At 42.3% G+C, this 72,089-nt stretch overlaps 1 protein-coding gene across 1 annotated transcript; it reads left to right on the forward strand.

Annotated features, from left to right (window-relative positions):
- Nucleotides 1-22,849: 22,849 nt before the first annotated feature.
- On the forward strand, nt 22,850-59,569 carry fam180a (family with sequence similarity 180 member A; the record flags this gene model as incomplete). The annotated part of the gene is made up of 3 exons (XM_079263497.1): nt 22,850-22,928; nt 58,819-58,916; nt 59,240-59,569. The coding sequence occupies exons 1-3, from the start codon at nt 22,853-22,855 to the stop codon at nt 59,567-59,569; spliced, it is 504 nt and encodes a 167-aa protein (XP_079119623.1). The 5' UTR covers nt 22,850-22,852.
- Between the last annotated feature and the right edge of the window lie 12,520 nt (nt 59,570-72,089).

The raw sequence follows: 72,089 nt of genomic DNA on the forward strand, positions 1-72,089 counted from the left end.
GTACGTTCTTTAATGCTGAACAACTTGTACCTTTAAAAAAAAACAAAAACAAAACACACACACACTTCACACTCTTGCGACTACACCAACGTGGTGACCACCAATAAAAGACTTTTTCAGGGTATACTCCAACGTGTTCTCTTACTTATATTAGACGCTGCTTTAAGTGACCAACAACTAAGCATTCACTTGGTCTCCAAACAACAATAAACACTTCAGAGTAAACAAACTGGATCTCTTCAGTGTAGCAAGTAATTTTAGTGCTTTTTCAGAGGATATTTCAAATTTAGGGAACATGACAACCACTTTAAGAACATTCTCAGGTCCCAAACAGATGGATGACCAACTTGTATAAACTAAAATCCCCTTTCGTCCATATTACCTCTTTTTTTTTTTTTTTTAGGTTGGAACAAAGTCTCTAAGGTACAGTGGCTGTTGGTATCTGGCAGGGTATCGCACTAACATCGGTACCACATCAGCGGCTATGTCTTCACCCTCATCTCCTGTTGTTGACACTAGAGGTGGCAATTCCTGGTCCAGAACGTAAAAGTCCAGTCCGGCAGCTGTTCCAACCACTCACCAAACCAGCTGAATTTAATGAGCAGAGTATGTTTGCCAGGTAAACGAGCCTGTTAGTGAAAACACCTGTTCTAAATGTACAGGTAGATCCAAAAACATGGCTGGACTTCTACTTTCTGGACCAGGAATTGCTACCTCTGCATGTCATGCAGGGCAGGGTTGAGCTTTTTAAAGGAGGACAAGTTTCTTGTTAAGGTTGTGTTTTTATGGTGTTTATCTGTTTGTGTTTAAGATAACTTTGAAAGTTACAGATGGATTTGAATTCAATTTTTGTGAATTGTTGGAAATTTAAAAAGGAAGAATAGATTTAATTTTGGTGGTGATCCAGATCACCGATTGGATCCAGGAGTTTTTTGAAGGCCATGGCGGAGGTTTGCGCTCTTTGAGTGCTTTTCTAGCTCGCAGCTTTTTCCACCAATGATTTTCTCTTTCTTGGCTGTTTAGTGGGAGGAGGCAAATAAACCGAGCTGGGTCGGGAAATCCTTCCTGCATTTTTTTCAACCGTGAAGAAGCTTTCGAAATATAAGAAATTAACAACTTCAGTTCAGCTCCAACATTTGGATTGGTCAGTTTTTACAGATTTACAATAAACTGAGGGGTTTAACTATATTTCTCATTGTTCATGATTTAAAAATGTATAGACTACTATCAGGACAAGGAACCACTTCACCTAGAGTAAAAAAATATGTCTCTGAACAAGATTACCTACCACAGCTTTAAGTGTTTGTTAGTGCCTCTGCCCTTTGATAGACTGGCAGCCAGTCCAGGGTCTACCTGCCAGTTGCTATAATAGGCTCCAACTTCCCCTGTGACCCTGAATTAGAATTGTTGTACATTAAAAGGAGTTTTGACTAAATTTGGACCTAAGATATGGATTAATTACACATTCTTGTTCACCAAACCTTTTCACAGCAATGCTTCAAAAGTAGATTAAGACATAGTTCTTTATGACAGATCTGTAGCTGAGCCATAACACAGATCTTGTCTCAAATCAACCACAGCAAGTCTGCTTCAGAGGGAAAGTCTTGATGAAAAGGCTTTGGGTGCTAATTTTACAGTAGTGTGGCTAATGACACAAATCATTGAGTAGGAAGAATCTCATTGACTAAATAACCTGAAAGAGAAAGCTGACAGTAAAGGAGCAGCTCACAAACACAAAACTCTGATCCAATAATAACCACCTTGCATTTCGGATTAAGACGCATGTTCCTCCACATGTGAATGTCATGTGTAGGAGTACTTTAAGCTTTTTAGCATCGTTGTTCATGTTCATGATTCTGTATGCTGCTTGTCCTTTTGTTGGAGGGCTTAAACTTTGAAATGTAAAGCTCTAGAGTTTAATTGCATAATCCATACTTTGTAAGCAGGGGATATTGCAGGATAACCAGCAACAGATCTGATCTAACAAGGCACTTTGCTCCGCGGTACAAAGCTCTGAGAGGATTGAGGAAAAAAAGAAGTGTGAGATTTTAACAAGGGAAAGATTTGGATTTGGTTGGCTTTGTGACTGCTCAGCAGTTACAAAGATGTGTGTACAAAGAGAAAAGGGCAGGTTCAGGCTGAGCTCCCTGCCTCCCCTCATTCCTCCCCATGCTGTTTTGAAATTAGATACAAAAAGTCAAAGCTTCAGTGTATTCTGCGGATGACAAGATGAACCCAGTCACCATCTGAGAGATGAAATGTAGTGGAAAGATTGTTTGGCTATTCAGGACATGTTTAATGTCTGACACTGTGTTTGATTCCCACATCGTCACATTAAACAATACAACTGCTTCAGCTTTTTTTGTTCTGACACTGTGAATGGCCCCTTCTTTTGGTTGTTTAAGGAAGAAACAAAAAAATATCTACCTGAAGCTTAACTTTAACCGTTAGCTTACTTTTACAGGTATGGAAGTAGCATAAACTGGGCTTGGACATCCTTGGACATGCTAGCAGCTAGTGGTTGCTCTGAGTATTTTTTTTATTTAACCTTTAAAGCTAATCAGGGAGACCTTACAGAAAACTTTCAGGAATAGGAAGTTTTCACATTGCCTTTAAGAGGGGTGGCTGGTAACAAATAGTTCAGGGTCCCACAGTAACAATAGCTTAGTGCTTAGCTAGCTTTCACTTAGCTAGCTGTTGATTCTAAAAACATTACAATGAGACAATGCAAAGATGAGTCTGACAGAAAGCAGGTTTTTGGAGTTTGTTTAGATGTAATATAAGTATTTTTTCTACTTTTTTTTATCTACTAGCAGTTAGCCAAATAGCTTTTAAGTTACAATTGGTGCTCAGACACAAATGCACACAATACTGATTGACAAAGAGAAAAATGTTTAACTAAGTGTTTGATATTTGATTAATAAATTGTGAAAGGAGGTGTGATAGGTAAGACAAAGCAGCATCTTTAAAAGGGTCAAAGCCCTTTTAACTTGATCTGACGCACTGTGAAATAAAGTTGACCTTATGTGTGATTGAACTACAAAGGAAATCAATTTCATAAACATATTTTTCTAATGCATTGGGTTTTGAAAGTGTTTGTACATTTTCATAATCAGATGAATATGTCAACAGATTTCATGTTCAAATTTGTATATGACCATTTTTTTTCACTAAATATAGATTATAAATCAATTTATGAGAATTTGTCTCTTTTAGTGTTGTATTTGTGTTGTGAGCATTTGTCTTCTGAGCTTTTGACATTAAATGATTACAAGGTTGCAGCCCTCCAAATCAGAACAACGCCGGTCCTCGAAAGCCACAGTCCTGCAAGTGTTAGGGGTGTCCCTGCCACAACACACTTGAAAAACATTAGACTTATCTAGCAGATGTGTGCAGAGGTTGGCATAAAACTATACAAGTCTGCTAATTACACATAGATGTAAGTCAGGTGTGTTCCAGCAGGGAAACTTCTACACTTGCGGAACTGCAGCCAACAACGGGAGATACCTCCCTCTTCTAAACTGTAGTAACTAAATGTGTTTAGTCAGGAAGAAAAGTAACCTAATTGTACTATTAGATGGTTTGCTGCTAGTTTACTTGCACTCATGTTTTCTCCTTGTTTAGTATAAATGTTTCAGATGTAAGTTAGCTTAGCATCGTAGCCATGTATGAGCCAGGGGTAATAAGTCACTGTTTGTATTGACATCTTTCAATACTATCAATACAAAATCCCTCCTTATAAAAGGAACAGGTTTGATTAAGAATGTAAAGTAATGCAACTTTTTCATTTCTTTGGTAAAAAAAGACATCAAAATCTAAAAGCAAACATTTAGAAGAACTTGGTGATAGAGATCCTTAACATAGAAATTGGGGATAATACAGGAAACTTTGACCTCTGGGATGACTTAGTGTAGCTCTCTTCTGCTAATTTATTATTTCTTGAAAACTAAAGAATGATTTGACGGAAGCTGAGTTTTGTAACTTCCAACCAGAGGTCAACGACCAATAGAAAGCCATTGTCTGATCCTGGTTCTGGCCATTTCTTTTTTCCAAATACTATATTTGTTCCATTTATTGGGGCCAAAAGAGAAGATCTCAACCCACATTCCTTAACTTGCCTCACCCTTACTTCTACCAACACACACAGACATGATGGTACATGCACACACAACCTCCCCCAGAATGGAAGCTGAGCTCATCTGCAGGGTTTAGCTTATGTCTTGTTCTCGCTCCATCTTTCATTCATCCTCACAGTGTCTCACAGAACGGCAGCTTTGTAATGTGCAGGTGCATGAGTGTTTTCATCCACTGAGGTAGAGGAAGCAGCCACAAGAGACACCGGTGTCTGACAGCGAATGATTGCAGAGCCTCCGGTGTTGGAATTTAAAAGTGACTGAGAAACCGTCAAGTTTTATTTAGTATGAAGTGCTATGAAGACCTGGAAAGGACATGGAGGAAAATATAACCCTCTTTTTTTCTGTCATAAACTAAAGAAAACTACTCCTTTATGTTGAATATTTTGCTCGTATATTGCCAGCAGGGGATGAGCGAGGCTTCTCGCCCAAGTCCCTGAGAATAATCAAGCATACAAAGCCAGAAACATGTCATGGTGTGCTCAGTTAGTTCAAACTGAATTTTCACCCTGTGTTGTTTACTTTAAAACAACCGCAGCCTTTGTTTGTCTGGAAACTCAGCAGCTCTGACTCCAGTTAATCTAAAAGCTCACCAGGAACCTCATTTCTTTCTCATCTTCCATCTCTACATACACAAAGCGGGGTTATAAAGTCCCCCTGTGTCATGATCTGAGTTTTTGGTCTAGTTTTTGTTGTTTTACTGTCCTCTTGGTTCTCATGGTGGCATTCCTGTCTGCTTTCCTCCTTTTATTTTGAAGCTTTCCATGTTCTGTTCACTTCCTGTTCATAATCACTGCTGTGCTCCTTTGTGAATCTGCTCCACCTGCTCCTTCTTACTTCACCTCAGTGAATTTAGACCCTTTGGTTTTTTTCTTCGCCAGATTTCTCCCTGATGCTGGGCAGACACTGTGCGATTTTGAGGCGATTTCACCACGATTTTGCTGTTGCAGACCACGCTGCGTCATCGTGGAAACATGGTAGCGTCGGGATGTCCGGTCGGGAGGTTGTACACCGTACAGTGTGAGAACACTCATGAGGAAGGATTAATTGCTGCTACGTTCTAACGATGATGCTGCGACCTCCCGATCAAACTTCTGGCATGTCAGAAATTTTCGCCGTCACTCGTACAGTGTGAGTGGTGTTACGTCACGATTCTACGTTCGCACCTCCGCAGAAGACACCGGTGGAGCTTTAAACAATGACGGGCAACCCCAACTTCAGACGTGTGCAGTGGACACAGCAGCTAGAGGAAAGATTAGTAGAGCCAAATCCTTTTTTTTTTTTTTTGTTTCAGCGCACAAGACAGTGCAGACAACTGCAACAACTTGCTGCCTGCTCGCCATCTTGGCACGCTGTGGTTGTCATAGGAACTAGGAACCTTTGTTTTTCGTTGTTCACACTCCAGCACTTTGTGCCGTCACACGCCGACTGACGCCGACAACTAGTCGTGGTTGTCAATAATCGTGGCTGACAGCAGTCGTACAGTATGAGTACACATGTCGTAGGAACAGATAGAGTACGAGGGACAAACCCGGTCGTGCAGTGGGAGCATTTCCCCGACAGTCAGATTTCTAAAATCGCACAGTGTCCGCCTGGCATAAGTGTTGTCTTTGTTATGCATCATGAGTGAGAACAGTTTAGTTTGATCTGTAAGCCCACCTACAACTGTCTTATAAACACTCCTACTCTCCCTCATGGTCTCCTCCTGCTCGACGTTCATGTGATAACACTCATCTCATACATGCACAATTCTCCAGAGGAAACTCACATCTTCATTTTAAATAAATGGCTGCATCTCAGGTATAGGACATCATTTTATCAGTTAAATCCCCAGATTTCCCCCCAGTAGCCATGCTTCTGTGTTCACAAGATCACAAGATCCGCACACACCAGGAGAGACGTCGTCGTTGCTATTGTGATGCTCCTCAATAAGCAGCTGGCAGAGAAAACCTGTAACAGAGAGTTTAGAGCAGGGCTCACCAACCTGGGTTCTCAAGAGCTATCATCCTGCAGGTTTTAGTGTTTCCCTGCTACAACACACTTGATTAAAATGAAAGCAACTTGTTGTCATGCATCTGCCTATTAATCAGCCATTTATTTGGGTCAGGTGTGTTGCAGCAGGGAAATGCTGGCAGCTCCTGGAATTGGTCAGCGAGGGACTGACCTGTAGCAAGGAAGCACTGCTACAGACCCCCCACCATGCCTAGCAGGTTCCCGCCTCAAGATGAAGACATACCTGCTAGCGCTAGGAGCAGCCCCAGTGCCCCCACAGGAACACTGGAGATCAGCATGCATAATGAAACAGTGAGGAAGAACAGAGAAATCCTCAAAAGTTTCATAGATGTTGTGTATTTCCTGGGAAAACAAGAGCTGGCTTTCCGTGGGAACGATGAAACGGAAAACTCCTCGAACCGGGGAAATTACATTGAGCTGCTGCACCTGCTAGCTAGCAAGGATGCTAGTCTCTCCGCCCACTTGGCTTCATCCAAGGTGTTTTCTGGAACTTGTAACAGGATTCAGAAGGACCTGATTGAGGCGATCGCAGATGTTCTGAGGGACAACATAAAAGAAGAAGTGGGTATGACACTGTTTGTTGATGTGGAGGTAGACGAAACCACAGACATCACAAATAAGGCACAACTCTCCATTATTTTAAGATACGTGTCTGGCAGTGAGGTGAAGTTGGCTTTTCTGGGCTTTGATGATGTCAGTGATGACAGGAGAGCGACAGCAATCGCCAACTATACCATGGGTGTCCTGGACAAGCTGGGCTGTGCACACAAGTTGGTCGCACAAACATATGATGGCGCATCAGTTCTGGCATCGCAGCTAAACGGAGTTCAGGCAAAGATCAGAGAAAAAGTACCCGAGGCATTGTTTACTCACTGTTACGGGCACAAACTGAACCTCGTCCTCTCGCAGTCTGCACAGGTGATCCCTGACTGTAAAGTCTTTTTCAAGACTCTGGAAGGCCTTGCTGCTTATTTCAGCAGTTATCTGCAGGATGAAGTGGTCAGAAGGCGCATTCCGCGTACAGCAGCGACCTGGTGGAACTCAAACTCCAGGCTTGTTCAGACCGTCTTGTTCCACTATGCAGAACTTCTTGAGGCGTTCAGGCTCATTCAGGAAAACCCTGATGACTGGGATGGACCAGCTCTGACTATGGCCTCTGGTTTCAGCATCTGGCTCTCCAAAGCGTGGACCTGCTTCCTCCTCATGGTGTACGGCGTGGTTTTCACAGAGACAGACACATTGTTCCGTGTTCTTCAGGCCAAGGTGATGGACATAGGGTTCTGCTCTCGACGGGTCAGAGACACGATGAAAGCCTTGATGAACCAGCGCGAGTCCTTTGACTCATTTTATGAACAGTTTCAGCAGCGGTGAAAAGTGCTGAACTTGGTGCACAGCGACACGTGCAGCCAGCGGGTGGATGGAGCCATGTCAGCTGTTTTACCGCATCCTGGATAACATCAACTTGCACATGGAGGCCAGATTCAAGAACTTGGGAGAGTTGGATTTTCTGACTTTAATCAATCATCGAAATTTTGATGAATTCTCAGCCAAATTTGATGATGCAAAACTGCACAGCCTTGCTAAATATGGGGAGCATTTTGATTTTGTGAGGCTAAAGGCCGACCTTATTGGGCTGTACAGCTCACAGATGACCAGAAACAAGTCACCTCATGAACACGACCTAGAACACACTGTTCCAGAGGCTGCAAAACTGTTGAAGTTGGCGTTGACCATTCCAGCCACCACAGCATCAGCGGAGAGGTCTTTTTCAACCTTAAAACGGATCAAAACCTACAGCCGCAACAGGACAGAGCAAGGAAGACTTTCATCTCTCGCTCTGATATCGATTGAAAGAGAGAGGCTCATCAAACTGAAGGCAAACACAGAAGAGTTTTACAACGCTGTGATCAGCAACTTTGTCCAGAAGGACAGGCGCATGGAGTTCGTCTTCAAATAAAGTAAGGTTAAACTCTTCCCTCCCTCTCTGTTGTTATGGCAGTGTTCATGTGTAGCCATGCGGTGATTATGGTCCAACATCACGTTGTTGTTTTATGGATCTAAAATGCTTAAGACTGACATGAATAATTTTTTTAATTTTTAAACCTTAATAACCGTGTAAATTGCATAACAAAGGTACGTGGAGCTGCACATGGGTGCAGTAGAGCATTCTTGTATTTGGAGTTGTGCTCAGGTATTTTTACATTAAATGTCTATCTGGGGTGTGGACCCTTGAGATACCGACGTTTCAGCACCGCAGACAGCTTCACGTCCGAGTTGTCAGTCTCTCTACTTATTGCATTTGGGAAACAATCAGGCTGAGCTGTCATCAGTTGCGTAAAAGTGGACGGTCCATACGGCTCAGTTGAATTTGCTGAGCATTAAGTTCGTAGGATTCTCCGTTATGACTGAGGGGAATTTGGGGGATGTGGCAACTTGTAACTTGTATGTCGGAAAATTGAGCACTTCTGCTCTGTATTCTGTGTCCAGGTTGATTAAATTAGATTTCCTTTAGATGGCTGTGTAGAAAAAATGTTTTAATAAATTGGGAATTTGCCAGGAATAATAGTTTTAAGTGCTGTTATAGTTCAAGCAATGATACAAAGCTTTGGCTGCTGCACTTTGTGCAGAGAGGCTGGTTTGCTGGATGGGTATATTGCCAGTCACAAATGGCTGTGCGTATGTATGTCCAAGCTTATGCATGCTCGCTGCTGTGCGAATGAGCATGTCCATCAGTTTAGAGCGGGGATGGTGCACACAAAAATATTTTCACAAAGGCATATAACCATAATGTTATTTATCCTACTCGTCGTGACGTAAAATTATTGTGAGAGTCTGATGTCTTGTTAGATTAAGTAGGGAACTTTTATAAATTATAAATTCATTTAAAAAAATGTTATTGTCCCTTGCAATTTGCCACTGCCTACCTAAGCCTAGAACTCACGGCACGTGCCTGGTGGATTATTCCATTTATTTGTTAGATAATATATATTTCACTTTCTTTTATAATTATTGTCTTTAATATGGACTTGGTAAATGGCGGGGCGGCTGTAGCTCATGGAGGAAGAGCAGTTGTCCTTCAACAGGTAAGTTGAGGGATCAATTCCAGGCTTCCCCTGAAATGCCGAAGTGTAAGGGCAAGGGCAAGACACTGAACCCCAAACTGCCCCCCGATGTGCCTATCAGGGTATGAGTGTGTTGAATGAGTGTGTGTGTGAATGGGTGAATGTGACAAGTAGTGTAAAGTGCTTTGAGTGGTCTGTATGACTAGAAAAGCGCTATAGAAGTACAAGTCCATTTACCATTTAATATAATCTTTCAGATAATTTCCTATAATTCCTGTAATAAAAATCGATCTGAAACTAATAGAATTTAGTTTCATTGTGCTATAAAAATGACTCAACAGCACCTCCTCCTGGCCAGACAAACAAGCTGCACAAGTAACTCGCTGTATTACGGTCAAAGCCACATCCTCTCCTGAAGGCTCGGCGCTGCTCTGCCTTTTCCTCTCATATAAAAGCAACAATATGTGTTTGCGTATGCGCAGTCTGTTCCTTCATATAAACACATTTATGCTACGCCGCCTTTACGTTGCTGCACTATACCAATACTCTACATACGATCACAGAGATTTAGTGAACTAATGCTTTGCTCTCACAGTTGGTCGACATTCTCACCAGAGGGATGACCCTGATAGAGAGGCTTAAACCATATTCATGTCTTTTGTTTGAGGAAAAATAGTCTGGGAACTGGTATTGAATGATTTAGCTTGTCTTTTCTCATTTTTCTAGTAGTTAGTCTTACGATCTTGGGACTGTTATATTAAGCAGGAACTCACCTGCCTACACATTTAAATAATCATTTGTGTGTCTGCCCAGTGGAAATGGGTTGTTGTGCGTCATCGCAACAGGACAAAGCTACAACCAGACAGATTATTTTTAAAGTGGAATTAACATGTACATGATAGAAAATGTTTCAATTCAGATAAAAATTCTGAATAAACTAGCCATTTAATTCGATTTAAGTTTAATTCAGAATGGGCATTTTCATTAGGAACTAAATGTTTACAGGGCTGATTTTTTTTTTTGTTTTATTCTGAATTAAAGGGCAATTAAACTCCCAAATTATCACGATCTTATTCTAATCATTATTTAATTTAATTTAATTTAATTTAATTTAATTTAATTTAATTTAATTTAATTTAATTTAATTTAATTTAATTTAATTAGTTATTTATTTTATTTATTTTATCATTCCTTTATTTTTTATTTTATGTTTTTAGCCAGTGTAAATTGTTAATTTTACACCCCCAGTGTTGCTCAGTGGGGTCCGCCTGTGCTCGGGGCTGCTACTGGCTCTGGCAGGACTGGGAGGTCTGTAGCAGTTCTTCGCTGCTCTGGGCCCCCGCTGACCTGTCACCAGCTGGCTGCATGAGGTGCTCTGGTCTGGGGGTGTTAGGGCGACCTTGTGCAGGAGACCCCTTGAGATGGTGCTAAGTGACTTCTGGGGGTTAGGGTTGGATGTCTAAAGTACTTTGTCTGATGTTTTTAATATATTAAAAGTGAGTTATATGACTTATTGATGATTACGTTTGTTCCTGCTTTTACACTTTCCTCATTTCCTCTGCAGTTTTGGCTCTTTGCTCCATCTCCCTTCGTATTTCTTTGTTTTTGTTTATTCTTTATCTTCCTTTTCCACAATGCCATTATGTCTGGCAGAAACACATAGTTTCAAAGTTCACCAGCTTCTCTAGGGTTTGTGAACTCCATAAAAGTTTGTGGATCCATTTTCCTGTACAAACACCAGCACACAACACCTTCCACGCAGTAAACTCCCAAAGCAGATAAAACAGAAACTCATTATAGGTTTTCTTCATTGGGCAGCTTATCAGAAGTTTCTGGCTCAAACTGACAGAAACGTATCCAGAAAAGAGAAAATAATAGTCTTCTCAAGTGCCAAGGCTTTTTATTACCTCGCGTACACAGCTGTTGACTCAGTGTATGGTGGCGCTGCTGGCTCGCATCGTGACGACTTCCCTCTCTGGAGTGTCTTCACTCTGAGGGCGGTGAAGATAACGACCAGAAAACACCAGATCATTACTCCTGACCGGCTCATGAGTGGAACTGGAAATCTAATTCATGCACAAGTGATGATTACAGTGACGGATGTTGCTCTGCTCATGTTTGTCTCTGTGTCATTTAATAAGCATCTTTCATTAAACAGTAACCCGCTGACATGATTACCCAGGAAAAGAATAATATATTAATTATTCTGCTTTTCTCATAACAGGCATTCTTTATTTTAATTTAAGGGCATAACTTAATTTTATTTGAGTTATTTTTAGTACTAACCTTAAATAAGTCTTGCAGAGTGCAAAGGGCTGAATACATGACAAACAGTGATCATAGGGACGGGCTGCTCGACTATTACAGGTTTTTTATTGTTATCTTGAGATAACGAGGACAGCATCCATGGCAACGGGATCATTTCTCCTGAGAGAAAATGAAATTTGTTTTCTTGAGGAGATGATTAAAGGGGAATCAAAAACGGTTAGTTTGTTACACCTGGGATGTGTCTGAATGTCCACCCTGTTCCCTGCATGGTGCCCTTTAGAGTGGTCTCGCCATTTTCTAGGAGTGTCCAAATGCCCACAGATGAAAAAGTAGTGCACTCAAAATGGCCCACAATCCATCTTGAAAAGTAGTGAGCATCGATGGTCACTAGGTGGGTCAATGTAGAGCACAACGCATTGCAGGCAGGAGGTCAACATGGTGCAGGTGACACGAACGTCAAAGCAGGTAAATAAAAAACTATAAATCCTTCAATTTGTATTTTTATTTATTTCATAAATATGCAACAAAGAAATAATAAAATACAATATAAGTCTGGATTGGATTTCGAACGATGCACGATGGTTGCCATGGTGACAAGTCATGTGATCAGCGACGATGAGAGAACAGCCAGCTTCATGTCCCAATTGCAAACAGGATGAGTTCACCGTGTAGTGTAGCGATGTGAAGTAAATGAGGGGTCGGGGAATAGTGTTTACATTCAGACACAGCCCTATTTTACTGGTGACAGCTGGGGGAGGGGCTATATCCTGGGGGAGGGGCTAGAGTATGGGGGAGGGACTATCTCATAGGGGAGGGGCTATAACATTGGGGGGGCGCTAGAGGCTGGGGAGGGGCTATCTGGTGGGGGAGGGGCTAAAGTCTGGAGGAGGGGCTATCTCCTGGGGGAGGGGCTACAGTCATGTGTAATTCTGTAAATGAGTGATTGGAAAAACTCGGTAGAGGCACGTCACAGTGTCAGGCTTTGTCAGGCTTGATGGATGTAAAATCAGATGTATTGATCAGCGATGGATGTCCCTCCATCTGACCTCAGCTTTGCTGGCTTGACTGCACTGACACATCCCAGTACAGAACAGCTCCGTACTGGGATGACCAGATGTATTCACAAGAAGAGCCACTGATTTTGCATATATTCCATAAAGCTAGACTGCACGATGCGTTCCAGATGTTGCTGCTTGTGGGATTGTAGGTAAAGAAACAGTTTTTCTGTCTTGTGTTTTTTCACTGATGTTGATCTCAGACAGGTTTGATCTTTAGTTTCCAGGTGAGCTTCATTAAAGTGAAACTACTGAAGAAGGTTGTTGCGCATTATGAAAACAGCCCCAGTTTCAACGCAGTCTGGGGGGAAAAAGGATCTACTGCAGATGAAAAGTGTAAAATGTCTTAAGAAAGGAATAAAATCATTTCAGAGAAACTTAAGTTAGATGGTTTTAATGTTTAAGGATAAATGTTGCGACTTAATGGGAAAAATTTAGCTGAAGGCAGCAGATATCTGAAGCTGCTGGTGAACATCTCCATGCAGGATCCTACAGAGGTTGCAGAGGTGTGTAAAACTGAGTTTTAGCCACACTGAAGCAGTGCTCAACAGGAAAGTCTGCAGTGGGCTCAGAAATACAAGATGACTTATTTTCTGACTGTTTTTATCACTGATAACTGCTGTGCTACACTGGATGGTCCAGATAGACAGAGATCTGGATGGGAACCAGCTGGGCAGCAACACCATGAAAAAGTGGTTTTTAACTGGATCCATGTGGAGTTTGGTGGTTTGGTCCTTTCATGGCAGGATTTTCCTCGAAATCTACCATCCTGCTACTCATTCATTCCTTTTCTAACACGCCTGATCACATAACTTATTCCCTTTTCTGCATGTCATCCAGCTCTGCACACACCTGGTAACCAGCCATACGTTTGATTTAAGTGTGTTGGACATGAGTTGCAGCTGAAAGTTGCAGGATGGGTAGATCTTGAGGACCGAACTTGGGCCCTCTGCTTTTAGGTGGCTTCTGCTAAATCAGTTCAGTTTCTAACTGTGGTGTAAAAGTAAGAAGTGTTCCTTCTGCAGGAAAGACAACGCTCCATCCCGCCATGCAGGAACACCTGTACAATCTGCCTGCTTTTACAGCCATCATCTCCTGACCTCAACCCTTCTGAGAACCTGTGGGGCAACCTTCAAAGGAAACAAACAACCCTTTGTGGGAGAGGAGGACACTAGACCTCAAATCAGCAACTCTACTTCTAGTCTCCTCAATGAGATCCAGTCAGAAACGTTCCACGTACTTCCAGGTTTACTGAATAAAAAGCCAGACATACCCTGTAGCAGGGTATGTCTGGCTTTTTGTCTGGCTACGGTGGTTTGAGCGAAATGAGCTGCTTGTGCCAGAAGTGCATTCATTTTCCTTTTGTGGAAAACACGTCCTTATTATGCTGTGAATCAGTTAGTCTGAAATAGTTTAATCAAAAACCTCAAATTAAAATTTAAATGTATTAAAGTAAAATAAAAAAGTCGAATTTCTCCCATATAGTGGATAAAAGTAATAATACATGTTTGCATTTTTGTATATTATCAAAACAGTAGAGAAATAATTTCAGGTGATGAAAGTTACAACAGATTGGATTAAGTTGCATCTGGTCTGTAACATGACTGGGGGGAAGAGCGTCTAAAGGGGCTGAATCCTCTCATGCTCCTCTGTGCACAGAATGCTCTAACAGTGGAGCTTACAATCAACTCGGCCTTACGTCCAACAAAGAAGGAGGAGGTGGCAGAGACGCAATCAGGAAAGGGTTGAGACTCTCCCATGTATGAAACGATGGAGCCAGCCCCTTTCACTGCAGGGGGGGGGGGGGGGGGGGGGGGGGGGGGTGAGGCTCAGAGGAGAGTATGATGCTGCAGACACATCGGTTCCCTCATCCTGACTGAGACTTTCTGTGGTTTTCTCTCCTGTCCTTCACTTATCTTGCTTCAAAGTCCTGGAAAAAGAGGGAATGATGTCATGAAGGACCCCCTTCATGCAACCACCAAAAAGCTGTTTCACATTTGTTTCAATTTATTTATTTGCATGTTTTACTTTTGCTGATGTCATATGTATCTTTATTGTTAAGAAATAAAATAAAACATTTTTATATGTTTGTGATGGACTGGTGAACTGTCCAGGTGGGCCTGCCTCTCTCCCACTGAGACCTCCTGGAATTCACAACCAACCATTCTCTGTTTATGAGAACCTTGGATATCATCAAACAAAATTCAGCATAGACTGTACAGTGTACAGTGTGTATTATACACTATACAGTATATAGTATGCAGTATACACTGTACAGTATACAGTAGTCAGTGTACAGTACATCATATACAGTAGTCAGTGTACAGTATATTATATACAGTAGTCAGTGTACAATATATCATATACAGTAGTCAGTGTACAGTATATTATATACAGTAGTCAGTGTACAATATATCATATACAGTAGTCAGTGTACAGTATATTATATACAGTAGTCAGTGTACAGTACATTATATACAGTAGTTAGTGTACAGTACATTATATACAGTAGTCAGTGTACAGTACATCATATACAGTAGTCAGTGTACAGTATACCATATACAGTAGTCAGTTTACAGTACATTATATACAGTAGTAAGTGTACAGTACATTATATACAGTAGTCAGTGTACAGTATATTATATACAGTAGTCAGTGTACAATATATCATATACAGTAGTCAGTGTACAGTATATTATATACAGTAGTCAGTGTACAGTATACTATATACAGTAGTCAGTGTACAATATATCATATACAGTAGTCAGTGTACAGTATATTATATACAGTAGTCAGTGTACAGTACATTATATACAGTAGTTAGTGTACAGTACATTATATACAGTAGTCAGTGTACAGTATACCATATACAGTAGTCAGTTTACAGTACATTATATACAGTAGTAAGTGTACAGTACATTATATACAGTAGTCAGTGTACAGTATATTATATACAGTAGTCAGTGTACAATATATCATATACAGTAGTCAGTGTACAGTATATTATATACAGTAGTCAGTGTACAGTACATTATATACAGTAGTTAGTGTACAGTACATTATATACAGTAGTCAGTGTACAGTATATTATATACAGTAGTCAGTGTACAGTACATTATATACAGTAGTCAGTGTACAGTATATCATATACAGTAGTCAGTGTACAGTATATTATATACAGTAGTCAGTGTACAGTATATCATATACAGTAGTCAGTGTACAGTATATTATATACAGTAGTCAGTGTACAGTATATTATATACAGTAGTCAGTGTACAGTACATCATATACAGTAGTCAGTGTACAGTATATTATATACAGTAGTCAGTGTACAGTACATTATATACAGTAGTCAGTGTACAGTATATCATATACAGTAGTCAGTGTACAGTATATCATATACAGTAGTCAGTGTACAGTAAGCAGAATGCAGCTCTGTATCAGTCAGGAAAGGCAACCTGGAAGGAAAGGTGAGGTTTGATGTGAAAATACTCATAAAGGTATGATGGATATGTCCTGCTGAAGATCACATGATGAGACTGAAGCTGTATTTTTAACATCATGCAGCAATCATACAAATTGCAGTGCAAATTAAGCCACTGTGTTTTTATCGGTCTTAAGGAGAAACTCATTAATGTAATGTGAAAATTAATTCTATGACATCACATTATGACAGTATTACTTAACTGGTTAATTTCAGTAAAAAAAGTGGAAACTGGGTGGCACAGTGATGGGATGTGTAGATGATGTAGCTGTCTCCTGTGCAGCATGTGGTGGGGTGTGTGGTGACACCTAACGCCCACAGGGACAACACACGCCAACTCCATTAATGACTCATTGTTGAGCTGAGACTGTTCTGTTCAGTGTGGTCCTGAGGAAACTGTTTGTAGGAGAGAGATGGACTCCTAAGCTTATTCTTCTACTTGACATATAATTATTAAGCAACATTTAGTTGAGCTGTTGTGACGGCTTCCCTCCCATACATGATATAGCCTGCCTCAGTGGCGTCTAGTCGAAATAGTTGCCACCAACTCTGGTTGATTAGTATATTTTAGTTTAAAACTTTCAAACATTTCATTTCAGGCTCTTCTTGGATGGTTTTCAAGCATTTGACTCGCAGCCTACATTACTCCTCTGCAATGGCTCTGCTTGTTCTCTACGGTAATGTTCCTTTCTTGTTCTTTTTCTGGGTCTTGATTAGATTTTTTTTACCTTCTGCAACCTTGTAAAAAAGTAACAACAAAATAATTTACATAGAAAATCTTGACAGTTGATGAAAGCTGTAAAATTCTGAGAAAAAAAAAATAATTAAAAATTTAAACTCATAAATGTCTTACAGAAGTGCAGCAGGGAGCAGTGTGGTGCTAGACTTTATACGATCTAATAGAAAAATCGAATCGAAAAATCAAAAATCAGAATTTTTTGTTTCACAATTTTAAAATAGATTTTTTTGTTAAAATTTTTTTTTTTTTTTTTCAATGAAATAAAATGAATCTACTATCGATTTTTGTCATTTTTGTTGGTTTTATTGATCTTTTTATTTGTCTTCTTGGGCATTATAGTAGCAGAATGATGGTCTGGCTACTGTGTTGTTTTGTCCTAACTGAAATCAAGAAAAATTACAAGCAAAAAAAGGTTTTATACATTTTCATGGGTTTTTAATCAGCAAAAATCAGCAATATCAAAGAATTTTGAGAATCGCAATTTAAATCGAATCGGCACCCAAAAAATCAGAATCGAATCGAATCGGGACAAAAGCATATCGTCACAGCCCTACAATCTAATGTATCAGGAAGGGGAGGCAAAGACTATTTTGGGGTGGGGTGGGGTGATCGTGTAAGAATGGAAAAGCTCGAGTTACATTAGAGAGAAATGAGAAATAAAACATCAAACAACAAATTTGAAGCAAATTCAAAACCGTTCGTATGAATAAGTTGGCTGTTTTGTGATCCAGTATGTTGAGCTGATGTGGTAGAACATCTGGTTTTCTGCCTGATGATGGTGGTGCTGGAACGGATCCTTTTGTCTGACCAAAATGCTAGCTTGGCTAACTCCATGCTAGCAGACGCTGCTTACTCTGGAACTGGGAGTTCCAGCCCAGTCTGATCAGTGTCCTTCTTCTTTAGTCTTTCCTTTCTCCTACCATTAAAAAGGACTGTCTGGGGCTGAAACTGTCCATAATTTCACATTATAGCTTATTTTAACCATCTAGCCTTAAAACGCTGTGATCTGGACTTGCTTGTTGGCACAGTGACTTCAGATATGTGCATTTCTGGAGCTGCCATTCAATGTTTTTCATTCGGGACACTGTGTGACGTTGAATTCTGCTATGCACACTGCATCACGCTTTAGCAAGTGAAAATAAACACACCAACTGTTCTGAAGTCGCACTGCGGCTGATTCCTCAAAGAAGTGCCAGAAGACGTTATCAGAGGAAGAAAGGAAAAGTTAGCATAGAAAGAGAAAGAGCAAGAAATAAGTAAAGATAAGCCTGTCTTTAACTGACCAGAGAGATCTCAGAGAACATGTGGGATGCAAGATGGATGCTGATAGATGTTGATGAGGGGTGTGTCACTAAAAAAAAACTGCAAAAGTTCAGTAAGGCAACTTTAAAATCCGCTAGCAGCCTTGCTAGCCTCCTATTTACATCAAACTGGCTAAGTCAGCTCTAAGCAACTTGGATACTTTGAGCATCTTTGTGGTTTATTTTTAGCTTAAATGTGAAAATCTTGATGCAGCTTCATGCTAACATCAGGTTATATCATGTTAGTAGCTTTGCAGGGACAAAAATCACTTCTAGAAATTCGCAGCCAAACCTCAACATTTTTCAATGAAGGCTAGTTTCAGATTTAGTTGGCAGGTCTGGAAGGATTTTCCTGTCCTCCAGGTGCCTCAGGTCACTCACCTAGAATGTCCAACATTATTTCAAAGATAGCTGGTGCCACCTTGACCCTCCTCTAGCTCCGCCCCTGGCGATGACCTGCACCACTGTATGTGTTCAGCTTGTTACAGTACGGCTTTCCTTCTCCAGGAAGTCAGTTTAACGGGATGCAGGCGTCAGCTGGAGTCTTCCATGTGCAATCTGTCAGAGGCAGCTTTCCATATTTCATCACAGGGCTTTGATGCAGAGCCCCATGACTCTCATTGCCTTGTCTGCAAAGAAACACTGGCGGAACAAATCTCCGTCAATGTTTAATCAGGTCAGGTGTTTGCTTATTACCTTGACCCTCTGTGTCGGAGAATAAAAACTGCAGCTGCAGACTTTTTGTGCAAGAGCAATTTGACTATTAAGCAAGCCTCACACAAGTTCAGATTTGTGGTGGCCTAATGAAAATTAGCATATTCGAGGCATTCCAGTGATTTACAGCACAGAAGCAATTAAACTAAAGGATGTCTCGAGGGTCCCCACCTGGTTTGAACCCAAACAACCCTTTGATCTGTGTTAAGTGGCTGCATTCATATTACCAGGCCTTATCTGAATAGAATTCAATTATTTCTGAATTCATGAGGCATCACTAAAAGAGTTGGGGAGCAGAAGCAATCACTGCAGGATCTTGGATAAGTTGGATAGTTGTGGATGACTTGGGATCTGTGTTTTAACGCTGCCCCCTTGTGGTCATCATGATAGAAGAAACGCAGATTGCACTGAGACGCACTTTGTGGTTGTGTGTTTACAACCTCCCATATTTATGGCTGAGAGTAAAGTCGTCTTAGAGCAGATGACTATGAGCACCTGGAGGCAAATGCAGAGGATATGAGCCAGCACAGAGGAATGTTGAATGCCATCTGCCTTCTGTGTTGCTCGTGTGAGTCAAAGGCAGGAGTTGCAGCTCCCTCACAGATCTGTTCCGTGAAAATTTAGTTTTTGTTTTTCTACAGGATACAGAATAGGAAAGGGCATCAGACCTCAGATGTCCAGCTGGTGCAGGCAAAGCTGCAAACATACGGTAGCAGGAAAGTATCACACGTTCCAATTAAAACTTTTCAGTTTAATCATGAGCCATTGATTTCAGCAGCAGGTGTCACCGCCTACCTTTCATGTGGTGCGGAGAAGTGTAGACCTATTGAAGCAGACAGACCTGTGCATGGTTGCTTTATGATTCGTATTTCATCTCTACTTGCCATCACCCTGTTCATGTTTTTAGAGGAGAATGTTGAAAGTGTTTTTAACCCTTTAAAATCAAAACGGCAACTCCAGTCCCTGAGAGGTTCGGTTTTGTGTGTTTCCCTGCTGCAACACACATAGTCCAAGCTTTTGTTGGTACTTCAGTGGTTTTCCAGGCGGTGTGAGCGGCAGTGGTTCCGATGGTAGAGCTGCTTGTCTTATGACCAAGCGGCAACCTCCAGCACTTAAAGTGAAGCCTATAGAAGTGTCAAAATTTGCAGTTCCCCCTTCATTCACTAGAGACTCCAAAACAGAGCCAATCCCCATAGACTCCCACGTTAAAAAAGACCAACGTCACAGCAGAAATAAACATGTTTACAGCAGAAATAAACATGTCTGGTACAAAAAAAACATTTTATGTTTATCATGTCAGGTTTACTTTCATGACAACTGTAGGGGGAGTGAATTTTTTCTAATTCCTCCATTTAGAAGTAATTTCATCTCGAAATTCAGCATAATTTGGGGTGTGTCCTTTTTGATTGACAGGTACCCGATCTCCCGCTTCAAGAAGGAGGAATGTAGAACAACCGCGGTTTTTAGCCGGTTAACAGTTTGACTTAGCTTTAGCCCGCTTAATCAGCACCACGCTCACAGCTTCCCTCTTAGCTCCGCCTCTTTGCCCATTTTAGTATTTTCCGGGAGAGATGATACACGTGATGCTGCCAAGATGGCGTTGGTAAGAATCGCCCACAGAGCTTCAGTTAAGCTTTTCAGAAACCTACGGGTGACGTTACGGAGACTCCGTCCATCTTTTTATATAAAGTCTGGTTGTAACTTGACGGTTGGCAGCTCGATTCCTGCCTCCATAAGCTGCTGCAGTCTCGATGGGGACATGATTGTTCTCTCAGGGCCGCTCCCAAGCTCAGAGAAATGAAAAGGGTTGCGTCAGAAAGGGCATCTGGTAAATAATATGTGCCAATTCCCCTGTGTGATGATTCATTGTGGCGCCCCCTTCAGTGCCACAAGCTGAAAGCGAAACAACAACCTGGCTTTCCGTTCAATAAGGGGACTTCTGTCAGATACTGATTTTCATCATGAATTCAAACAAAGTGATGATAAGAAGAGGTCGCCTCTTATCTGTGTTTTTATTGTTTGAACAAACATTTGGAGTTTGATATCTTCTCCCTCTGAATAATTAAATGGATCTCTCTGATGCGCTGCGGGGACTCAGGTGCTGCACTTTTCACGTGAGACCACCAGCAGAATATTTTCCTTGTTTTTATTTTCAGCGAGGCAGCCTTTGAGGATGAGGCAAGTGAGCTGACATGGAGAGCAGCTGCACCTGCTGTTGAACGCTTTGGCAGAAGAGGGAGGACTTTTTATTTACTGCACATATTCTGTGACAATAAAGAGAAGAAGCTGTGGAGGAGTGAGTATACATATATAAAGTGTTGACAGCCTAATCAGGAAGCTCTGAGTGGTCCTCACACTGATGTTGACTCGCTGTCTGTCTCCAACTGTCTGGCTTTTGTTTTCTTCATACTCGCTCCTTACAATCACAGACAGTTTGAAAGGAAGGATGTTGCTCTTTGAATGCAAGGTTAATGCAAATTAACCTTGAATGTGAACACAGCAGTTTGCGGTCCTTTAAAATGCACACAAACCGAGCTGATCTGTCTTCGCAAAACAATGTCTGAGTTTGTCTGAGTTAATCGTTGACATCAGGCGTTGCATTGAAAGGTAGTTTCAGATGTTAGATTTTCAAAAGCATAATGATTTTAAAGCAACGCTACTGAACTTCAGAATGGCAGTGGCTCAGGTAGTAGAGCTGCTTGGCCAGCTGGCCAAGTTGGTCGGTGATTCGAGTCCTGCGCCCCTACGTTGCTGCAGCCCAAGGAGGGCCGGTCCCAAACCCAGATAAATGCAGAGGGTTGTGTCAGGAAGGGCATCCAGCATAAAACATGTGCCAGTTTACCTGAGCGATGATTCCCTGTGGGGGACCCTTCCATGGGACAAGCCAAAAGGGAACCAACAACCAGAGGTGGCAATTCCTGGTCCAGAAAGTAAAAGTCCTGTCCGGCAGCTGTTCCAACCAGTCACCAAACGAGCTGAATTTAATGAGCAGAGTTTATTTCCCAGGTGAACGAGCCTGTTAGTGAAAACATCTGCTCTAAATGTGCAGGTAGATCCAAGAACGTGGCAGGACTGAACCAGGAGTTGCCATCTCTGCCAACAACTCCCAAATTTTGGAAGATTTTCTCAGCGAGACACTTCCATCCTGCATGCTGTCTCTTTTCTGAGCCCTCTCCTGCCAGTAAAAGTCAGCCTGACTTTTTTCTCTTGAAATGTCACTATCAGCTGGTGGGAACCATAAACAAAAGGTCACGGCCTCTGTTGGATGTCTTGCAGCATTCTCTGCTGTATTATTTCCATAAGCTTCAGAGATTTGTTTCCACCCAGAGTTACATTCATGTTTCTCCAAGAGCTTTTATTGCTGATGAAGACTTCAGCCGCTGTGGTGAAAAACCTTGTCCTGCACATCCCAAAGATTCTCAGCAGGGTTCAGGTCTGGACTCTAGTGGCCAATCAGTGTGTGACAATGACGTCTCCTGTTCCCTGAACAGCTCTTTCACCATCTGACTCCATGCATCCTGGTGATGCTATCTTGGAATATGGTCGCACCATCAGGGAAGATGGAATAACCTTTTCATTCAGTATATTCAGCAATCAGCTGACCTCGTTCAATGGACACATAATGTTGCTGAACCTGGACCTGACTAACAGTTGCAACCCCAGATCATAGACGCCTCCACAGGCTGGTACAGTAGACATGATGTTGCATCGCTTCACCTGCCTCTCTTCTCACCCTGATGCTCCATCTCCCTAAAACTGGGTCAATCTAGACTCATCAGACTAAATGACATTCCCCAGCAAACTGGAGTCTTTTTCTCCAGTTCTCCACATGGATCAGTGGTTTTCTTCTGGCTCCACTTCTGTTCAGTCTCTTGAGTTCCTTCACATTGTTCATGTGAAAATGTTCTTACTTCCACCATTAAACTCTGTCCTGACTTCTACTGCTGGTCTTCTTTGATTTGAGTCCGCCAAGCATTTCAATGATCACCCATCACCACCAGACAGAGAGAGACAGAGCTTTGACGAGGAGAGAGTGTGTGTTGCTTCGTGTGTGTGTGTGTGTACATCTGTGTGAGGATCAGCATGAAGCAGTGGTGGGCTTTACTTGCTGTTGTTTACCTGTCCAACCTCCAGGCAGCCACTCAGCTCCACAGGAAAGGTAGGAAGACACCTGCTGCTGGAATCAATAGCTTCTGATAAAAGTAAATAAATGTGGGTCTCATCTGTCGCCTGACGAGCAGTTTCATCATGAAGATGAAAAAAACATGTTTGCACTGAGGAACTTTTTCCTTCTGCTGGATTTGGGGGATTTTTCAGCAAACTGGCTGATGATGATGAGGCTTTGGTGTCTGTGCTGCTGTAAAAGAATGTATTTATTTATAGAGTAATCAAGAACATGTGACCTGCAGGACATCAGCAGATTCCTTCCAAGAAAAAGAGGCTGGCTGGTTGTTACTGGATCTGCTTACAGAGGAAATTCCTATCTTCAACACTCACATAGAAATATGTCAGCAAGAAATGGGATGCTTATTCCAACTATTTCTTCAGTGTTATGGTAGCCGTTTGCACTCGCATCCTTCTGAATTACAACAAAGCTGATTAAGTTAATAATCAATATTAATAGAATATCTTCCAGCCTTACTTTCTTTATTATTGTGATTTAACCCTTTGAATTCTATGCTTTTCTTTGTAATTATCTGATTGGAAATTGCATGAACACGATAAAATGAGTGTATGTGTGTCTCAGCAAATTAGAAAATCACTAAAAAAGTCTCTTGTTTAAATACAAGACTTTATATTTCTGCTCAACTTTCTGCATCGCGTCATCACACACAACCCACATATTCTATAAAATATCTATGTTGAAAAACTGTTATTACAAGATTTTAATATTACTATTTTTATTATTATTATTATTATTATTATTATTAGTAGTAGTAGTAGTAGTAGTAGGAGTAGTAGTAGTAGTAGTAGTAGTAGTAGTTGTTGTTGTACTAGTAGTAGTGGTGGTGGGATATGTCTTAACCACTTGATGCCTGGTGTCACAGGTTGGCATGGGAATCCTTCTGGCTGTTGTTTATTGTACATCTTTAGATCTAAATAACACAAAGGATAGAAAAGTACTATAAATAAAGAAGTGAAGAACAGCTCAACGTTGAGCGGAGCTGCTGTTACAGGCGGCCGCTCACCATTAAGGACTGTTTTCTTATCCTTCATCTACTTTTCATATTCTATATTTACTATTATCTCTATTTTATTCAATGCTGTTTTCCTGTGTTCTCTTTCATAAATTTCCCCATAAATTTCCGTGGGACAAATAAAGAAACTTAACTTTTTAATCTACATTTGTTTGATTTGTAACGGAAGACGGCCCATACACACAACCACCAGACTGTCAGTAGCATTTGAATGTGGTATCAATTAAGGTATCAATGCTTTTCTGATATAATAATAATTCATATTAACTGTATGTGTTAAGCCTGCGAGAGACCTCCCTTCTGGGACCTTAAAGTCTGACATCTTTGCACAAGACGGTGTCATCATCTCCACAACGCTCCGAGAGGCCCCCGCTGGTTAGGGGTTAGTTATAACCAACTGTGTCTGAGACGCGCTGTGACAAATGTTTTTATTAGTTTTACTCTGATGATTTTAAAAAATAGTTGGATTTTCTTTCAAGTTCAAAAAGCTCAGTTTTCTCTCTTTTGTCAGATTTTACAGGACTGAGATAGTTTGGAAAAAACATCCAATGAAACGCTGAAGCTAATTTATTGACGTATTTAGAGCAACATTTGCTGATGCCATGTCAAAGCAGAACATACATGATGGATAATGGGACAATGGGAAATATATATATAAATTATAATTTTATTTACTTTTATTGGTTCAACATGTAGAGCAAATATTTCTGCAGATGCAATGGTTCAGTTCCAGTGGAAAAAAAAAAAAATGGCCAAAATGAAGTTTTAACCGAAATGCCGAAATGAAGTTTATAGAAGAAATAACTTTTTTAAAAGTCTGACAGAGTGTTGGGCAACTGTTTGGTCATTTTTACCCCCCTCCCCCCAAAATTGGTCAATTTGGTGCGATGCCGTCTATGGAGAGAAATTTGTTTCGCAACCAAAACTTTAGCAAAGAGGACTGATTTCCAAACAAAACTTTGTAACTTATAACCAAATGTTTTTAACTGTAAAGAGAAGAGGACTTATTTTGATGCACTGATGCACAATGGTTGTAATTTTTGACTTACAAACATTAGTTTTGATTGAAGTTTTGCTTTCTCAAATATATATATATATATATATATATATATATATATATATATATATATATATATATATATATATATATATATATATATATATATATATATATGTATTGGAACCTAATTTGTTTCTATCTCTACAAAAAAAAAATTGCTCTCAAAAATGATTTTTGGTTTCAAATCTAACTTATTTGATTGAATAATAAAGAAACACAATTCTCCCCTATTTCTCTCCGTCTGGTTACTGCAGCTTAGAAAAAGACATGAATTTCTGCAAACGTACCAACAATGGCTCTATAGTGTCATTGCTACCAACATCTCCATTTACATGACTGATCATCATTCATCATTCATTACAAGGCTAAGCTCTTAGGTATGGGGGGGGGGGGGGGGGGGGGTTTGGGGTTGGTCAGATTTGCGTTCGCCAGGTTTCCCAGTCATCACATTGCAGTCCTGTAAGTTCTCGTTGTTACTCTATCCGACTGTGTTCCTGCTGTCTCTCACACTGGGAGGACTGCTGCTGAAGTCTGTTTGCATTGTGAAGCTGAATCTTGGATTTGACTCATGAGAAAAATTGTCGTTTGTCTGGATTTTAACACTCATTTGAAGGTGTAGAGGATAAGCCGTTTCCGTGGAGATGCTGTTCTTCTCCGTGTCCTTTTCACCTTTCTGTACTGTATGCCAGAAGGATCCTGCAATCCACTTTGTACATGTTTTTGTTTGTTTTTCTCTTTGTCTCATCAAAACATCCCTCCGGCACAGAGTGCCGTTTAGCCCGGTTAATTAATGAATCTTTGTTGTTCCCTCGTCTCCAAGCAAGCAGTTAGTTGGAGATTACAAGTTCCCTGCCTCTGCATAATGACACAAGGGGAAAACCTGCCCATCCAAACATTGATTGTTTGGAGCGCTGGAGGAAGGAGAGAAGCATGACGAATGGCTGGGCTCAGAACGAACAGCAGGGAGAGCAAGCTGCTATAAATATCTATAGTAGCCATTCAATCTGAAATGAGCGATGCAAATCATCTGGAAATTCCAACCTTCGTGTGTTTGACTCCATGCATGTTAATGAGAAGCTTTAAACTCAGTTAGCATGAGGCATGCTGAATGTTTTCAGCTAAATCAGCAGATCTGCAAAGCAGCGTCTACCTTCTCAGACAGGTGAGGTCATGTGACAGCGTGTTCCTCGTAGATGCTGTCAGGCTAACCGGGAGGAACAGATAAAATGAGAACCTAGCTGGATTTTTAATGTTCCAATTAAGGGTCCCAGCAGTCACTGGGCGAGAGGCAGGGTGCGATCTCATGTCCATCACAGGGTCACACAGAGTGACAACCTTTCACGCTCAAAACCACTGCTAGGGAGGATTAGGGGTGACCAATTAACCAAACATTTGAACATATGGAGGAGTAGCCGCGGAGAAGCCACGCATGCATGGGGAGAATATGCAAACACGCAACATGCAACAAAGCCGTGCGACTGGTTGAACCTCCTCCCACCGAGGCTTGAACCCACAACATTCTTGCATTACATTAAATTACACCCACCTGTAATGTTCTTCATTTTTCACATCAAGCTATAATCATTATTTATAGCTCTATTTGGACCTATGCTGCCCCTACAGATTCTTCAGTGCTACATTGTGATCCCTACGGCCTTAACGACATGCTTAAACGATGCTAAATATGAGAATTTTGCAGCCCTGACCTCAGTTAGGTGTCTCAGAGTTGTCTCTTCCCACATGTTAGTAAAGATGGACAAAACATTATTTCCAACAGAAGCTATGCTAAATGATCAGTCAGTGTCCTGAAGAGGCAATTGTTCTCCTCCAAGATCTGAATAAACTGAATATTTATATTCCAGGAAACTGTAGCATTACTATACTGTCATACATTACATGCATTTCATGCACATAGTTTTGCGGTTTTAGTGTGCTGATTCTGTGTTATGCATGCGCATTAAGGCGTGGATATGTCAGACTGATATAACTGTCTTCTTTGTTTGGGGGGGGGCGGGTACTCGCCCTCTCAGTGAAACAGTGAAAACAGTGAAAAAAGCACAGCGAAAGGTTGTGTGTAGTCTCTATTATCCACTCTGCATCACTGACTATGCTGCTCCATCATTGGCTCCATATGGTGTCTATCAAATAGGATTTTCTCGTGAACTTTGAATAGACCCTCTCCCTCTCACATGTCTGCCATCTTTTGATTTTAACTTTCCACTGCTAAAGGAATAAGATGCCAGACATTATCAGAGGGATGAAGGTTCTTTTTTTATTAAAAGTTCCTGACTAAATAGTCTCTCCATTAAAAATAGGCCTTTAAAAATTGTTCCACAAAGTTAAAAAGTAGGGCCAGCCATGGGTGCCCCATCTTCTCATGAGGGGGAATCTGCTGCAGACGAGGAAATGGGCGCGTCCCCCTTAAAGTGCCCTGATATGTCCACCACTGGATGCCGCCGGGAAACAGAAAAAAGGGCTAAGACACTGTTTCTGTAGGGGGATCAGCCCACCTACACAACAGCTAAGTTGTGCCTTTGGACTAAGCTGTTTTATAGCATTGCACTGTTCCCCTCAGCCAGGCTGGGAATCCCTGCAGCGCCGCTCGCTCTGATCTGCATCGCTGACTCTCTTTGTCTGGGTTTTCATCTGCTGGCACGGCCATGCTCCCAGTACTGAGTTGTTGTCATCATCTCTCTATCCCCTTTTACACAAGCTTGTGTCAGAGAGGGGGGGGTGCCAGCTGTGGCTAATCAAGCAATCAGCTACTTTGCCCCTCAAACTCCAATTCACATCAGTTATGTCATGCATAATGTAGAAATGAAGGAGCAAGGCTAGCTTTGGCTAGCTTTGGTGCAAAACGTTGGCGCTTAGAGGGTTAACTGCCTCTGTGTTGCCAGTTTTCCCATAGATGCAGCTCGAAATAGAAACATTTGTCAATTTGCAATGGATCAGTTGTGAAATCTCTATTTCAGTTTAACTTTCATGGGTGCCTTGACGTGGTGCGTTGTCACTGCAGCAGCAGCTTCTTTTTCCACACCATTAGCCGCTTGTAATTTGTCTGCCAGTCACTGTATCATAAAACAGCTTCTTGTTTACGGCGCGGCATAATGAACAACATTTTCCCTAAACGGTTTCATCTGACTGTCCAAATTCTAAATGGGAAATTTATGCTGCGCATGGTAGTGTGCAAAATATAATTATGACACTTCAACAATGTTTGCATTGGTGCAGAAATGACAGCTGTGCACTTCTACACTCGTCAGGGCTGATGCAGAATGACAGGAATGCATTAGTATGAGAAAATTCAATTTGCTGCTCCTTCTAGAGTTAAGTAATGAATTTCTGTTGGGGGGGAGACGACTGCATGAACAGCAGCACAACCACTCACCATCCTGTCATTCCAGGAACTTTTTGTTCCTCTCTGCCAAAACTCAGCCTTGGTCCTTCATTTTAATCAATTCAAAAGTGTCTCTGGTGAGTTCCTCTGAGGATGGACTGTTTCTGTCTGAACCTTGTTCCTACCATAGACTGTATATAAAAAGATGGGTGGAGCCTCTGTCACCAATAAGTTTCTGAAGAGCTGAATTGAAGCTCGGTGGGCGGTTCCTACCATCACCATCTTGGCAGGGGCATGTGTGTCGTCTCGCCCAGAAAATACAAATATGGGCAAAGAGGTGGAGCTGAGAGGGGGGCTGTGGGCGTTATGGTGGATGATTGACATCGAGCGAACTCCGAGTTGCCTGTAGCTAAGAGCTAACCGAGCTAACCCGGAGATAACAGGAGCTAACCAGCTAACGGAGGTAAGCGGGCTAAAGCTAAGTCACGTTGTTAACCGGCTAAAAACCGCAGTTGTTATACATTCTTCTTACTTGAAGTGGGAGGTCGGGTACCTGTCAATCAAAAGGACACGCCCCTAAATATGCTGAATTTCTAAATTAAATTACTTTTAAAATTCCCCTCCCCCCACAGTTGCCATGAAGGTAAACCTGACCTATTAAACCTAAAATGGATTTTTTTAACCAGGCTGCAAACATGTTTATTTCTACTGTGAAGCTGGTCTTTTTAACATGGAAGTCTATAGAGATTCGCTCTGTTTTGCAGCCCCTAGTGGATGAAGGGGGAACTGCAGTTTTATGCACTTCCACATAGACTTCACTTTTACCCGTCATCTTTCATATACAGTCTATGATTCCTACCTTTTCAGGCCCACTCCACGCTCCTCTCCCAGAAAGGAGGGAAGTATCTGGATTAAGGAGGGAAGGAAGGCAGGAGCCGTTCCAGTTATTGTTTTGTAAACCATCAGCTTAAATATCCCGGTCTCACAGGAGAGAGCATGCTGCCTCCACGCTCCCCGTGTCCACAGCCGAGTGGGAAACAGGTTTCAGTGTCATGAACAAGGTTCTTACCAGAGGCAGAAACAGAACAAATGTGTCCCCACTGAACAATCTGCTTTCCATCTCTATAAACAGACACACCCCCATCACCCTGCTTCTTATTCAGCTGCACTGACTCCGCATTACTCACAGAGTACCATGGAAAATCCTGGTTTTAACGTATAGAGCCCTACATAACCAATCGCCTGGCTATATCAGAGACCTTTTAACACCATACGTTCCCAGCAGGTCTCTGAGATTTACTGACCAGGGTCTGCTGGTGGTTTTACATACGCGGTTTAAAAAAAAAATGTGACAGAGCCTTTGCAGCAGTGGCCCCTGCTTTATGGCACGCCCTTCCTGAGTCGCTGATCTCTTTTAAAAAGCAGCTCAAAACATATCTTTTTAATCTTGCTTTTACTTAGTTTTATTTCTTTTTTTTTTGTTTGTTTTTTCGTGATGTTTTTATGTTGTTTTAATGTTTTGTGTTGTGTTGTGAAGTGCTTTGTGATTTTTATAACTAAACCTTTACTTACTTACTAACAACGTTGTCTCCTCCCCGGCCCGCAGGGAAGCAGGGACAACAGTGTCGGTATCCAGTCGCAGTCTTGGCTTTTTCTTTTTTCCCTTCATGAGGTCACAAAAAGAAAGAGTTCAGACACATTTGCATAAAAGAGGAGAAAACAAGTAACAGAGGTGGTAGATTTTCTAATTTTTGGGCCTTATGCATATGCTACGAGTGTGTTTTACATTAGACGTTTTACATAGATTTAATCACGCATTACGGAACTTTCTGACCTTACAACTCTGCGTCCTAAACTTGTTTGATGACACAGTGACATCTATCATGTCCATTTCTACAGCCGCTGCCGCCCAGCAGCATCCTGAGGCTAAAAAACAGACAGTATACAACTTTTACACCCGGGATGCGAGGTGACGTTTGGCTTCACGGTATAATAAGGAACTGGCTGTTTTGAACACACAACATCGCTGATTCAGTAAAGAAATGCAAGAAGATTAGAAAAGAGAAAGAGACTAAACAAGAGTCATGATAAGATTGTATTCTGCCGGCTGGAGAGGATGCAAGATGCAGGATGGATGCTGAATAAGCCGTCGAAAGGAGGCGCTTGATGGGAAAATGGTGAAAGCCTGGTGAAGTCTGGAAAAGCAGTGATGTCTTTGCACTGCAGCGGCGTGTCTCTGAACTTTCATCAACATTTAATTTACCTTCTCAAATAAAGTCTTATATTTTTTCATTTTTTCCCCAAAAATCCAGCCTGCAAAGCCAGGTTGTGACATGAATGGAGCTCTGAAAGCAGCATTTCTATAACCTGTAATGTCTTTCCATTTTTAGCACCTGGAGCCTGCAGTTTGAGTCACAACTGATGGCTCAGTGAAGGAACTTTAGGTTAGTTTTCAGTGATTAAAGTTCTTTCTGTTGCAGCGCAAGCTGGAAACCGATGCTGTGCTGGAGCGGTTAATGTTCAAGATAAGACCTGATAAAGCACTGCCTCCATGGTAATCACTTCTCTTGAGATTTCACTGAGATCTCAGCATTAGAGAGCTGGAATGAACCGTTCGTTCTCATTTTAAACGATTATTTTGCCATTTTCCTCCTAAAACTTTCTCTATAATCAACAAATGCCTTCAAAGACTTCTCCCAACATGGGTACACAAAGACAAGAAGCTCGTGTATTTTTATTTTTCTGGATTATTCCTCCTGGTTTGAGCATTTTCTGCTCACAGCTAATCATTTCACACCTCAACAAAACACCTGTACTACATTATTAAACAGAATACAGTCATAATTATACCCAGCGCTACTCGTGCCTTAATGGGATTCTGATAACCCCATTAATTCTCGCCGTCCGTGTAGCCTCTGAGTGTGTGTTTCAGTTTGCTTTGGGCCTTTATTAGGTAAATTATATGTTTCTGATATGATTTCAGCATCACAGTTTGTTGTCCTTTGAATGAGAATTTGCAGCTGCATGTGTGTGAGCGGTCCTCTGGTGTCAACACCATCTGTTTACACGGATGTCTGGAATCTGGGTTGGCTCACAGAGCCAACCACGGCTGTGTGAGCTGGACTTTTACAGAGGTCATTAGACTAACTTAAAGAAATCCTGAATTTCTAATCCTATCCACAGGAACACAAAACCCGGTTGATGGTTATGCAGAAGGCGCGTGGAGCTAGTTACTGACAGGAAATAACGTTGCAGCGGGAATCAGGGTCTGCACATTTATTCAGCTGATACGATGAAAGGCACAGTTTAGATGGTCTCCACTCGTCTCCTGTAGCAGGTCAGAGGGGAACGACGGAAAAATCCCAAACACAGTTACATTGATGGCCTTTTTTACCAACAGCAGAATGGATGTTCCAACAGAGTTTAAGCTATAACGAGATATTTTTCATACAGTTAAGCCTTGCATTGCAACACGTCTTACCCTTACAATGGTTTCCCAGCTTTTAGCTGCAAAAACGTCACACTACAACAGGTTCCAGGAACCTTGGTAGAATCCATCCATCCATTTTCTTAACCGCTTTTTCCAATTAAGGGTTGCAGGGAAGCTGGAGTCTATCCAAGCAATCATTGCACAAGAGGCGGGTACACTCACCAGTCCATCCCAGGGCCAAACGTTGGAAGTGGGATTAAGCAAATAAACACTTTGGCAGCACAATAACAGCAGAAAATATTGAAACAGGTTTTAAGAGACACTAGCATGAGGTGTTTTCGTGTCAGAGATAGACATGCTTCGTGCTTATGGACGATTGTTTGATACTAAACTGATCGTAAATATTGTGGTTGTTACTCACTGAATGGAGAAATGGGACATGTGTTGTGTTTTTTTTCCCATTTTATTTTGTTGAGTTGAGGTCACTTCCTTGTCCCTGAGTTTCATTCTTAATTGTCATATTTGCATATTCATTGAGGACGTGTCAGTGTAACGGGGGGCGGGTTTGGAGGACTGGTAAGTGGACAGAAGTCCGGGAGATAACGGGCTGAGGGGAGTGTGTTCAAAACGAGACTCACTGCAGATGCTTGTCCATCCAGACGTGATTCAGGTTTATCCAGAGATGGAGCACAGCTGGAGACAGAAGGCAGCAGTCAGAAGCGGGCGGGGTCGGTACTGGGAGTTCAGACATGGCTTCAGGGCTGAGCAGAATGGCGGCATTCAGGAGCAGGCAGAGTTGGCAACATGGGATCTGTCTGGAGATGAACACTGGAAAGTCAGGAAAGACAATCTGGCAACGATGGGATGAAACAGGAGAGGTCAAATAGGGACAAGGATTGTTAATTAGCAGGTTTGTTTGTCTGTTTGTTTGTCAGCTACTTTATGCAAAAACTTCCAGATGGATCTTCATGATGTTTTACTGAGAAAAAGTCTTGGTGTAATTTAAAGTCCAATAGGATTGATCCAGATCAATGTTATGGATTCGTCCTCATTGTGAGATATGACCATTTTCAGTATATCTGCATAACTCCACAAATAAAAGTGAGAAAATCCAGGATATCAGAGATAGATGTGGATCATTCTGGAACATTCTGGATACTACCATCCAGACCAGGAACAACATTCTGGATTCCACCATCCAGAACAGAAACAACATTCTGGATACTACCATCCAGACCAGGAACAACATTATGGATTCCACCATCCAGAACAGAAACAACATTCTGGATACTACCATCCAGAACAGGAACAACATTCTGGATCCCCACCATCCAGAACAGGAACAACATTCTGGATCCCACCCATCCAGAACAGGAACAACATTCTGGATACTACCATCCAGAACAGGAACAACATTCTGGATCCCCACTATCCAGAAGAGGAACAACATTCTGGATCCCACCCATCCAGAACAGGAACAACATTCTGGATACTACCATCCAGAACAGGAACAACATTCTGGATCCCCACCATCCAGAACAGGAACAACATTCTGGATCCCCACCATCCAGTACAGGAACAACATTCTGGATCCCGACCATCCAGAAGAAGAACAAAATTCTGGATACTACCATCCAGAACAGGAACAACATTCTGGATCCCCACCATCCAGAAGAAGAACAAAATTCTGGATACTACCATCCAGAACAGGAACAACATTCTGGATCCCCATCATCCAGAAGAAGAACAAAATTCTGGATACCATCATCCAGAACAGGAACAACATTCTGGATCCCCACCATCCAGAAGAAGAACAAAATTCTGGATACTACCATCCAGAACAGGAACAACATTCTGGTACTACCATCCAGAACAGGAACAACATTCTGGATTCCACCATCCAGAACAGGAACAACATTCTGGATACTACCATCCAGAAGAAGAACAACATTCTGGATACTACCATCCAGAACAGGAACAACATTATGGATCCCCACCATCCAGAACAGGAACAACATTCTGGATCCCCACCATCCAGAACAGGAACAACATTCTGGATACTAACATCCAGAACAGGAACAACATTCTGGATCCCAACCATCCAGAAGAAGAACATAATTCTGGATACTATCATCCAGAACAAGAACAACATTCTGGATCCCCACCATCCAGAACAGGAACAACATTCTGGATCCCCACCATCCAGAACAGGAACAACATTCTGGATACTACCATCCAGAACAGGACAACATTCTGAATTCCACCATCCAGAACAGGAACAACATTCTGGATACTACCATCCATAAGAAGAACAAAATTCTGGATACTACCATCCAGAACAGGAACAACATTCTGGATCCCTACCATCCAGAACAGGAACAACATTCTGGATCCCCACCATCCAGAAGAAGAACAACATTCTGGATACTACCATCCAGAACAGGAACAACATTCTGAATCACCATCATCCAGAAGAAGAACAAAATTCTGGATACGACCATCCAGAACTGGAACAACATTCTGGATTCAACCATCCAGAACAGGAACAACATTCTGGAACCCCACCATCCAGAGCAGGAACAACATTCTGGATTCAACCATCCAGAACAGGAACAACAATCTGGAACCCCACCATCCAGAACAGGAACAACATTCTGAATTCCACCATCCAGAACAGGAACACCATTCTGGATTCAACCATCCAGAACAGGAACAACATTCTGGATACTACCATCCAGAACAGGACAACATTCTGGATTCAACCATCCAGAACAGGAACAACATTCTGGATACTACCATCCAGAACAGGAACAACATTCTGGATCCCCACCATCCAGAAGAAGAAAAACATTCTGGATCCCCACGATCCAGAACAGGAACAACATTCTGGATCCCCACCATCCAGAACAGGAACAACATTCTGGATCCCCTCCATCCAGAACAGGAACAACATTCTGGATCCCATCATCCAGAAGAAGAACAAAATTCTGATACTACTATCAAGAACAGGAACAACATTCTGGATTCCACCATCCAGAACAGGACAACATTCTGAATTCCACCATCCAGAACAGGAACAACATTCTGGATCCCCACCATCCAGAACAGGAACAACATTCTGGATCCCCACCATCAAGAACAGGAACAACATTCTGGATCCCCACCATCCAGAACAGGAACAAAATTCTGGATACTACCATCCAGAACAGGAACAACATTCTGGATCCCCACCATCCAGAAGAAGAACAACATTCTGGATCCCCACCATCCAGAACAGGAAGAACCTTCTGGATCCCCACCATCCAGAAGAAGAACAACATTCTGGATCCCCAACATCCAGAACAGGAACAACATTCTGGATCCCATCATCCAGAAGAAGAACAAAATTCTGGATACTACCATCCAGAACAGGAACAACATTCTGGATCCCCATCATCCAGAAGAAGAACAAAATTCTGGATACCACCATCCAGAACAGGAACAACATTCTGGATTCATCCATGCAGAACAGGAACAACTTTCTGGATCCCCACCATCCAGAAGAAGAACAAAATTCTGATACTACTATCCAGAACAGGAACAACATTCTGGATTCCACCATCCAGAACAGGAACAACATTCTGGATCCCCATCATCCAGAAGAAGAACAAAATTCTGGATACTACCATCCAGAACAGGAACAACATTCTGGATACTACCATCCAGAACAGGAACAACATTCTGGATCCCCACCATCCAGAACAGGAACAACATTCTGGATACTACCATCCAGAACAGGAACAACATTCTGGATCACCATCATCCAGAAGAAGAACAACATTTTGGATACGACCATCCAGAACAGGAACAACATTCTGGATTCAACCATCCAGAAAAGGAACAGCATTCTGGAACCCCACCATCCAGAAGAAGAACAAAATTCTGGATAGTACCATCCATAAGAAGAACAAAATTCTGGATACTACCATCCAGAAAAGGAAGAACATTCTGGATTCAACCATCCAGAACAGGAACAACATTCTGGATACTACCATCCAGAACAGGACAACATTCTGAATTCCACCATCCAGAACAGGAACAACATTCTGGATCCCCACCATCCAGAACAGGAGCAACATTCTGGATCCCAACCATCCAGAACAGGAACAACATTCTGGATCCCCAACATCCAGAAGAAGAACAAAATTCTGGATACTACCATCCAGAACAGGAACAACATTCTGGATCCCCACCATCCAGAACAGGAACAAAATTCTGGATCCCATCATCCAGAAGAAGAACAAAATTCTGGATACTACCATCCAGAACAGGAACAACATTCTGGAAACTACCATCCAGAACAGGAACAACATTCTGGATCCCCACCATCCAGAAGAAGAAAAACATTCTGGATCCCCACGATCCAAAACAGGAACAACATTCTGGATTCAACCATCCAGAACAGGAACAACATTCTGGAACCCCACCATCCAGAGCAGGAACAACATTCTGGATTCAACCATCCAGAACAGGAACAACAATCTGTAACCCCCACCATCCAGAACAGGAACTAAATTCTGAATTCCACCATCCAGAACAGGAACACCATTCTGGATTCAACCATCCAGAACAGGAACAACATTCTGGATACTACCATCCAGAACAGGACAACATTCTGGATTCAACCATCCAGAACAGGAACAACATTCTGGATACTACCATCCAGAACAGGAACAACATTCTGGATCCCCACCATCCAGAAGAAGAAAAACATTCTGGATCCCCACGATCCAGAACAGGAACAACATTCTGGATCCCCACCATCCAGAACAGGAACAACATTCTGGATCCCCACCATCCAGAACAGGAACAACATTCTGGATCCCATCATCCAGAAGAAGAACAAAATTCTGATACTACTATCCAGAACAGGAACAACATTCTGGATTCCACCATCCAGAACAGGACAACATTCTGAATTCCACCATCCAGAACAGGAACAACATTCTGGATCCCCACCATCCAGAACAGGAACAACATTCTGGATCCCCACCATCAAGAACAGGAACAACATTCTGGATCCCCACCATCCAGAACAGGAACAACATTCTGGATACTACCATCCAGAACAGGAACAACATTCTGGATCCCCACCATCCAGAAGAAGAACAACATTCTGGATCCCCACCATCCAGAACAGGAAGAACCTTCTGGATCCCCACCATCCAGAAGAAGAACAAAATTCTGGATACTACCATCCAGTTCAGGAACAACATTCTGGATCCCCACCATCCAGAACAGGAACAACATTCTGGATCCCCAACATCCAGAAAAGGAACAAAATTCTGGATCCCATCATCCAGAAGAAGAACAAAATTCTGGATACTACCATCCAGAACAGGAACAACATTCTGCATCCCCATCATCCAGAAGAAGAACAAAATTCTGGATACCACCATCCAGAACAGGAACAACATTCTGGATTCATCCATGCAGAACAGGAACAACTTTCTGGATCCCCACCATCCAGAAGAAGAACAAAATTCTGATACTACTATCCAGAACAGGAACAACATTCTGGATTCCACAATCCAGAACAGGAACAACATTCTGGATTCATCCATGCAGAACAGGAACAACTTTCTGGATCCCCACCATCCAGAAGAAGAACAAAATTCTGATACTACTATCCAGAACAGGAACAACATTCTGGATTCCACCATCCAGAACAGGAACAACATTCTGGATCCCCATCATCCAGAAGAAGAACAAAATTCTGGATACTACCATCCAGAACAGGAACAACATTCTGGATACTACCATCCAGAACAGGAACAACATTCTGGATCCCCACCATCCAGAACAGGAACAACATTCTGGATACTACCATCCAGAACAGGAACAACATTCTGGATCACCATCATCCAGAAGAAGAACAACATTTTGGATACGACCATCCAGAACAGGAACAACATTCTGGATTCAAACATCCAGAACAGGAACAGCATTCTGGAACCCCACCATCCAGAAGAAGAACAACATTCTGAATTCCACCATCCAGAACAGGAACACCATTCTGGATTCAACCATCCAGAACAGGAACAACATTCTGGAAACTACCATCCAGAACAGGACAACATTCTGAATTCCACCATCCAGAACAGGAACAACATTCTGGATCCCCACCATCCAGAACAGGAACAACATTCTGAATTCCACCATCCAGAACAGGAACACCATTCTGGATTCAACCATCCAGAACAGGAACAACATTCTGGATCCCCACCATCCAGAAGAAGAAAAACATTCTGGATCCGCACGATCCAGAACAGGAACAACATTCTGGATCCCCACCATCCAGAACAGGAACAACATTCTGGATTCCACCATCCAGAACAGGAACAACATTCTGGATCCCCATCATCCAGAAGAAGAACAAAATTCTGGATACTACCATCCAGAACAGGAACAACATTCTGGATACTACCATCCAGAACAGGAACAACATTCTGGATCCCCACCATCCAGAACAGGAACAACATTCTGGATACTACCATCCAGAACAGGAACAACATTCTGGATCACCATCATCCAGAAGAAGAACAGCATTTTGGATACGACCATCCAGAACAGGAACAACATTCTGGATTCAACCATCCAGAACAGGAACAACATTCTGGAACCCCACCATCCAGAAGAAGAACAAAATTCTGGATAGTACCATCCATTAGAAGAACAAAATTCTGGATACTACCATCCAGAACAGGAAGAACATTCTGGATTCAACCATCCAGAACAGGAACAACATTCTGGATACTACCATCCAGAACAGGACAACATTCTGAATTCCACCATCCAGAACAGGAACAACATTCTGGATCCCCACCATCCAGAACAGGAACAACATTCTGGATCCCAACCATCCAGAACAGGAACAACATTCTGGATCCCCACCATCCAGAAGAAGAACAAAATTCTGGATATTACCATCCAGAACAGGAACAACATTCTGGATCCCCACCATCCAGAACAGGAACAAAATTCTGGATCCCCAACATCCAGAAAAGGAACAACATTCTGGATCCCATCATCCAGAAGAAGAACAAAATTCTGGATACTACCATCCAGAACAGGAACAACATTCTGGATCCCCATCATCCAGAAGAAGAACAAAATTCTGGATACCACCATCCAGAACAGGAACAACATTCTGGATTCATCCATGCAGAACAGGAACAACTTTCTGGATCCCCACCATCCAGAAGAAGAACAAAATTCTGATACTACTATCCAGAACAGGAACAACATTCTGGATTCCACAATCCAGAACAGGAACAACATTCTGGATTCATCCATGCAGAACAGGAACAACTTTCTGGATCCCCACCATCCAGAAGAAGAACAAAATTCTGATACTACTATCCAGAACAGGAACAACATTCTGGATTCCACCATCCAGAACAGGAACAACATTCTGGATCCCCATCATCCAGAAGAAGAACAAAATTCTGGATACTACCATCCAGAACAGGAACAACATTCTGGATACTACCATCCAGAACAGGAACAACATTCTGGATCCCCACCATCCAGAAGAAGAAAAACATTCTGGATCCGCACGATCCAGAACAGGAACAACATTCTGGATCCCCACCATCCAGAACAGGAACAACATTCTGGATTCCACCATCCAGAACAGGAACAACATTCTGGATCCCCATCATCCAGCAGAAGAAAAAAATTCTGGATACTACCATCCAGAACAGGAACAACATTCTGGATACTACCATCCAGAACAGGAACAACATTCTGGATCCCCACCATCCAGAACAGGAACAACATTCTGGATACTACCATCCAGAACAGGAACAACATTCTGGATCACCATCATCCAGAAGAAGAACAGCATTTTGGATACGACCATCCAGAACAGGAACAACATTCTGGATTCAACCATCCAGAACAGGAACAACATTCTGGAACCCCACCATCCAGAAGAAGAACAAAATTCTGGATAGTACCATCCATAAGAAGAACAAAATTCTGGATACTACCATCCAGAACAGGAAGAACATTCTGGATTCAACCATCCAGAACAGGAACAACATTCTGGATACTACCATCCAGAACAGGACAACATTCTGAATTCCACCATCCAGAACAGGAACAACATTCTGGATCCCCACCATCCAGAACAGGAACAACATTCTGGATCCCAACCATCCAGAACAGGAACAACATTCTGGATCCCCGCCATCCAGAAGAAGAACAAAATTCTGGATATTACCATCCAGAACAGGAACAACATTCTGGATCCCCACCATCCAGAACAGGAACAAAATTCTGGATCCCCAACATCCAGAAAAGGAACAACATTCTGGATCCCATCATCCAGAAGAAGAACAAAATTCTGGATACTACCATCCAGAACAGGAACAACATTCTGGATCCCCATCATCCAGAAGAAGAACAAAATTCTGGATACCACCATCCAGAACAGGAACAACATTCTGGATTCATCCATGCAGAACAGGAACAACTTTCTGGATCCCCACCATCCAGAAGAAGAACAAAATTCTGATACTACTATCCAGAACAGGAACAACATTCTGGATTCCACAATCCAGAACAGGAACAACATTCTGGATTCATCCATGCAGAACAGGAACAACTTTCTGGATCCCCACCATCCAGAAGAAGAACAAAATTCTGATACTACTATCCAGAACAGGAACAACATTCTGGATTCCACCATCCAGAACAGGAACAACATTCTGGATCCCCATCATCCAGAAGAAGAACAAAATTCTGGATACTACCATCCAGAACAGGAACAACATTCTGGATACTACCATCCAGAACAGGAACAACATTCTGGATCCCCACCATCCAGAACAGGAACAACATTCTGGATACTACCATCCAGAACAGGAACAACATTCTGGATCACCATCATCCAGAAGAAGAACAACATTTTGGATACGACCATCCAGAACAGGAACAACATTCTGGATTCAACCATCCAGAACAGGAACAGCATTCTGGAACCCCACCACCCAGAAGAAGAACAACATTCTGAATTCCACCATCCAGAACAGGAACACCATTCTGGATTCAACCATCCAGAACAGGAACAACATTCTGGAAACTACCATCCAGAACAGGACAACATTCTGAATTCCACCATCCAGAACAGGAACAACATTCTGGATCCCCACCATCCAGAACAGGAACAACATTCTGAATTCCACCATCCAGAACAGGAACACCATTCTGGATTCAACCATCCAGAACAGGAACAACATTCTGGATCCCCACCATCCAGAAGAAGAAAAACATTCTGGATCCCCACGATCCAGAACAGGAACAACATTCTGGATCCCCACCATCCAGAACAGGAAACACATTCTGGATTCCACCATCCAGAACAGGAACAACATTCTGGATCCCCATCATCCAGAAGAAGAACAAAATTCTGGATACTACCATCCAGAACAGGAACAACATTCTGGATACTACCATCCAGAACAGGAACAACATTCTGGATCCCCACCATCCAGAACAGGAACAACATTCTGGATACTACCATCCAGAATAGGAACAACATTCTGGATCACCATCATCCAGAAGAAGAACAGCATTTTGGATACGACCATCCAGAACAGGAACAACATTCTGGATTCAACCATCCAGAACAGGAACAACATTCTGGAACCCCACCATCCAGAAGAAGAACAAAATTCTGGATAGTACCATCCATAAGAAGAACAAAATTCTGGATACTACCATCCAGAACAGGAAGAACATTCTGGATTCAACCATCCAGAACAGGAACAACATTCTGGATACTACCATCCAGAACAGGACAACTTTCTGAATTCCACCATCCAGAACAGGAACAACATTCTGGATCCCCACCATCCAGAACAGGAACAACATTCTGGATCCCAACCATCCAGAACAGGAACAACATTCTGGATCCCCACCATCCAGAAGAAGAACAAAATTCTGGATATTACCATCCAGAACAGGAACAACATTCTGGATCCCCACCATCCAGAACAGGAACAAAATTCTGGATGCCATCATCCAGAAGAAGAACAAAATTCTGGATACTATCATCCAGAACAGTAACAACATTCTGGATCCCCATCATCCAGAAGAAGAACAACATTCTGGATACTACCATCCAGAACAGAAATAACATTCTGGATCCCCACCATCCAGAACAGGAACAACATTCTGGATACTACCATCCAGAACAGGAACAACATTCTGGAACCCCACCATCCAGAAGAAGAACAACATTCTGAATTCCACCATCCAGAACAGGAACAACATTCTGGATCCCCACCATCCAGAACAGGAACAACATTCTGGATCCCCACCATCCAGAAGAAGAACAAAATTCTGGATACTACCATCCAGAACAGGAACAACATTCTGGATCCCCACCATCCAGAACAGGAACAATATTCTGGATCCCCACCATCCAGAACAGGAACAACATTCTGGATCCCATCATCCAGAAGAAGAACAAAATTCTGGATACTACCATCCAGAACAGGACAACATTCTGAATTCCACCATCCAGAACAGGAACAACATTCTGGATCCCCACCATCCAGAACAGGAACAACATTCTGGATCCCCACCATCCAGAAGAAGAACAAAATTCTGGATACTACCATCCAGAACAGGAACAACATTCTGGATCCCCACCATCCAGAACAGGAACAACATTCTGGATCCCCACCATCCAGAACAGGAACAACAATCTGGATCCCATCATCCAGAAGAAGAACAAAATTCTGGATACTACCATCCAGAACAGGACAACATTCTGAATTCCACCATCCAGAACAGGAACAACATTCTGGATCCCCACCATCCAGAACAGGAACAACATTCTGGATCCCCACCATCCAGAAGAAGAACAAAATTCTGGATACTACCATCCAGAACAGGAACAACATTCTGGATCCCCACCATCCAGAACAGGAACAACATTCTGGATCCCCACCATCCAGAACAGGAACAACATTCTGGATCCCATCATCCAGAAGAAGAACAAAATTCTGGATACTACCATCCAGAACAGGACAACATTCTGAATTCCACCATCCAGAACAGGAACAACATTCTGGTTTCAACCATCCAGAAAAGGAACAACATTCTGGAACCCCACCATCCAGAGCAGGAACAACATTCTGGATTCAACCATCCAGAACAGGAACAACAATCTGGAACCCCCACCATCCAGAACAGGAACTACATTCTGAATTCCACCATCCAGAACAGGAACACCATTCTGGATTCAACCATCCAGAACAGGAACAACATTCTGGATACTACCATCCAGAACAGGACAACATTCTGGATTCAACCATCCAGAACAGGAACAACATTCTGGATCCCCACCATCCAGAAGAAGAAAAACATTCTGGATCCCCACGATCCAGAACAGGAACAACATTCTGGATCCCCACCATCCAGAACAGGAACAACATTCTGGATCCCCACCATCCAGAACAGGAACAACATTCTGGATCCCATCATCCAGAAGAAGAACAAAATTCTGATACTACTATCCAGAACAGGAACAACATTCTGGATTCCACCATCCAGAACAGGACAACATTCTGAATTCCACCATCCAGAACAGGAACAACATTCTGGATCCCCAACATCCAGAACAGGAACAACATTCTGGATCCCCACCATCAAGAACAGGAACAACATTCTGGATCCCCACCATCCAGAACAGGAACAACATTCTGGATACTACCATCCAGAACAGGAACAACATTCTGGATCCCCACCATCCAGAAGAAGAACAACATTCTGGATCCCCACCATCCAGAACAGGAAGAACCTTCTGGATCCCCACCATCCAGAAGAAGAACAAAATTCTGGATACTACCATCCAGTTCAGGAACAACATTCTGGATCCCCACCATCCAGAACAGGAACAACATTCTGGATCCCCAACATCCAGAAAAGGAACAACATTCTGGATCCCATCATCCAGAAGAAGAACAAAATTCTGGATACTACCATCCAGAACAGGAACAACATTCTGGATCCCCATCATCCAGAAGAAGAACAAAATTCTGGATACCACCATCCAGAACAGGAACAACATTCTGGATTCATCCATGCAGAACAGGAACAACTTTCTGGATCCCCACCATCCAGAAGAAGAACAAAATTCTGATACTACTATCCAGAACAGGAACAACATTCTGGATTCCACAATCCAGAACAGGAACAACATTCTGGATTCATCCATGCAGAACAGGAACAACTTTCTGGATCCCCACCATCCAGAAGAAGAACAAAATTCTGATACTACTATCCAGAACAGGAACAACATTCTGGATTCCACCATCCAGAACAGAAACAACATTCTGGATCCCCATCATCCAGAAGAAGAACAAAATTCTGGATACTACCATCCAGAACAGGAACAACATTCTGGATACTACCATCCAGAACAGGAACAACATTCTGGATCCCCACCATCCAGAACAGGAACAACATTCTGGATACTACCATCCAGAACAGGAACAACATTCTGGATCACCATCATCCAGAAGAAGAACAACATTTTGGATACGACCATCCAGAACAGGAACAACATTCTGGATTCAACCATCCAGAACAGGAACAGCATTCTGGAACCCCACCATCCAGAAGAAGAACAACATTCTGAATTCCACCATCCAGAACAGGAACACCATTCTGGATTCAACCATCCAGAACAGGAACAACATTCTGGAAACTACAATCCAGAACAGGACAACATTCTGAATTCCACCATCCAGAACAGGAACAACATTCTCGATCCCCACCATCCAGAACAGGAACAACATTCTGAATTCCACCATCCAGAACAGGAACACCATTCTGGATTCAACCATCCAGAACAGGAACAACATTCTGGATCCCCACCATCCAGAAGAAGAAAAACATTCTGGATCCCCACGATCCAGAACAGGAACAACATTCTGGATCCCCACCATCCAGAACAGGAACAACATTCTGGATTCCACCATCCAGAACAGGAACAACATTCTGGATCCCCATCATCCAGAAGAAGAACAAAATTCTGGATACTACCATCCAGAACAGGAACAACATTCTGGATACAACCATCCAGAACAGGAACAACATTCTGGATCCCCACCATCCAGAACAGGAACAACATTCTGGATACTACCATCCAGAACAGGAACAACATTCTGGATCACCATCATCCAGAAGAAGAACAGCATTTTGGATACGACCATCCAGAACAGGAACAACATTCTGGATTCAACCATCCAGAACAGGAACAACATTCTGGAACCCCACCATCCAGAAGAAGAACAAAATTCTGGATAGTACCATCCATAAGAAGAACAAAATTCTGGATACTACCATCCAGAACAGGAAGAACATTCTGGATTCAACCATCCAGAACAGGAACAACATTCTGGATACTACCATCCAGAACAGGACAACATTCTGAATTCCACCATCCAGAACAGGAACAACATTCTGGATCCCCACCATCCAGAACAGGAACAACATTCTGGATCCCAACCATCCAGAACAGGAACAACATTCTGGATCCCCACCATCCAGAAGAAGAACAAAATTCTGGATATTACCATCCAGAACAGGAACAACATTCTGGATCCCCACCATCCAGAACAGGAACAAAATTCTGGATGCCATCATCCAGAAGAAGAACAAAATTCTGGATACTATCATCCAGAACAGTAACAACATTCTAGATCCCCATCATCCAGAAGAAGAACAACATTCTGATACTACCATCCAGAACAGAAACAACATTCTGGATCCCCACCATCCAGAACAGGAACAACATTCTGGATCCCCACCATCCAGAAGAAGAACAAAATTCTGGATACTACCATCCAGAACAGGAACAACATTCTGGATCCCCACCATCCAGAACAGGAACAACATTCTGGATCCCCACCATCCAGAACAGGAACAACATTCTGGATCCCATCATCCAGAAAAAGAACAAAATTCTGGATACTACCATCCAGAACAGGACAACATTCTGAATTCCACCATCCAGAACAGGAACAACATTCTGGATCCCCACCATCCAGAACAGGAACAACATTCTGGATCCCCACCATCCAGAACAGGAACAAAATTCTGGATCCCATCATCCAGAAGAAGAACAAAATTCTGGATACTATCATCCAGAACAGTAACAACATTCTGGATCCCCACCATCCAGAACAGGAACAACATTCTGGATACTACCATCCAGAACAGGAACAACATTCTGGATACTACCATCCAGAACAGAAACAACATTCTGGATCCCCACCATCCAGAACAGGAACAACATTCTGGATACTACCATCCAGAACAGGAACAACATTCTGGAACCCCACCATCCAGAAGAAGAACAACATTCTGAATTCCACCATCCAGAACAGGAACAACATTCTGGATCCCCACCATCCAGAACAGGAACAACATTCTGGATCCCCACCATCCAGAAGAAGAACAAAATTCTGGATACTACCATCCAGAACAGGAACAACATTCTGGATCCCCACCATCCAGAACAGGAACAACATTCTGGATCCCCACCATCCAGAACAGGAACAACATTCTGGATCCCATCATCCAGAAGAAGAACAAAATGCTGGATACTACCATCCAGAACAGGACAACATTCTGAATTCCACCATTCATAACAGGAACAACATTCTGGATACTACCATCCAGAACAGGAACAACATTCTGGATACTACCATCCAGAACAGGAACAACATTCTGGATCCCCACCATCCAGAACAGGAACAACATTCTGGATACTACCATCCAGAACAGGAACAACATTCTGGAACCCCACCATCCAGAAGAAGAACAACATTCTGAATCCCACCATCCAGAACAGGAACAACATTCTGGATCCCCACCATCCAGAACAGGAACAACATTCTGGATCCCCACCATCCAGAAGAAGAAAAAAATTCTGGATACTACCATCCAGAACAGGAACAACATTCTGGATCCCATCATCCAGAAGAAGAACAAAATTCTGGATACTATCATCCAGAACAGGAAGAACATTCTGGATCCCCACCATCCAGAACAGGAACAACATTCTGGATACTACCATCCAGAACAGGAACAACATTCTGGATACTACCATCCAGAACAGGAACAACATTCTGGATACCACCATCCAGAACAGGAACAACATTCTGGATTCATCCATGCAGAACAGGAACAACTTTCTGGATCCCCACCATCCAGAGGAAGAACAAAATTCTGATACTACTATCCAGAACAGGAACAACATTCTGGATCCCCATCATCCAGAAGAAGAACAAAATTCTGGATACTACCATCCAGAACAGGAACAACATTCTGGATACTACCATCCAGAACAGGAACAACATTCTGGATCCCCACCATCCAGAACAGGAACAACATTCTGGATACTACCATCCAGAACAGGAACAACATTCTGGATCACCATCATCCAGAAGAAGAACAACATTTTGGATACGACCATCCAGAACAGGAACAACATTCTGGATTCAACCATCCAGAACAGGAACAACATTCTGGAACCCCACCATCCAGAAGAAGAACAAAATTCTGGATAGTACCATCCATAAGAAGAACAAAATTCTGGATACTACCATCCAGAACAGGAAGAACATTCTGGATTCAACCATCCAGAACAGGAACAACATTCTGGATACTACCATCCAGAACAGGACAACATTCTGAATTCCACCATCCAGAACAGGAACAACATTCTGGATCCCCACCATCCAGAACAGGAACAACATTCTGGATCCCAACCATCCAGAACAGGAACAACATTCTGGATCCCCACCATCCAGAAGAAGAACAAAATTCTGGATACTACCATCCAGAACAGGAACAACATTCTGGATCCCGACCATCCAGAACAGGAACAAAATTCTGGATGCCATCATCCAGAAGAAGAACAAAATTCTGGATGCTATCATCCAGAACAGTAACAACATTCTGGATCCCCACCATCCAGAACAGGAACAACATTCTGGATACTACCATCCAGAACAGGAACAATATTCTGGATACTACCATCCAGAACAGAAACAACATTCTGGATCCCCACCATCCAGAACAGGAACAACATTCTGGATACTACCATCCAGAACAGGAACAACATTCTGGAACCCCACCATCCAGAAGAAGAACAACATTCTGAATTCCACCATCCAGAACAGGAACAACATTCTGGATCCCCACCATCCAGAACAGGAACAACATTCTGGATCCCCACCATCCAGAAGAAGAACAAAATTCTGGATACTACCATCCAGAACAGGAACAACATTCTGGATCCCCACCATCCAGAACAGGAACAACATTCTGGATCCCCACCATCCAGAACAGGAACAACATTCTGGATCCCATCATCCAGAAGAAGAACAAAATTCTGGATACTACCATCCAGAACAGGACAACATTCTGAATTCCACCATTCATAACAGGAACAACATTCTGGATACTACCATCCAGAACAGGAACAACATTCTGGATACTACCATCCAGAACAGGAACAACATTCTGGATCCCCACCATCCAGAACAGGAACAACATTCTGGATACTACCATCCAGAACAGGAACAACATTCTGGAACCCCACCATCCAGAAGAAGAACAACATTCTGAATTCCACCATCCAGAACAGGAACAACATTCTGGATCCCCACCATCCAGAACAGGAACAACATTCTGGATCCCCACCATCCAGAAGAAGAACAAAATTCTGGATACTACCATCCAGAACAGGAACAACATTCTGGATCCCCACCATCCAGAACAGGAACAACATTCTGGATCCCCACCATCCAGAACAGGAACAACATTCTGGATCCCATCATCCAGAAGAAGAACAAAATGCTGGATACTACCATCCAGAACAGGACAACATTCTGAATTCCACCATTCATAACAGGAACAACATTCTGGATACTACCATCCAGAACAGGAACAACATTCTGGATACTACCATCCAGAACAGGAACAACATTCTGGATCCCCACCATCCAGAACAGGAACAACATTCTGGATACTACCATCCAGAACAGGAACAACATTCTGGAACCCCACCATCCAGAAGAAGAACAACATTCTGAATCCCACCATCCAGAACAGGAACAACATTCTGGATCCCCACCATCCAGAACAGGAACTACATTCTGAATTCCACCATCCAGAACAGGAACACCATTCTGGATACTATCATCCAGAACAGGAACAACATTCTGGATCCCCACCATCCAGAACAGGAACAACATTCTGGATACTACCATCCAGAACAGGACAACATTCTGAATTCCACCATCCAGAACAGGAACAACATTCTGGATCCCCACCATCCAGAACAGGAACAACATTCTGGATCCCAACCATCCAGAACAGGAACAACATTCTGGATCCCCACCATCCAGAAGAAGAACAAAATTCTGGATACTACAATCCAGAACAGGAACAACATTCTGGATCCCCACCATCCAGAACAGGAACAAAATTCTGGATGCCATCATCCAGAAGAAGAACAAAATTCTGGATACTATCATCTAGAACAGTAACAACATTCTGGATCCCCACCATCCAGAACAGGAACAACATTCTGGATACTACCATCCAGAACAGGAACAATATTCTGGATACTACCATCCAGAACAGAAACAACATTCTGGATCCCCACCATCCAGAACAGGAACAACATTCTGGATACTACCATCCAGAACAGGAACAACATTCTGGAACCCCACCATCCAGAAGAAGAACAACATTCTGAATTCCACCATCCAGAACAGGAACAACATTCTGGATCCCCACCATCCAGAACAGGAACAACATTCTGGATCCCCACCATCCAGAAGAAGAACAAAATTCTGGATACTACCATCCAGAACAGGAACAACATTCTGGATCCCCACCATCCAGAACAGGAACAACATTCTGGATCCCCACCATCCAGAACAGGAACAACATTCTGGATCCCATCATCCAGAAGAAGAACAAAATTCTGGATACTACCATCCAGAACAGGACAACATTCTGAATTCCACCATTCATAACAGGAACAACATTCTGGATACTACCATCCAGAACAGGAACAACATTCTGGATCCCCACCATCCAGAACAGGAACAACATTCTGGATACTACCATCCAGAACAGGAACAACATTCTGGAACCCCACCATCCAGAAGAAGAACAACATTCTGAATTCCACCATCCAGAACAGGAACAACATTCTGGATCCCCACCATCCAGAACAGGAACAACATTCTGGATCCCCACCATCCAGAAGAAGAACAAAATTCTGGATACTACCATCCAGAACAGGAACAACATTCTGGATCCCCACCATCCAGAACAGGAACAACATTCTGGATCCCCACCATCCAGAACAGGAACAACATTCTGGATCCCATCATCCAGAAGAAGAACAAAATGCTGGATACTACCATCCAGAACAGGACAACATTCTGAATTCCACCATTCATAACAGGAACAACATTCTGGATACTACCATCCAGAACAGGAACAACATTCTGGATACTACCATCCAGAACAGGAACAACATTCTGGATCCCCACCATCCAGAACAGGAACAACATTCTGGATACTACCATCCAGAACAGGAACAACATTCTGGAACCCCACCATCCAGAAGAAGAACAACATTCTGAATCCCACCATCCAGAACAGGAACAACATTCTGGATCCCCACCATCCAGAACAGGAACAACATTCTGGATCCCCACCATCCAGAAGAAGAAAAAAATTCTGGATACTACCATCCAGAACAGGAACAACATTCTGGATCCCCATCATCCAGAACAGGAACAACATTCTGGATCCCATCATCCAGAAGAAGAACAAAATTCTGGATACTATCATCCAGAACAGGAAGAACATTCTGGATCCCCACCATCCAGAACAGGAACAACATTCTGGATACTACCATCCAGAACAGGAACAACATTCTGGATACTACCATCCAGAACAGAAACAACATTCTGGATCCCCACCATCCAGAACAGGAACAACATTCTGGATACTACCATCCAGAACAGGAACAACATTCTGGAACCCCACCATCCAGAAGAAGAACAACATTCTGAATGCCATCATCCAGAAGAAGAACAAAATTCTGGATACTATCATCCAGAACAGTAACAACATTCTGGATCCCCACCATCCAGAACAGGAACAACATTCTGGATACTACCATACAGAACAGGAACAACATTCTGGATACTACCATCCAGAACAGAAACAACATTCTGGATCCCCACCATCCAGAACAGGAACAACATTCTGGATACTACCATCCAGAACAGAAACAACATTCTGGATCCCCACCATCCAGAACAGGAACAACATTCTGGATACTACCATCCAGAACAGGAACAACATTCTGGAACCCCACCATCCAGAAGAAGAACAACATTCTGAATTCCACCATCCAGAACAGGAACAACATTCTGGATCCCCACCATCCAGAACAGGAACAACATTCTGGATCCCCACCATCCAGAAGAAGAACAAAATTCTGGATACTACCATCCAGAACAGGAACAACATTCTGGATCCCCACCATCCAGAACAGGAACAACATTCTGGATCCCCACCATCCAGAACAGGAACAACATTCTGGATCCCATCATCCAGAAGAAGAACAAAATTCTGGATACTACCATCCAGAACAGGACAACATTCTGAATTCCACCATTCATAACAGGAACAACATTCTGGATACTACCATCCAGAACAGGAACAACATTCTGGATACTACCATCCAGAACAGGAACAACATTCTGGATCCCCACCATCCAGAACAGGAACAACATTCTGGATACTACCATCCAGAACAGGAACAACATTCTGGAACCCCACCATCCAGAAGAAGAACAACATTCTGAATTCCACCATCCAGAACAGGAACAACATTCTGGATCCCCACCATCCAGAACAGGAACAACATTCTGGATCCCCACCATCCAGAAGAAGAACAAAATTCTGGATACTACCATCCAGAACAGGAACAACATTCTGGATCCCCATCATCCAGAACAGGAACAACATTCTGGATCCCCACCATCCAGAACAGGAACAACATTCTGGATCCCATCATCCAGAAGAAGAACAAAATTCTGGATACTATCATCCAGAACAGGAACAACATTCTGGATCCCCACCATCCAGAACAGGAACAACATTCTGGATACTAACATCCAGAACAGGAACAACATTCTGGATACTACCATCCAGAACAGGAACAACATTCTGGATACTACCATCCAGAACAGGAACAACATTCTGGAACCCCACCATCCAGAAGAAGAACAACATTCTGAATTCCACCATCCAGAACAGGAACAACATTCTGGATCCCCACCATCCAGAACAGGAACAACATTCTGGATCCCCACCATCCAGAAGAAGAACAAAATTCTGGATACTACCATCCAGAACAGGAACAACATTCTGGATCCCCATCATCCAGAACAGGAACAACATTCTGGATCCCCACCATCCAGAACAGGAACAACATTCTGGATCCCATCATCCAGAAGAAGAACAAAATTCTGGATACTATCATCCAGAACAGGAACAACATTCTGGATCCCCACCATCCAGAACAGGAACAACATTCTGGATACTAACATCCAGAACAGGAACAACATTCTGGATACTAACATCCAGAACAGGAACAACATTCTGGATACTAACATCCAGAACAGGAACAACATTCTGGATACTACCATCCAGAACAGGAACAACATTCAGGATACTACCATCCAGAACAGGAACAACATTCTGGATCCCCACCGTCCAGAACAGGAACAACATTCTGGATACTAACATCCAGAACAGGAACATTTTGGGAATTTCTACTTGCTGCAGAGAATTTGCAACTTTTCCAAGCTTTTCTCTCTCTTATCTTTTTGTAATTCTTTTTAAAACTCTTAAATTTTCTGTTGTTTGCTCCACAACACACCATCTTTACCAGACCTGAAGTGACCACATATCCCCTTAAGTCACATCCGGGGACTCGTAACACTTATAAAAAGTGTTTTCATTGCAGTTTTGCCATAGTTCTAGATCAAAACATAAAAAAAACCTTTTGAGAGAGAAACAACATTTTAGCGATATTTAAGTTTTTATAAAATATAGGTATTTCTATTAGTGTTTTTTTATTATGATATTTAGTTTTGGCACAATTCTGGTGGTGATGGAAATGCGGCTTTAGCTCTGTATCAGTTCATTGCATTGGTGTGTTACTAGTTAGTCTCCTTTTTATCTCACTAAAGTGTCCCTCACCCAGTCAGCCTTCCAGTCATCTTATTATTTTTTGTTGTTGTTGTTTCTGGTGTTTTTATTAAATTCTCGGGTTACGCACCCACCCGTGTTTCCATCAGTCTGCATTCAGGTCCTACCTCTTTGTCTCCTGATGCTTTGATCCCTGACAGATATGCAGTATTTTGAGTAATGGTTTGTGTCCTGTCTGTGCTTGTACTTTTTTATGTAAAATCCCTCCTTTTTGGTGCGAGCACTTACTTCTGTTGCAGTTTGGGGATACTGTGCTCATTTGCAAACATGAGATGCTGAATGAGTGATTAAGATAAGTGTTGCTGGATGTTTGAAAGATAGCGTGGTGACTTGAGAGACTTTCTTTAGAGCACCTGTTTCTGCATTTGGTGATAAGTGTTGGAATAAGTCCTGCGAGGGTGCCCCTGTTGGTCGTCTTTATCTTGTAGCAAACTGTGTAGTTTGTCTTCATGTGCGGATCCTGCTGCGGTGGGATGTCCTGCACCTTTTAGGCATTAAGAACCAACTTTAAAAGGAAATTAAATGAATTAAATAAAAAAGGAAGAAGCTGATAAAAGATTAAAGGCAGCAAAAAGCAAAGTTTTTAACCTTAAAACAGCAGTTTAACCAGACCTGCAGTTCTCGGGGAGTTAGTTCCATATGTGAGGAGCGTAAAAACCAAACGCTGCCTCTGCAGGGATCCAATCAGTTCATAACAAACCAGAACTTGGACTGGAGTTCTAAGATCCACTTACCTGGGTTTAGTGAGGACTGGAGCAGCAGCGTTCTGGACTACCTGCAGCTGTCTGATGGATCAACAGGAGATCTGTAAGGACAGCCATACTGGAGTCCAGTCTAGCAAAGATTAATACAGAAATGCTGCTGAGTCTGTGTTACGACTTCAGGTTTAAGTCCAACAAGATTTCCGGCTTCGCTGCTGGTTCTGAGCTTCCTGTTGCTGTGTGAAGCTTTAATCCGGCTCTGCTCTGAGCACCAGCAGCTTGGACAAGGTGGAGAAGGTGGTGGAGAGGTGCACAGGGTTCAGGATGGAGAAGCAGCGGAGGCAGGAGGCTCGTCCCGTTGCGTTGGTTCAGGAGGTCTTTTGTCCCCGCAGACGTCAGGCTTTTTAATAACATTCAGTCATACCTGGTTATGGTTATTTTATTTTATTAACTACAGTGTTCATCAATGCAGTTATTTATTTATTGATCACTAATAGAGGGTCCTCACTGCGCCTGCCTGTTGGTTTTTATGTTTATATGATTACACTTGGCTCCATGCACACTTGGAAGGATGGATGTTCTTATGGGCAGATGTGTGTACGGATGAGTTGTGGGGGAACTGAATTTCCTCAGACACACCCACTTATCTAATATTATCTTTCTTCCTTGCCTCCAAAAGATAAAAGTTCTGGTGCATCCAATCTTTATTGTTAACGATGCTCAGGTTTCACTGCCCCATTTTCTTAACTGGCTGCACCAGAAGTGGCGATATAAAGTGGTTTTGTTGTTTTGTTGCTTGGCTGCATTGCTTGCCTTCGAATTTAATCTATCACCTCCAAATAATAGCAAAAACAAACACCCCTGCTTGCCAACGAGTTGTTCTGCTGTAACCAGCGGTGACGGAGTAGTAGGAGCCTTTTTATGTAAATTACAGGTTATTTGTGTAAAGCAGTAAATGTAAAGGGCTGCTTTCTTCCCTGCAGAGCATCCTTCTCTTTATAAAAGCAATTGTTCTAAGGAGTGCTCTTTGTTCTTGGTGTTATGTGCACATCAGCATTAACGCATCGAAGCTGCAGTGTTGAAGGTTGGAAAAACTGCCGAGTTTGTACATGTGGGTTTTGTGTTGAAAGTTTTTTCTTGTCTGTCAGTGAGATTCCATCTTTGCACACATTAACGTGCCTGAGAGGCCACAGAGAGACAATAATTATGTGGGCTGTCAGTAAATATGAGAATGTATAATCATGTGTAGAATATGTATAATGTGTAGAGACTATACCAGTATCAGTGGAAGGCTATACTATTGTTTGTGAGGGAGTAAAGTTGTAATTTTGTGAGAGTATGAATATCTCTATCTGTGAGTTAATCATTCTCTTTAAAACAACTTATTTTCTTTTCACATATTCTCACATGTTGTCTTGGATTTATCATAACATACTAATGCACACTAATGGTTATACCTCTTCACATTCCTAGTCAGGATCCTTCACCTCCACTCTCCTTTATTCTTATAAACATTATGTTCTTTTGAACGCTACTATTTGCACCAAAAAACAAAAAAAATCTTTTACATAGAGCATAATTTCCTCTTGCATCTGCTAATACATATAAAGCCAAGGAGTTTGCATGAGAACATTATATTATTTATAAGTAAGAACAAGTGTATTTGTAAGAAAGAAAACTTGTGAGTATGCATGAATGCAACTTCTGGTTCAGACAATGGAGTGTGTGTGTGTGAGTATGATCATATGCAAGAGACTCTACCAGTATCAGTGAAAGGGTATATTATTGTTTGTGAGAGAGTATAGTAATTGTGTGAGAGTATGAACATCCTATAAGAGAGTATGGAAGTATTTGTGAGAGAGTATATATATATATATATATATATATATATATATATATATATATATATATATATATATATATATATATATATATATTGTTTAGGTAAGAGTATAATAGTGTTTGTGTGTGAGTATGATGCTATGTGTTTAAATGATCTCTCAAGCGGCCTCTCATGTGTGCCACATGACTAAAAACGTTGTTACTAAGCGCGCCACAAGTTTCCTGTTGTGAAAGAGTCTACACATCGCCCTGCTTGTTTCAGACATTTTGGGAAGGTGCAACCTTCGTGAAATGCAGCCATGTTTTGGAAAATCACCATTTCGGTTCACATGGTAACAGATTTCTTTACAATTTGAGGGTTTATCTGTGTTGTGAAAGCAACAGCAGAGCTGAGACTGGCCGTGAGCCAAGCTGGAAGCAGGAAGATGGGAGATCAGCCGGTGCTGGTCTCATCACGGCAATAAAGCTAAATGTGTCTGGCTGGCGAGGCTGCAGGCAGCGGGGCTGATCATTACTGCAGAGCTGGCGAGGCAGAAACCCGTACATGTTGCTTAATGGCAGAAGGAGAACCGGATCCAAATTCAGATGAAACCCAGTGTTTATGTTACATGCCTCATTAAGATCAGTGTGTGTGTGATCTGTGTGTTGGTTTACTCGCCGAGCGAAACTCTGGCCGGCAGCAGAAAAATGTAAGCAGGAGAAAAATGGGAAAATATCTGAGGAACCTTACAGGAAGTTTTGGCTTTTGTTATTATGTTGTGAGGCTGTAAAAGCACACGTCCAAGATGTTTTTCAGTTCATCAAGAGAGAAAAAACAGGTGAATTTATTCTGCTTCCAAATCTTTTCTTCCTTCTTTTGCATCCAAAGTTTGTTTTGACTTGAAGTGTTTGCCCAGAATAATGTGTTCACATTATTTTAGACAGCTGTTAAACATAAATGACATTACAAAAGGACTTTGACTGTTGTTTTAAGTAACAAATGTCTCGAATGAAGAACTGTCACGCAAGCTGGAAAACTCCAGCAAGCAGTTTCTAAACATAAATGTGCATGAAAGGGATGTTTACAATGAAGTTACAATGAACAAACTTTGCAACTGCATATGGAGACACCACGACAAGAAAATGGAGATACAACAGTTGTTCTTCTTGTTTCATTTTGCATCTTTTCAGCTTCCTGCTTTGTATAAAACACCTTTTTGTTATTTTTGCACTTTTTATAACTCTAATTCTAATAAATCTGTTTTTCTCTGAAAGACATTTCATCATTTCATGGAGAAATAGCAGAAACACATCTGTTAAAAATAGTTCCAGGATGATGTTTAGCATCGTTAGCATCTCCTCTTCTTCTAACATCTGTAAACATCTGGGAAGTGAGGAGAGCAGCTGCTGGAGTTTCAGGAGAGGAATGTCGTCCTGTTCTGGTCTGATGCAGGATTCCAGCTGCTCTACTGGACCTTGTTGCTGGATTTCTGCTTCCATGATGCTCCAGATGTTTTGTACTGGTGAAACTGGACTGCAGCAGACCAGTTCTCCTGTTCCACCATCAGGATGTGGTCCAGCATGGTGGAACCTGCAAGGTCTTCCCTGAAAGAGACGTTGTCTGGATGGGAGCAGATGTTTCAGCATTGATGGAGCTTCCCAGATGTGGAAGCTGCCCACGCCATCGGCACTAATGCAACCCCATCCCATCAGAGATGCAGGCTGATAACAAGCTGGATGCTCCCTCTCCTCTTTAGTCTGCAGGACACGCCGTCCATGCTGTCCACAAACTATTCCACTGTTCCAACACACTGGTTTCAATGGTTGACCACACTAGATCCATTTGATTAGAATCAGGTGTGCTGGAGCAGGGACACATTGAAAGCCTGCAGGATTCTGGCCCTTGAGAAACATGAACCCCCACTCCTGCTTTTGATAGTGGGATCTCAAAAGTGTTCACAGTTTCCCATTGACAAACATTTTATCACTTCACAAACTCATTTTGTCTCAGCTTAGTGAAGCTCCGCCCATCTTTCCAGCTGAGAGACTCTGCCTCTCTGAAATGCTCCTTTCATACCCAGTCGTGTTACTGGCCGGTGACCAGTTAACCTAGATAGTTGTCAGATATTCCTCTAGTTGTTTTTTATTTGTTCCAGTTACATTTTCAGCCTTTATTTGCTCCTTTTTCAGCTTCTTCCACACATGTTGCCGCATCAGATTCACAACCAGCTCATAGTTTCCATAAAATGATAAAATGTCTCAGTGTCAGCGTCTGATGTTGTTTATTTTCTACTGGAAATAAAATCTTGGGTTTATGAGATTCATAAATCATTACATTCTGTTCTTAATTTATGTTTCACACAGCGTCCCAACTCTTTTGTTGGAGATGTGTAAATCAAACCCTATATTTTGACGAAGGCGCAGATGATGCCCTTATTTTCTTTATTTATTGCATTTTCAGTCCATTCCAATTCATAAAGACAATCCAAAGCAAATGACGCATCGACAATTTCAACAAATTTCCACTAAATGCTGAATAATGTTGAGTTGTCAGTCCATTCTCTAAGTCATCTTGTGCTGCTGAAGGGGGGCTTTCTTTAGTAAATCTATGCCCTTATGTTCTTGTTTCTTCGTGCCCTGTAAATTGGGCAACACAATTAACTACACAGGGAATCAAACCTGGCGCAGTGGCCTTGAGCAGAAAAAAGGCAGAGTGTAATCTGCCACATGCAGATTTTATCATGGAAATGAAGCAGCAGCAGCTGTTTTATTTCAGCCATATCTGGGCACAGACCACTGAGCTCCTGATCTGCTTCGCAGGGCTCAGATGGGGTCGGTTACACGTGCCCCCTGTGTGAACAAATAAGCAGCTTTCTCACCTCTGAATGCCGCACCGACCGCCTCGTTCAGGGGCATCTGTGGATCAGATTGAAGACCAATTACCCCCTTCCCAGCCGGTGCCAGACTCTCTCCCACCTGCATAATATTTGAGCTGTAATGAATCCATGTTTACTCAACCTCGGGCCCACCCACATGCACGCCACTTTGGATAACGCAATTCTTAATTTCTTAAATACAAAGGGGGAGCTCTACTAATCCAATTTCCCGTTCTCATGTGTTGCAGCTCTGTATCCATCTGCGTACAGGATAAAGCGGGGGACATACTCCCTCATCAACCCCACATTCCAGCGCTCACAGGAGGACGTCAACCTGCTTTTTGAGGTCAGTTCAGGTCTTCTAAAGGTCCTGAATCAGCCACTTTGCAGTGTTTCTTCACCAGAAAGCAGCATGCTGGGAAGCAGCGTGGTCCCCCTCCAGATTAAACATTTGTGAACACTGTGTACTGCTGCCGCCCTGCTAATCATTAGCAGAAACGTGAAATATGTGTTTATCCAAAAGCTTCCTGACAGATTTACAGGAATGTTTATTAATAACTTGTGTCTTTCACTCATTTTATATGAATCATCTTTTTTCTGTGAGATGTTTCATGACAATATGCCAAATCTAGCACCTTAGAGGTTCTTTTAACCCCTATTTTTGTGCAGATCCTGCTGGCTGGAATGCAGATTGGAGGCGAGGATGACTCCCTGCTGATCCCAGACGAGGAGCTGGCCTCCCTCAGCAGTGTCAAGAAGCTGCAAGTTATCTGTGAGGACGTCTTGCCCAAGAAACTCTCGGATATCCGCCGTCTGACAGCCGACCTCGCCCGGTGCCGGCGCCCTCTCAGCTGGCAGGACTTTGAGAGAACAGTGCTGACTTTGGTTTACGCCGCTCAGACGCTGGCTGAAACCAGCAACCAGCACCAGAGAGCGATGTGGACGGACAGCCTGGTGCAGCTGTTCCGAGCTGTTCAACGAGAACTAAGACCTTCTTAAGTCTCTCCAACAACATGGCTTTTTTTTCTGTCTAGTTTCTTGCCAGAACTGTAAACTAAGTGTAACTGTATGAGCTGCATTTGTTGTGGTTACGAATCGACACCTGCATACGTCTCAAGACAACCTCTTGAGTCAAGGTCAATATTTACTTTCCCAAAGTTTCAAACTGATATCTCGAGTTTTTTTGGGGCAGAAAAGGTGAATCCAAACTTAAAACACAAAGTTTTCCATCAGCTGCTTTAGTGAAGGTTAAGAGGCTCGATGCCGAGCAGCACGGCATGCAGCTGGAGATGCCAGCCTCTTTCTTTGCCATGTTTTCTATCTGAAACTTCATCTTTTACTCTTGTTGTTCACATTCTGGTCTTTTATTATCTATAACTACAGTATGCACCAATAAACACTTTATTCTTTTATGGTACAGAATGGTACCGCATGCATGTGAAGGAACAATAATAAATAGATAAATAAAACAGAAATTGCTTTTATAACTAAAGAACTTTACATTAAATCATCATAAAAGTCCTGATTGTTTTATTTTTTTCTGAATTAAACAGAATATAAAGGATGGAGCCTCCATGACGTTACCTGTAGGTTTCTGAAGAGCTGAACTGCTGCTTGCTGTTCGGTTCGAAAATGTCACCATCTTGCATGCCGTGGCTTTTGGAAAATACAAAAATGGGCGAAGAGGTGTAAAGCTGGGGGGGGGGGGGGGGGGGGGGGGCTGTGAGCGTGGGGTGGATGGTTGACATCTATCAAATTCTGACCTGCCTGTTGCTAAGAGCTATCTGAGCTAAGCCAGAGCTAACCAGCTAACGGAGGTAAGCGGGCTAAAGCTAAATGACACTGTTAACCAGTTGAAAACCGCGGTTGTTCTAAGCTCTGCCTTTTTGAAGCAAAATATCAGGCACCTGTCAATCAAACGGACACACCCCTAATTATACTAAATTTCAAATTGAAATTAAAATCTAAATGGACAAGTTAAGCTTGTTACATACGTCATTTTGTTCTCGCGGACGCGTTTGAAGACAGTTCTCGACACATCGGGCTGGCAAAACTTTTTTCTTGCAGGGCTCCGAGAAGTATCGTGTGATTGGTCGGACATGTGAGGTGGGCGTGGTTAACATGGAGAAAGCATGAAGCGGAGTTGCTGCTTCCGTGTTTTTGCCATTACGGGTAAAATGGATTGTTTTGGAAAAAACAGCTGATCAAGGTGGTGAGAAAGTACGAACATTTTTACATGTAGCATTAAAACACTCAGACCAGATGCGTGCACAACCAGCAGTGTCGCGGATGAAGTTGCTCGTTAAATATGAAACTAGAAAAGCACTCGGACAGCAGAAACCTCCGCCAAACACAATGTTAAAGAATCCTTTTAAACAATTCCTGGATCCAAACAGTGATCCAGATCACCACCAAGATCTAATCACTTCTTTATTTTCACATTTCCAACAACTCTTGAAATTTTTATAAAAATCCATTCGTAACCTTTTGAGTTATCTTCAGCAAAAAGATGCCAGGAAAAACATAACTTCCTCGACGGAGGTAACAACCGGGTTCATTGCACATAAAGCAGACATCGCCTTGGTGGTTTTTAGGTCAGAGTCCATCACTAGATGCCAGATTTCTGGCCTGGTTGGTGGTTTTTAGGTCAGAGTCCATCACTACATGCCAGATTTCTGGCCTGGTTGGTGGTTTTTAGGTCAGAGTCCATCACTACATGCCAGATTTCTGGTCTGGTTGGTGGTTTTTAGGTCAGAGTCCATCACTACATGCCAGATTTCTGGTCTGGTTGGTGGTTTTTAGGTCAGAGTCCATCACTAGATGCCAGATTTCTGGTCTGGTTGGTGGTTTTTTGGGTCAGAGTCCATCAATAGATGCCAGATTTCTGGCCTGGTTGGTGGTTTTTAGGTCAGAGTCCATCACTACATGCCAGATTTCTGGCCTGGTTGGTGGTTTTTAGGTCAGAGTCCATCACTACATGCCAGATTTCTGGTCTGGTTGGTGGTTTTTAGGTCAGAGTCCATCACTAGATGCCAGATTTCTGGCCTGGTTGGTGGTTTTTAGGTCAGAGTCCATCACTACATGCCAGATTTCTGGTCTGGTTGGTGGTTTTTAGGTCAGAGTCCATCACTACATGCCAGATTTCTGGTCTGGTTGGTGGTTTTTAGGTCAGAGTCCATCACTAGATGCCAGATTTCTGGCCTGGTTGGTGGTTTTTAGGTCAGAGTCCATCACTACATGCCAGATTTCTGGTCTGGTTGGTGGTTTTTAGGTCAGAGTCCATCACTACATGCCAGATTTCTGGCCTGGTTGGTGGTTTTTAGGTCAGAGTCCATCACTAGATGCCAGATTTCTGGCCTGGTTGGTGGTTTTTAGGTCAGAGTCCATTACTAGATGCCAGATTTCTGGCCTGGTTAGTGGTTTTTTGGGTCAGAGTCCATCAATAGATGCCAGATTTCTGGCCTGGTTGGTGGTTTTTAGGTCAGAGTCCATCACTACATGCCAGATTTCTGGCCTGGTTGGTGGTTTTTAGGTCAGAGTCCATCACTACATGCCAGATTTCTGGTCTGGTTGGTGGTTTTTAGGTCAGAGTCCATCACTAGATGCCAGATTTCTGGCCTGGTTGGTGGTTTTTAGGTCAGAGTCCATCACTACATGCCAGATTTCTGGTCTGGTTGGTGGTTTTTAGGTCAGAGTCCATCACTACATGCCAGATTTCTGGTCTGGTTGGTGGTTTTTAGGTCAGAGTCCATCACTAGATGCCAGATTTCTGGCCTGGTTGGTGGTTTTTAGGTCAGAGTCCATCACTACATGCCAGATTTCTGGTCTGGTTGGTGGTTTTTAGGTCAGAGTCCATCACTACATGCCAGATTTCTGGCCTGGTTGGTGGTTTTTAGGTCAGAGTCCATCACTAGATGCCAGATTTCTGGCCTGGTTGGTGGTTTTTAGGTCAGAGTCCATTACTAGATGCCAGATTTCTGGCCTGGTTAGTGGTTTTTAGGTCAGAGTCCATCACTAGATGCCAGATTTCTGGCCTGGTTGGTGGTTTTCAGGTGTATAGGATGAAGGTCTGCGGTGACCTTTAATTGTTTCTCTCTGACTTCAAAGATGATTACCTCAGTTTTGTTTTTGTTTTGCTGAATAAACTTTATATTAATTCAGAAAAATGATCTCATTAGCAGCACGGCTCTTTACTTAGCACATAAATCGATAAGTGGCATTTAATGACAGTTTTATAGATTTTAATGAGATGTTGGGAGTCAAGTCATAATTTCTAAATAGAATCACTTCAGCTTGCTGCAACAAGTCAGTCCAACTTTCTGTCCACAAAGCAGCTTTATATCAGGATTTTCTGCTGTTTCTACTCTCTGGCTCCTGCTGTCAGTCTGCAGAAGTAGATCCTTTCCACAGTTTGGATCCAGGCAACCTTTAAACTGTTTTAGGTCTGAACATGACATAAGAACTTAAAGTTTGTGACATGGCCTGAACATGATTATTTTCTCCCTGAAATCTTGCTGAAGCAGCTAACTTTCATCTCTGTTGTGGTTTGGTTGTAGAAAACAGGCTTTGGTGGAAAAAAGAGATTCTACTGTTTAGTCTTAACTCAGTATCTCTGAGTATCTCTGGATAAAATCATGCTTTATAAGGACAGAAGAGCTACAGTCTGATAGAGGTTGAAATCAGCTGAACACTGAAAGGGACAACCACAAACTCACCACTTAAGAACCGCAGACATCAGGTGGCCTGGAAACACTGTGGCAAACTGAAACTGGAGGGTGTGACAAGACCAGTTGCAAACTGGATCCTACACACCTGAAGTCATGCAGTAATCAGTAAGAAGCAAAGAAAAGCCAGCAAACAGAGACATAGATGATGTAGAAGACATCATCTTCTGGTTGGACTGAGGCCTGGAGAGGTTTACAACCCACAGAGTCTCCCAAACAAGGTTTCCTAGAAAAACATTTGTGTCCTCATGGTGCACTGTGTTTCCTAAATCAGAGGATTCCCAGCAGCATGTGTTGCACCCTTGAAATAGACAGAACATTTTTGGCAACTTTATTCCCCCCGTGTTGCATGTATCTTTTCAATCTTTGGATTCTTTTGAGGCAGCCAGGACATGCAACGTGACCACGATACACATAGCAACCACAGACATGCGTCGCAGACACATGTCTGTGCGCAGGCTGATGACCTACTTTTCTCCACCAGTCCAACATATCCCAGCAGTAGTACACAATAATTAAACAGAACCAGAACTACGCACATGACATGAAAGAAAAACAAAATGTCCATAAGACTTCTGAATGGCATCTGAATTAGATGTGAATAATTCCTTTTTTCCAGGCTGCAACACCTGCCAAGCAGCCAGGAGTATCAACGTCTGGATGGAGGATCTCCATGTGAAGAGCATATCAACCATGTTGAAAACAACTGGAATCAGCAGAGCTGAGCTTTGTTTTGCAGAAAGGGTGTTAAAAAGTGACCCAAGGAGATGCATACCTAGCATAGCTGTATATGGACGGGGCTGAATTAAAGCTTACTGGGCGGTTCCTACCGTCGCCATCTTGGCGGCGTTGTGCGTGTCGTCTCTTCCGGCAAATACAAAAGTGAGCAAAGAGGTGGAGCTGAGAGGAGGGCTGTGGGCGTGGAAAGTCCTCCATTGTCATCCAGTGTAAAGCTAAGCCAAATGCTTCCCCTTGAACATCAACCTACAGAAGCTGTGAGCAGCCATGCTGGGAAAAACATCTACGATCAGTATCTGGAGATGACAGTTTCATTTGTTTTTAAAAGAAATGATGAAACAAAGGCGTCTTTCTCTGTGAGAGTTTAGGGAAGAATATTGGACCAACACAAACACACATTGACTTTCTGCAGTAGACTCGGATGTTTACAAGTCAAATCAGGAGCAAACTGCTCAGTTTCCAACTCACTGCCATCGTCTCATCATCTTGAGAGAAAACATGGATGTTCGCGCAGAAGACAGACAGTTTGGTTCGTCTCCTGGTCAGTTATGGTCCGATTTTAGGAACCTTAATGTTGCGTTTGAATTGTAGTTGGAAGTCAGATTTTCTGAGTTTCAGTTCAGAAATAAAACATGAACCCCCTGAAGTCAAAAATCCAACTGGGAAAATGGGAGAAAACCCACCTACCCCGAGTTTACCAGTGAAGTTGGCTGCCCAACAAAACAAGGTTTAATGAACCCAAGAGTAAACATATATTTATGTCTGAATGTACTTCAGTTGTACATAAAATTAGTTAAAGGGAGCGTAACTTCTCTACAATTCTCCCCAGCTGTGGACTTCCAGCTCTCACCAGTAGACCCAGGAACTGATCTGCAGCAGCTACACAGACACTAAGTTTACAAAAGTTCAAAAGGCTAAATAAAAGATGTCTTCTCTCTGCGAACATCAGCAGCTGTTGCTGACATCCATTTTCCAAGTTTTCCAACTTTGTCAGCGTGAATGTCAACTCAGCTATGACGTCATTTCCAGCTCCGACTTCCAACCTCAGAGTCAAATCACAGCCAGAATTACTGTCCGTCACTTGACGCAGAAAACGGAGCGAAACCATGGGGCGTTGTTGAGTTGTACAGCTGACCATCCAAAGGAACAAACCAAAGTAGAAGAGGAACAGGAAGAAGACGACGCAGAAAATGCCAAATGAAAAACACCTGAAGAAGATATTGAGGCGAAAAGAAAAAACTTTGTGCTTTCATTCTTCTACTTCTTCTGGTGTTTTTGGACATTTATAAACACCTCTGTAGAGAGGTATTACCGCTACAGACCGCTGTCGACATGCAGTGGATCTCAACACCTTCCACTGGTGGATGAGCCGATTTAACAACTGTGAACACTTAAAAGACTGATGAAGTGGAGGGCGGTGACTATGACAATGATTTAAAGAGACATCCACATTTATGCGCATAGTAAAGCAGAAATTAACCTTAAAGCTCTAAATCTTTAGCCAGTTACTGGAGTTCATGGCCTTCGTGGCCTCGAGATGAAGGAATAATTAGTGTTTCAGCATCATGAATGTACTTTTTATAAAGAAAATCTCTGGATTACAGCAAACTGCAACTTGATTTCTGCTGATTGTGACTATGATGCATCATGTTTGACTTGATGAAAGTTAAATGAAGCCAGTGAAAGCCTCTGAGCTCCCCGTATGTTGGGAAGCCACCGGATGGTCTCATTAATCAACTGAGTCCTGGTGAGCCTCAGCAAACCGCCTGGACCTGCATGCGCTGGCAGTCCTAACAGGAGCATCATTAGACACACATGCTGCACTTTCACATCACACACAGCTTCCCCTGTAACTTTTTTATGACTATACTGATCTTTGGTCTACTTTCGGAAATAAAATTATTCTAAAACTAACTGTAAGCGCTACATTAGTTTGCCAGCTTGACGTGGAGCCACGACCAGCCCCCTGCCCTGCATGTTTCACATCTTCAGACACGTTTAGAAGATGCTTTGCTGTGTCTAGAAAAGATTTCTCCACTCATTTGACTTGCCTGCAGAAGCCTTTGAGAGGTGCGGAGTGTGTTTACAGCGATAACCCTGACTGCAAATGTGGCCAGACTTGAAATGCTTGATAGGTGTTTCACACGCGCCAACGCACCAGTTTCCCTGCTTCTTTTGTGAGATGGATGCATTTCCCCAACGGGCTTTTTTCTGTGCAGATTACTCGTCATGGAGTGTGTGTTTCTGTCAATTAGCATTACATTTTCTTCCCTTTTAGTTGATATCATGCAGCCATGAGAAGGTTACAAAGTCTAATTTGTGAAAATACATATCCTGATTCTTTTGGTTGGTATTTGTGTGCTGTTGTTTATTAAGTGGTCTGCTGCAGAGAAAAGGATTGTAGTGATGCGGTTTCTTCCCAAAGAAAGCAAGTTTCCTCATGGTGAGTTTTAGTGTGTTTGACAAAGCTCGGAGATAACAGTGAGGCTCATTTCCTGCATGTAGTGTGACGGCGCTGAGGTTCATGAGAGCATAACTTCATTTCAGACCAACAATAGTCTGCTGAAGGAAAAGGAATGTTCTGAAACCATTGCAACAAAAATAAGGGAAATGATATTTTCAGCTAGTGAATTTGCCTAACTCGCCTCCAGTCTCTGCTTTGGGAGGGCTTTTGCAGAATGAGCTGCTCTTTGTAGAAGTTATTAAGGTAAATAATGAAGGACTTGTGTTTGCTGCCATGACGATGAACAGAATCACTAAGGGACTCAGCTTTTCTTTAAACAAGCTTGTCTTCATCTCTGGCTCTTTTTTTGTGATTTTGGCGCAGATTTAATAAGAAAAATCTAATTTCTGTGCTGATTGTTGACATAGTTTGATGTGCTTTATGAAAAAGATATTAGTATGTTTGTGCACTGTCCCCATACAGCAGCATGAAACACGTTTAGAGAGCATCACCAAGTGGATTCAGACAGAACTGCTTATGTACGGTCATGTTCCTTCTATATTTTGACTTGCTGTGATATTCTGAGCCATTTCTGAGAGATTCTGAAATTCCTGCAAGTATTTGTTCCATTTCCCGACCGCACGGCCTATTTCAGAACACAACGTGCACAGCAATATGCAAGGCGAGGCACATTTAGGAGCATCGCACATTCCAAATGTAAGGCAACCCATCATAAGAAGAAATAAATAAAGCTGCAAATGAATGCATGCAAATAATGAAGGAGATGGAACACAAATCATTTTATTTTGATGCAAACCAATGAAATCTCAGCAAACTGCTCCATGAAAATCTGTTGCATATATCTGCACTGTTTCAGGTTTATGTTTAATAATAACACAAAGACATGTGTGATGAGCAGCTCGACTGTTGCATTTCAACCTGATTTTGGTGGTAAATAGATGTGAAATGTCAGCTTTGTTTGATCAAACGTTTCATTGTCTCTGTAGTAGTGCAACATGCCCACTAGGTGGCAGCATTTCCTGTCTGAAGCTGTTGCTCCTCATCCCTGCAGTCAGTCATCCTTTGATATTTTCTTACTGGTTTGTGCAGGTGTATGGTGGAGTAACGAGCCAACAAGGGCGGATGAACTTTAAACACCTCTTTAAAGGGTCCTTGAACACATCATAATGCTGCTGCTTTGGATGCAACCATCAATGTGGCATTTATGAATCCTTCCCTTTAGCTTTCAACACCGTGTGTGTTTGAGACGTCCTAATGAGAGCTCTGGCTCATCAAACCAGGAATGTGTCTTTTCTGCTAGAAATCTTCTCTGATCAGCTCCCTGACAGTTGATTTAATTGAGCTTACTGGCTGCATATGTCTTCCTCTTGGCTGTCAGGCATATTTTTCATGCCTCAGGTCTCTGCAGGGGTTGAGATGAGGCATCGCCATGTGTCACATTTAAATATACATCCATATGTCGACTGGTGTTTTCAGCATGCATATTAAATAATTCAAGCCTTTCCAGTGGTTTTATGAAAGATATATTGTAAAACTGCAGAAAAAGGTGAATGACTGGGTGTATGTCTTTGCAGATATGAGAAAAATAATTCAGGATATCAACTGCAGTGAAAACGTTCCTGCATGGAAAGTGGTCTTTAGAGACAATGTCTTCATGTGGAAAACACTTCTTTTTCAACGAAAAAAAGAAGACAGTATTAAGGCAAAAAGGAATTTAACGGTGAGTGAGCGTCCAGATGTGTTGCTGCATGTTGGGAAACGGTTTCCAAGCTGCAGCTTGATGTCCTGCCAGTGTTTAACAGACTATTCTAACATTTTTTATTCTATTTAACAGTTTCAGGATATGTAGTTCTATATATTTCATGTTTCATATTTTAACATCTAAAACATTAATTACATATTTATAGCATTCATGTCTTGACTGATTTCCACAGAACTTCTGGAATTATTGAGAGAATAAAGTTCAAAAAAAATTCAATTCATTTTTTTTATTTGTTTGTTTTGTTTCTTTTATTTGTTATTTGTTATTAAAGTGGTTTTCTGGATTTCTTTGGCAAAATTCCACTCATTTGGTATTTTTTTGTTGAATGGATGAAGGTTAAGATACTTTAGTCAGGGAGGGGGAGACCTGAGAGGAAGAGCCGCTTCCACAGCTTGAGTGGGAGCAGGAAACCTCCTTTTCCCTCCAGCTTCCAGGAATCAACAGCTGAGCAAGAAAACACAGAGCTGTGTGGACGAGCTTGAACCTCGTAACATCTGGATTCACACTGCCATCCATTTAGAAGTGATCAGTGTTGTTTCCAGGACTCTGCTTCATCTTTATCATCTCGTACAAAACAAACAGCACTTCTCACAACAACTTCAGACACTTTCGACTTTCCCATCGAATACCTCCCGGGATTCAGGGAACTTTTGATAAGGAGACAGGAGGAAATTGGCAGGCCAATGCTCTCTTACCCTCCCTTACTCTTATCAGGCACTGGAAGGAGAGGTGCTGGATTCACATGGGAGTTGTGGTATGGCGTGTTTCAAAACAGCTCCCCACATCCCTAATTTGATTTCACATGTTAGAGCTTAGCCACAGGTGGAGCGGTCTCAAAGGAAAGCAGCAGATGGCACATAAAAGGCTGATAATACCGTCATGTCTGCTCGCGGATCGCCTCTTTTACGTCCTCTTTAGGTGTTCGGAGGCTGCAGCTTGTTTTCATCAGTCGGCATAAGAAGTGTTTTAAAGCCGCAGTGATCCATACAGTCACCTTAGAGCCCGTAAAGCCTGACTCCAGCTTTCCCCCTCAGCATGATGGCGTGCACTTCCATTATTGAGCTTACAGTTTCACAGCTCATATCTTTATTGTTTTACTTTCTCATGAATGCCTGATTCCAGCTGCAGGAGACAGATGTTTTCCATGAAAAAAAGCATTCATAAACCAACTGCTCCTCACAAATGTGAGGGATTCTGTCCCATTTATTTAACTGGAAGTAGCACAGAAACCAACCCGGTGCTGCAAACTGGACCTTTTATTGTCACACTAACTCGGTGAAGACAGAGAATATTGCATACTGATTCATATATTGGTGTAGTAAGAGGAGCATTTAATTTCTCCTGTTGCTTCAGTATAGCTGCTGTCTCTTAAACAGCCTATAGAAGGAGGTTGCTGCTGCTGCAGGTTCAGTATGCGGCCAAGGCTCCGCCCACTTCCCGGTTTGCACCTCCTCAGCGCTGCAGCTATTTGCATGATAGACACATCTCCTAGAGAGAGCCTCACTGCTGGGATGGGTCAGCTGGAACATCTTCCCGGACATCCCTAGGTTGCCTGGGCCTCACACTGCCTCTCCCTGCCTCCTCTCCAGACAGCATGGCGACTCTCCGTAGGACTGCCAGGCGAAGACTTCGACGACTTCTGCTGCTGCTTGGCTTGGGCTTCAGTTATCATTTGACTTTTTTGCAACTCTGCTGAGCATTGCGGAGTAACTCCCGAACAGCACTTGGGTTTGCATTGAGCTGAAGTTTTACACTGAGATTTTTAATTTGGTTTTAATCTGTTTTATTTGTGGCAAACTGTTTTTCTTCACTACTTTTATTGAACTGTTTTTTTAAATTGTTAAATTTTTTTTGTTTGTTTTGTTCTTTAGGTGCTGGAGGAGTGAAGCGGTAGCTGTGCCCTACGGTGGCATCCCCCTTTGTGTGTTTGCAGTGTTAACCCTTCACTCCTGGGCGTGGCCTTTTCCCTTTCTGTGAGTGCATGAGTGCGGTGCACGAGTGTAATGTTCTGGAGATGCTGGTCCTGCCAACCTGCAGGCCCCAAAGACTTTATTGTTGTGCATTTAAAGTGAACTTGTTTCCCTCATTCGCCACATAGGCTGAGTGTGGCACATAGAGCGGATCTGGTGTTTCAGGGTTCAGGGTGTGGAGGTCCATCCCAACTCCCCCATTCGATCCTGCCAACTGAGTCCCCACTTACCTTTTTATTTACTTTTGTATGTGTTTATTCATGTTTTGGTGTTTTTGTTGTGGTTTTATTAACTCTTTTTGTAGACGTATCCTGTTCTGTAACCTGGATTTTTTGCACCTTCTCTCACAATTTTAATAAATTAAAAAAGAAACCAGTAGAAACAAAACACATTACAGCACATCCGTGTTGTTTATGCAGCTGAAGGAAAACCTTCACATTGCAGCAGCAGGACTGTTTAACTGGACATGTGATGTATTTTTATTTTATTTATTTATTTATCTCAAACACATATTCAGTATATATACAGCACAAGAATAAGGATGCACATCTGTGTAACATTGAACCTTGTTTGAGAAGGAGATGAAGGAAGCCAAGCTTACTTAGTTACTACTCCTTATTTACAGTCTAGTTTACACAGTTATATGACAAACATTTACATCGTAAAAATCATCAGTCAGAAGGCAAAATTAAAGCAGCAAATTAAATTATGGATTGTTTTCTTTTTTATATTTGATGTTTTATGAAGAAAGGTGAATAAATGTTTAAATCTGTACATGTCACAAAGCATTCATGGTGGAGGATTTTCTTGCTATGATGGCTGAACAGCGAGTTATGACCACATAAAGCAATAAACATCTATTTCATCCTGCTTATATAGTTTTATTTAAGCTGACTGTTTTGCTTTTGTTAAGTAAATTAATGTAAAACCTCTGAGACTAACGGCAGAACTGATCCTCTGCTCAGAGGTCGTTCTTCAGTCTCAGCCCACGCTAAAGCAGACTTTGTGACCTCTAAACCTGGAACTTCCTCCCATCTGACTGAAGATCTGTAAACACTTTGAGGCTTTTATAAAACAACTTAACATCAAGTATTTAAACTGTCCTTTTGACTTATTGCGTGTCATCCAACGTCGTTTTAGTCTGATAATTTTGTGATTTTAATCTCAGTTGTTTAATGTGTTTTTGTTGATTTTATCTTAATGAAGCCGTTTGTTCCTCACAAGTTGCTTTTTAGTTTTCATGATACACTTTCATCTCAGCACTATGAATCAGGCCTTTTCTTTTCATTTAAATACCAAAACAAAACTTAAATAAGCAAAGGTGTCTCTTTGTCCAGTATGTCCTGTATGAACAAGCACAGCGTTGTGTTCATGAATCTTAATTCTCTCTGAAATAATTATAAAACCTGTTTATGCTGCTATAAAGTACTCTGACACAGTACAGAGTAATACTCACTTTATTTTAGGACAAACATCCTGTTGTTTCCCCTGCAGAATAAATCTCTTAAAAGCATTTTCAAAACAGACACAGAAGCTGGAAACTAGAGAAAAAATGAAAGGTCAGGACTGCAGGTAGCAGCTAATTTCTAGTCGATGTTCTGGTCCGACATTCATCTGATATAGATCCACGATCAGATTCCAGATCTATTCATAATGAATCCACAGTGTCTTGGCTTCATAGTAGTGTTACATGTTTGTTTTCCTGCAGCGATCAAATGTTGTTCCTGTTCTGGATGGTAGTATCCAGAATGTTGTTCCTGTTCTGGATGGTAGTATCCAGAATGTTGTTCCTGTTCTGGATGGTAGTATCCAGAATGTTGTTCCTGTTCTGGATGGTAGTATCCAGAATGTTGTTCCTGTT

This window comes from Telmatherina bonti (genome assembly GCF_933228915.1).
Source record: "Telmatherina bonti genome assembly, chromosome: 23".
NCBI classification, from domain to species: Eukaryota; Metazoa; Chordata; class Actinopteri; order Atheriniformes; family Telmatherinidae; genus Telmatherina; species Telmatherina bonti.